Source organism: Scyliorhinus torazame, chromosome 5 (assembly GCF_047496885.1).
Source record: "Scyliorhinus torazame isolate Kashiwa2021f chromosome 5, sScyTor2.1, whole genome shotgun sequence".
Classification (NCBI taxonomy): Eukaryota; Metazoa; Chordata; class Chondrichthyes; order Carcharhiniformes; family Scyliorhinidae; genus Scyliorhinus; species Scyliorhinus torazame.
Genome location: NC_092711.1, coordinates 280,781,253 through 280,853,341, shown reverse-complemented (window position 1 = coordinate 280,853,341; position 72,089 = coordinate 280,781,253).

Below are 72,089 nucleotides of genomic sequence, written 5' to 3'. Positions count from 1 at the left end.
CACTCCGAGGAAGTTACAGGTGTTGCTTACTTTTGGTTGGTTCAATTGGCTCTGTTTTATAACCTTTGCTTTCGAGTCGCCAGGTATCTTTATGATACCGCCACGAGGTTGAAGTTCAAGTAATGATCAAAACTCAATACACCGATTAGTAATATTCAAATCAAAGCACATTTATTAGACACAGTAATCGCTACTCATGCACAAATTCTACGTCTAAGCTACTTCTACGACTAACGGGCCTATACTTAGCTTCGGACTGGCCCACCAGGTTAGGGGAACAAATGGTCTTTCGTTCGGGTTCTGAGTCTGTGGGATTCAAAGTTGGTACGGATTGGTAGCTAGGAGTGCCTATCTCATAGCGAGCGTTGACTTAAGACTTACTGGATATCGGCGGCAGTTGAACCGGTCACGGTCAAGGTTGGTTCGTGTTGCTGAGTGACCCGGTCAAAAGAACGATTTAAACTTGGGGCTTAACTTTATAGTCCCCAGGGGCTTCCCGCATTTCGGGGCGGACCCTGTACCTGGTTCCAAGTGATTGGACTTCGTTCCAATCGCTTGGTTCGATTTCTCCAATACTGGAGCGGTTCCCTGATCGATGTGCGGTCTTGAGGTGTCCGTTAACCTCTTTTGTGTTGGCTCCTGCTGGCGCCGGGGAGCCTGGCTTAGCTTTGTTTGTCCCAAATGTTGCGATTGTTCCCGGGGATCGCTCATCAGTATGTAGATGGCTGCTACATTATTATGCAGATGGCTGCTTGTATCAATGCTGTCTGGGCTTTTGCAGAGTTTAATACACAGTAACTTGCACCTGCTAGTTTCTGCCTGTGTTGGCTGAATTTCCCTTCAGCCTTTGCTGATCTCCATTTTACATTGAGAGTTGGCCAACTCAGGTGGCTACACTGTCTCCTTGTGATCCTAACGCGAAGCGTGAAGGATCACATAACTGCGTTGCTTTCCATTCCCTGACCCGGCGAGCACTCTTCTATGGCCTCTACACTGACCATAACTATGCAAAACATTTTTTACTGACAATTCTGAGGGGCGCTATGTCAAACAGAGACATGCATTACAAAACACGAAAATGGGAACCTCTAACTATCCTTAATATACGACACTCACTCAAACATTTCATCACACTAACTTCCAAAACCATACAAACAAAATCATAACAGCTTTATACACATTTTCTGGCTTGGCAGTCAAGCTCAGGATTGTACAATTGCTCATGAACATTCCTTTATTTACAACATATCGCAAACGAATGCTCTTTATTATAGATCGCGGGGGTCGGGAGTCTGGTCATATCCGAAAATAGGGCATCTTATTTTATATACTTGGGTGCGAGCGCGGTAGGCTCTCCTTCTCCATTTTCACAGACGAATAGGCTGCACGATGCAGCAGAGTATCGCCAATACCAATAGGGATTCTATCAAGTAGGACAGGGAGTACCAGGTTATAAACCTGTCACACCAAGATGGTGTGGTGTCGCTTGTGACTGGGCTCTGGGTACTGCGGGGAAGTGAATCATTAACGGCTGGGGAAGTTGAGATAAAGGGGTTTGCATTCGCGCGCAACCAAATGTCCATTAGGGTTATGAGCCACATGGAGGATGTCCTCGTGGTTCTTCTTCTTCCACAGTGTTCTTCTCTTCTCTTCACTTCTCTGGTCCTGGAGCTTCTGGAGTTCTGTGGGATCAAGCATCGTGTCTGTTACTATCTTGGTTTAATATCTCGTCCTTTAGTGCCAATTACTCCCTTTATAATTGGTCACCATGTGTGACTCCCTCATTTTTTTTCCAAAAACCGAATTTCAGGACAAGACACACTTACAAATTATGAACCAGTGCGAGCCGTCTCGCAGACTGTGCGATTTACCATCCAAATGTTTGAGGATGTAAATAGCATAAGGTTGGCAACCTAAGGGTCACCTGAAAACAAAAGAAAATCTTTTGAACAAAACTTGACGAAATGAGGTGCGTATGGGCCGCGTCGGGTACGATTTGGATGGAGTCCCCGGGTAGGATGGCGACCAATGCCGTGTGTGCCCTACCCGAGCGTAGCTGACCAGAAGGGGCGTTCCCAGGCAGGGAGGGTCCCAATGCCGTTTCTCCACTGCCTGAGTAACCGACAAGAACGGGCAAGAAATGTAGTCATCGTGGGGGGGCTACCGTATTGGTTCTTCCCTCAAACCAGAAGAGCAGTTACGAATGGGGGTCTGTGTTTCAGTCGACAGACGAGTTCCTCTGAACTGGCGTCTGGGACATTAACAAGTCTCTGCGGACAAACTCTCAGAGGTTTTGGCCGAAAAGGCGTGAGGCCGTGGAAAAAATGTTTTCCGGTCTGAAATACAACATTTAACAGTACAAGTACAAACAACATCAAACATGCTGCAGGTTCCATAAGAAGGGACACCGTTTTCTCCCAAGCGGTTCCTTTTAAAACATCATCTGGACACCTCAGTTATCGGTTGCGAACAGGGTCGCAAAGTGGTTCTCGTTTTGGGAGTCAGACTCCAAGTCGTCATCTTCACCCGGATGCCAAACTCACGAGTGTATCAGGGCGGATAGGGCTGCATGGTGTGATTTTGGATAGCTCTCGTCATTCCGGACGAGTCTTTAGAGAATTATCTCGGTGCCAAAAGGTGGTGTCTAGTTCTGTGGGGACGGAATCGGGGCCGTTATTGTAGGTTGGTGGTCGGTGGTGGGGTTTGTTTAGGAAAGTGATCATGAGGGGATCACTCGAATCGTGGTCAGATTCGCTGGGTGTGGGTCCTGTTGCATGGGGATAGTAGGGAGGTGTGCTGGTGCTATTGTCTGAGTCACAGTCGCTGTCGCTGCTGCTGCTGTCTGTGGGTGTGCCGGGGCGGAGTGTATATTTCGGGGGTGGAGTCGGGGTTGAGTCTGTGGCTGAGCTTGACGTGTTGGGTGAGGGTAGGGTGACGTTGGCTGTGGACGGGGCGTAGTCTGCTGCGTCGAGCATGACGTGTTGTGCGTGGTTAGACTGTGTTCCATATGCCTTCATCTGGTTGATATGGAACCACGGAGTCTTTCCATTGGGGTACTTTATTTTGTAGATGGAAGGGCTTACTTTGTCCGCAATGAAGTACGGACCCGAATACTTTGGTGACAGGAATGTGCTGGGGTTGTATACGGAGAGCATGACTTGCTGTCCTACACTGAGCTCAGTCTCATGCACTGTCTTATCGAAACAGGCCTTGCTCTGTTTCTTTCTTGTGCCCAATTTAACTGTGGCTGCTAGCTGAGATGTTTTAACATTCTCCACTAATTGTTTGACTGCGTTCTCGTGTGTGAGGGCCGTCACTTCGGGGCTGGTCAAGTCTAAGCCTAATAAAAATTCTGTGCCTTTCATGGGGCGCCGGTCATGAGGGTGTGTGGGGTGTAACCTGTGGATGTGGAAACCGTATTCCGCAAAAACATCAGTGCAAAAGGGAGGATCGAATCCAAAGTGGTGTTGTTTTGCTGGACCATTTTTCTGAGGGTTGATTTTAGGGTCCGATTCATGCGCTCCACGATACCACTTGACTGGGGGTGGTATGCAATGTGGAATTTTTGGGTAATGCCAAATATCGTGAGGACGTTCTTCATGACACGTCCTGTAAAATGGGAACCTTGGTCGGATTCAATGCTGCGGGGGAGTCCCCATCTCGTAAAGATGTGGTGGGTTAAAATCTTGGCTGTGGTCTTTGCCGTGTTTGTTCTGGATGGGAATGCTTCCACCCATTTTGTAAACGTGTCTATCACCACGAGTACATATTTATAACCATTCCTGCAAGGGGGCAATGGTCCTATCTTATCAATCTGGAGGTTAGTCCAGGGGCCATTAACGGGTCGGGTGTGACTGAGCTGAGCCTTTTTGGCGTATCTGTCCGGGTTGTTCTGGGCACAGATAAGGCAATTCTCATTGTAGTGATTTACATCATCCTTTAAACCCGGCCACCAGCAGAGCTGCCTGAGGTGGGCTGTAGTGGGGTCGATTCCCTGATGTCCATGACTGTCATGGAATAAACAAAATCAGTTGATTCCTGTCCTGTTCAGGAACCACATAAAGGGTGTCTTTTAACACCACACCGTCATGTGTGGTCAGAGCATTTTTAAACCTCTCATAGGGGGCTGGATAGTTTCCTTTCAAAATCTCCCTGAGATTGCTGTCCTGCTTCTGGGCCTCCACTAGATCCTCGATATTAGTCTGCGAGACCTGAACTGCATTCACTGATGCGCTTTCGGGGGGTGTCCAAAAATATCCGTGCCTGGAAACTGCTTTAGCCAGTGCGTCGGCTTTCACATTTCCAGGGGGGGAGGAACGATGGTGACTACGAACTTTGACTATCCCAAAAGTCCTGTTCTGTCCTCTCTCCAAAATGTGACGGAGCAATGGGGCTGAGGGGAGGGGTTTTCCATCTTCGGAAACAAATCCTCTTGCTTTTCACAGGGGTAGGAATTCCGTAAGGCTGTTGCAGACATAGAGGCTGTCCGAATATATGTCTGCTGGGCTGGGGAAGGAATCTAGGTGTTCCACTATGTATGCGGTGGCCACAAGTTCTGCTGCTTGTGCGCCTAAGTGTCCTGGAAGTTTTATTGCTATTTCTTCTAGGGCGCATCCCTCCGCGTCCTCGACATAAACATTGCATCCTGTTATGCGCTTCCCTTCTAATATTGTGGAAGATCCATCCACAGATATCTTTATGGGTTCGCACGTGTCTGTGTGCTTGGGGCTCCGGGTTGAACTACCTATCTTTCTGGGGGGGGGTTTTAGCAATAAAGGGGCCTGTGTTGTGGTGTGGAGAGATAATTTCACATTCATGGGGGTTCCGGGGTACTGTAGGTTGTCGGCTAAAAAAGTGTGGGTCTTTGTCCTTTTAACAGTGATGTCCCGTCCCTGCAAAAGAAGGGTCCACCTGGCTGCTCTTATCTGACTAACTGTACCGTCCTTGAGTCGTCCGTCCAGTAAAAGTTGGGTGGGGGTGTGTTCTGTGAGGATTGTGATTGGGTTTAGTCTGGTAATGTACGAAAAATACTGTACTTCCCAGAATACTGCGAGCAGGTGCCTTTCACAGGCTGAAAATCCCTGCTCCACAGCACCTAAAACTCTGGAGGCGTAAGCCACGGGCCTTAACTGTTTGTGCCGTTCCTGAAGGAGCACGGCCGAAAGGGTGCGGTCTGTGCTTGCTACCTCTATCGCATAGGGGGAAAGCGGGTCTGGAACTTGTAGTGCGGGGGCTGCTATGAGTGCTCTTTTCAACGCATCCACAGCATCCATATGCTGCGGAAGCCATTCCCAGGGGGCTCCTTTCTTTAGGAGGTCTGAGAGGGGTGCTGCCTTGCTGGCGAAACCGTCAATGTGGTTTCGGCAATAGCCAACCAGTCCTAAAAACGACCGGAGGGCTTAAACGTTCTGGGGAAGGGGCAATTTAGCAATCGAGTCAATCCTTTTGTGCTCGATCTCGCGTTTGCCATGTGTGATAATTGTACCCAAATATATCACTTTGTCTTTCAAAATCTGGGCCTTTTTGGGGTTTCTCGCCCCGAATGTCTGGTCCAGTACGTAGCCGACCTACTACTGCAGACAGACACCAAGGAAGAGCACAGCATCTAAAACTCTGGAGGCATGTCCACGTGTACTGTTGGGTTTTAACGGTGAAGGCAAATTTGTACAAGCACGCCTTTGCCAATGGAATGGACCAGAATCCATTACTGACGTCCAAAACCGTAAAGTATCGGGAATTGAGTCCCTGCTTGAGCATGGTCTCGGGACTTGTGGCTACTGTGGGGGCTGCTGCGGTGGTGATTTTGTTGAGTTCCCGGTAATCGATGGTCAGTCGCCATGATCCATCGGGCTTTCTCACTGGCTAAATCGGGGCATTACTAGTGGAGGCTACTGATCTAAGTACGCCCTGCTCTAATAAGCTGTCGATTACCTTTGAGATTTCTCCTTCTGCCTCTTGGGGTAATCCATCCGGGGACCCCATTTTGGGGTCTAGGGTCAGGTCCTGTGACTTGTACTGAACCAATCATCCGGCCACAGTCATCCCTGTGGGTCGCGAATGCTGTCCTGTTCTTCTGTAAAACTGCCCTAACCTGCTTGTCCGTGCTAATTGTCGTCGGGTTAAACCAAAATTCGCCTACTGCGTTAATTTTGTTGGCGTTTTTACCTATTGTGAGCGTTGCGGGGGCTCTTGCAGACTTTGCCATTTTCCAGACACACTGGTTGACTGGATCAAATGAAAGGTGGTGGGAGTTCATGAAGTCTATTCCCAGAATGTGTTCTGCTGTGTGGGGCAGGTCAACTAAAACTACGGGGTGCTTGGTGGTGATGTTGCCGGTTTGAACTGGTACAGGGGCTGTGATGTGTCCCTGCTGTGAGTGGCCTGTAAAGCCGCTGAGGGTGATGGTGGCTGTAGTGGGCCACGTGTCCTTTTGGAACATGGTGGAGGAATTTATTGTGGTGCGGGACCCTCCTGTGTCCCAGAGAAACTTGATGGGCTGTCCCCGAATTTACGCTGCAACTACCGGTCGTCCAGACCTATCCCAAAGGGTGTCGCAGACCCAACTGGGGAAGCGCAAACACCTTCAGTCCATTCCGTTCAGGTCCGTCTGATCTGAACGGGCGCTCACACTATGTATGGGCTCTGTCTTATTCTTACTTAGAGTGCACGTCTGCTGGGCTCTCTGTGGCTTTCGTGGGGCATTGCATTCCCTTGCAAAGTGTCCTAAATGGCCACAGTTGTAACACTCCTGTGACTTTGGTGGGGGCTGTTCTTGCCTTCATTTACCCATGCGGGGTTCTGGTGTGTTTTAACGGCTTGTATGTCTGCTTCTGCCTGCTGGTCTTCGGGATTTTTAACTGCGGGTTTGTTTTGTACAGACTGCTCCCAGGTGCGGGACAATCTTTTTACAACCCATTTCTCGTTATGAGCCTCTTCTGAGGGATCATAATTTGTGCAAGCTTTTTGTCCTGTTTCTGTGGCATGGGAGATAAGGGTGCGGGGTCCATTTGGCCATGTTGTCTGGGGACAAATGGGCGCGGGATAAGTCTCCGAAAACTGCCGCAAAATGGATCCACAGGCGTCCAGCAAACGCTGTGGGGTGCTCAGTTTTCTTTTGCCTGTATTTATTGTGGCCATCTACGGGGTCACCCCGGTTATACCCGATCGCGTCTAGGACCGCGGTATGCATTTCTGCAAGGGTGCCTCCTCCTACATTCTGTGGGTCGGGAAGGGCTGCTACGACCGAAGGGTCTAGACTCAAAACTGTGAGCTTTACGTGCTCTCGCTCATCCAGGCCGTACATGGCCGCCTGCTGCTTTACTCTGGCAAAGAAGTGGTGGGGGTCTGAGGTGGGGAGGAATGGTGTGATTTTCTCGCACGCGTCCCGTAATTGGGTCACTGTTAAGGGGGTGGTGTACAGAAATTCCGTATCGACCGATGTGGCTGTGCGGTGGGTGGTGACTGGGTTCATTGGAGCCTGAACTATCTGCTCTGTGCGGGGTTGGGGCACTTTTCTCTTTTGGGGCTTTCCCTGCGCACATGTTCCCTGAACATATCCCTGCGCTGTCTCATTCAACTCTTCTCAATCAGGGCCGTCTTCCTCATCTAATTTTGCTCCAAACGTTTCCTGGAATCCTTTTTGGACTGAAAGCAGAGATTGCAGCTCTGCAATCTGCTTCCGGCACTTTGCGTGGTCTAAGGAGCTTTGTCTTTGCTCCGTGGTGGCAGCATGGAGTGCTCTTAACGCTGCCTTCAGGTCACTACACTGCCTTTGCAATGCTTCTACCTGCTTCTCGGTTTCTTCACGTACCAGGACTGCACGTTACGTGTCCTGATACTGGGACTGGAAGCTGCTTAAGTGCGTCAGACAAGACAGGTGTGCCAACTTGGCATCATCCACCTCTCCGTCTTTTGCTGCCTACTTCCTCCTTAACTCTACATTCTCTCTTTCTACCTCACTAACATCGACCTTGCTCATTCGATGTATGCCTTCTATCTCTTTCCGGAGCGTCCTAATGACCTCCTCTGTGCCTCGCAATTGTGCCAAGCAGGACACGATTACCATCGGCTTGCAAGCTTTTCCTAAACTCTTCTTGTGAATCTCGCTCAGATTCTCCCACCAAGCATGTCCTATACTCCCGGGACCTGTTTCTTCGTTGTTACAGAATTCGCTCCAAAGGCGCCATCCTTTCCCTTTGAGGTACTTCCTGATTTCTTCCTCCCATACGGGACACTGTCCTACTCTACTGCTGCTGGTCGCTGCGACTGCAAATTCTTCAGCGTTCATGAGGCGTTGCATTGCCTGCATTGCCATCTTTCATATCTGAATGCTTCTTTTAAATTTGGAACAGGGGAGCTAAGGCGGTGCTGTAAATACAGGTACGGCTTTCGCTAATTTCCGAAATACAAACTCCCGACAGTTTTGTCGCAACAAAAAAATCTATCAGTTTACCTTATAGCCCTGTTAGTTACGCATGCATTTTTTTTTTTTTTTTTTATAAATGTTTTATTGAAAATTTTTTCCCAAACAACAATTTTTCCCCTCTTACAAAGCAAACGCAACAATAACAATACAGAAATTTTAAACAATACACAAGTAACAAAACCCCTTTATCTTTGACCTAAACTAAACCCCCCCCTCCCCCCCCTCCCCCTGGGTTGCTGCTGCTGGTCATCTGTCTTCCCTCTAACGTTCCCCTAGGTAGTCGAGAAATGGCTGCCACCGCCTGGTGAACCATTGAGCCGATCCTCTCAGGGCAAACTTTATCTGCTCCAGTTTAATGAACCCCGCCATATCATTTACCCAGGCCTCCAGTCCGGGGGGTTTCGCCTCCTTCCACATGAGTAGGATCCTGCGCCGGGCTACTAGGGACGCAAAGGCCACAACGTCGGCCTCTTTCGCCTCCTGCACTCCCGGCTCTTCCGCAACTCCAAATAGAGCTAACCCCCAGCCTGGTTTGACCCGGGCCTTCACCACCCGCGAAATCACTCCCGTCACTCCCTTCCAATACCCTTCCAGTGCCGGGCATGCCCAAAACATATGTGCGTGGTTTGCCGGGCTCCCGCCACACCTCCCACATTTGTCCTCCACTCCAAAGAACCTGCTCAATCTTGCTCCCGTTATGTGTGCTCTATGTAGCACCTTAAATTGAATCAGGCTAAGCCTGGCACATGAGGAAGAGGAATTTACCCTGCTTAGGGCATCAGCCCACATACCCTCCTCTATCTCCTCCCCTAGTTCTTCTTCCCACTTTCCTTTTAGTTCGCCCACCGACTCCTCCCCCTCTTCCCTCATCTCTCGGTAAATCTCTGACACCTTGCCCTCTCCGACCCACACCCCTGAAAGCACCCTGTCCTGTATCCCCTGTGTCGGGAGCAACGGAAATTCCCTCACCTGTTGTCTAGTAAACGCCCTCACCTGCATATATCTCAAGAAATTTCCCCGGGGCAACTTATACTCGGGAGGACCATCATCTTAATTGCTTGCACCCTGCCCGCCAGCGATAGAGGCTGCATGTCCCACCTCTTGAAGTTCTCCTCCATTTGTTCTACCAACCGTGTCAGATTAAGCCTGTGCAAGGTTCCCCAGCTCCTAGCGATCTGAATCCCCAGGTATTAGAAGTTTCTTTCCACTTTCCTTAGAGGCAAGCCTTCTATCTCTCTACTCTGGTCCCCTAGATGTATCACAAATAATTCACTCTTCCACATGTTTAGCCTATACCCAGAGAAATCCCCGAACCCCCTCAAAATTCGCATAACCTCTATCATCCCCCCCGCTGGGTCCGACACGTATAACAATAGGTCATCCGCGTATAACGAGACTCGGTGTTCTTCTCCCCCTCTAATCACCCCTCTCCATTTCCTGGAGTCTCTCAACGCCATGGCCAGAGGTTCAATTGCCAACGCGAACAACAATGGAGACAGCGGGCATCCCTGTCTTGTTCCCCTATATAGTCGGAAATACTCCGATCTATGTCGACCTGTAACTACGCTTGCCGTTGGAGCCCCATAAAGAAGTCTAACCCAGCTAATAAACTCGTTCCCAAACCCAAACCTCCTTAACACTTCCCATAAATACTCCCACTCCACCCTATCAAATGCCTTCTCTGCGTCCATTGCCGCCACTATCTCTGCCTCCCCCTCCACTGGGGGCATCATTATCACCCCTAATAGTCGTCGCACGTTAACATTCAGTTGTCTCCCTTTTACGAACCCTGTCTGGTCTTCGTGCACCACCCCCGGGACACAGTCCTCTATCCTTGATGCCAGTACCTTTGCCAACAATTTGGCGTCCACGTTCAACAATGAAATGGGTCTATAGGACCCGCACTGCAACGGATCTTTATCCCTCTTCAAAATTAACGATATCGTCGCCTCCGACATCGTCGGGGGTAGAGTCCCCCCTTTCCTGGCCTCATTGAACGTCCTCACCATCAACGGGGCCAACAAGTCCACATATTTTCTGTAATACTCCACCGGGAACCCGTCTGGTCCTGGGGCCTTCCCTGCTTGCATGCTTCCCAGTCCCTTAATAACCTCGTCCACCCCAATCGGTGCCCCCAGGCCTACCACCCCCCGCTCCTCCACTTTCGGGAACCTCAATTGGTCCAGGAACTGCCGCATCCCCTCCTCTCCCTCTGGGGGTTGAGACCTATACAGTTCCTCATAGAAGGTCTTGAACACCTCATTTATCTTTCCTGCCCTTCGCACCGTGTCTCCCCTTTCATCTCTAATTCCTCCTATCTCCCTCGCTGCTGCCCTCTTTCGCAATTGATGAGCCAACAGGCGACTCGCCTTTTCCCCATATTCATACCTCCTCCCCTGTGCCTTCCTCCACAGTACCTCCGCCTTTCTGGTGGTCAGAAGGTCAAATTCCGTCTGGAGTCGTCTCCTCTCCCTGTACAATTCCTCCTCTGGGGTCTCTGCAAATTCCCTATCCACCCTTAAAATCTCCCCCAGTAACCTTTCCCTTTCCTTGGCCTCTGTTTTCCTTTTGTGGGCCCCAATGGAGATCAGCTCTCCTCTGACCACCGCTTTTAGTGCTTCCCATACCACTCCCACAGGGACCTCGCCGTCGTCATTGACCTCCAGATATCTCTCAATACACCCCCGCACTCTTGCACACACTCCCTCATCCGCCATTAGTCCCACATCTAATCGCCAGAGTGTTCTCTGCTCCCTTTCCTCTCCTAATTCCAGGTCCACCCAATGTGGGGCATGATCCGAAACCGCTATGGCTGAGTACTCAGCTTCTTCCACCCTAGAGATCAACGACCTTCCCAAAACAAAAAAATCTATCCGGGAGTACACTTTATGGACATGGGAGAAGAAGGAAAACTCCCTAGCCCTAGGTCTAAGAAATCGCCATGGATCCACTCCCCCCATTTGGTCCATAAACCCCTTAAGTACCTTGGCCGCTGCCGGCCTTCTTCCGGTCCTTGAGCTGGATCTATCTAGCCCCGGGTCCAGCACCGTATTAATGTCCCCTCCTAAAATCAAGTTTCCTACCTCCAGGTCCGGTATACGCCCCAGCATCCGTCTCATAAATCCCGCATCGTCCCAGTTTGGGGCATACACGTTAACCAACACGACCTCCATTCCCTCCAGCCTGCCACTCACCATTACATATCTACCTCCGCTATCTGCTACGATGTTCTTTGCTTCAAATGCGACCTGTTTCCCCACCAGAATGGCCACCCCTCTATTCTTTGCGTCCAGTCCTGAGTGGAACACCTGTCCCACCCATCCTTTCCTTAGCCTAACTTGGTCCGCCACCTTTAGGTGCGTCTCTTGGAGCATAACCACGTCTGCCCTTAGTCCTTTCAAATGCGCGAGCACTCTGGCCCTTTTTATCGGTCCGTTCAGGCCTCTCACGTTCCACGTGATCAGCCTCACTAGGGGGCTACCTGCCCCCCTCCCGTGTCGACTAGCCATTACCTTCTCTAGGCCAGTCCCATATCCCGCCTCCGCGCTCCCGCTCGCTCCCCCAGCGTCGCACACCATCCCCGCCCACCCACTCTTTAGCCATTTCCTTTTGGATTTCCGCAGCAGCAACCCAGTTGTCCCCCCCCCCCCTCCCCCTCCCTCCCCCCCCTCCCCGCTAGATCTCTTTCTAGCATGATTGCTCCCCCCATATTACTTCCGTAAGTCAGCTGACTTCAACTGACCCCGGCTACTCCTGCTCACTCCTCGACCCCCCCCCATGTGGGGAACTCCCACCCGCCTTGCGCCTGTCTTCCCGCCTTATTCTTTCTGGTGCGGGAACATCCCTTTACCTGACCCGCCTCTTATGGCGCAGCTCCCTTTCCCCTCCCCCCCCCTTCCCCATTCTCCAACTATGTCCCGTCTTTCCCCCCTCACCGGCGCCCACATTTCCCCAATGTCTCCCCCCTTCCCTGTTTACTTCTCAATTAACTTCCACCGTAACATTAACAATAACATTTCCTGCAGCATCAGTCCCTCAGTTCCGATCCAATTTCTCTTCTTTGATGAAGGTCCATGCTTCCTCCGCCGTCTCGAAATAATGGTGTCTCTCCTGATACGTGACCCATAGTCTTGCCGGCTGCAGCATCCCGAACTTCACCTTCCTTTTATGCAACACCTCTTTGGCTCGGTTGAAGCTCGCCCTCCTTCTCGCCACCTCCGCACTCCAATCCTGGTATACCCGTACCACTGCATTCTCCCATCTGCTACTCCGCACCTTTTTAGCCCATCTCAGGACCTCTTCTCTATCCTTAAGGCGGTAAAATCGCACGATTATCGCCCTGGGTGGTTCTCCCGCTTTTGGTCTTCTCGCCGGAATCCGATTTGCCCACTCCACCTCCAAGGGGCCCGTAGGGGCCTCAGCACCCATCAGTGAGCTCAGCATCGTACTTGCGTACGCTCCACAGTCCACTCCTTCCACACCCTCAGGGAGACCCAGTATCCGAAGGTTCTTCCTTCGCGCTCCATTTTCTAGGGCTTCGATCCTTTCAGTACACTTTTTATGAAGTGCCTCGTGCGTCTGTGTCTTAACCGCCAGGCCCAGGATCTCGTCCTCAATATCTGTCACCTTCTGCTCCACCAAACGGAGCTCTGTCTCCTGGGTCTTTAATGTCTCCTTGAGCCCCTCAATTGCCTGTAGCAACGGGGTCAGCACCTCCCTCTTCAGCAGCTCCACGCACCGTCTCACAATTTCATGCTCAGGCCCCCATGTCGCCTGCGCTTTCTCCGCCGCCATCTTGTACTTCTCTCTTTCTGACCCTTTGGTCGACGATTCCTCGCGCTGCAGCCGCCGCCGCCGGTTTTTTCCTCCTTCGTTTGGGGGGGACTCCCTTCTCACACGCCCCACACTGGGTTGCGTCGTCGAAAAATTCCCCGTTGAGGCTCTTAAAAGAGCCCGAAGGTCCGTCGGAGCTGGAGCCGCCGAAGCGTGCGGCTAGCTAGGCATCACCGCAACCGGAAGTCCCTTCAGTGGCCTTGATGAGGTCTTTTCACAGTTGTTCCCTCTGCTGCTAGAATTCACTTTTGATACAGGCCCTCAGGTCAGCTTGCAGCTTTAAGCTTGCCCTTCCCCCGCCTGCATGCTGGAAGAGGCCCTGTTTATCCTGCAGTTGCAGCCAAATCTTTTACTGTTGCTGCGTGTGTCTGGCAACCAAGAGACATACCCTTTCTGGGGGACACTGTCGGGGGAATATTGCAGCCTTCTTCCCACACCGGGAAATGTCAAACAAATGCCGTGGGGGCCCTGTAAAAGAGCCCAAAAGTCCGTTCCAAGCAGGAGCTGCCGAATATGCGACCTAGCTCTGCAGAGCCGCACCCGGAAGTGAGTTACGCATGCATTTAACACACTTCCGAATTATGAGGATTGATCAGAACTGCCTGAACACTTGTGGTTTTCTGTTCCCAATTGGATCGCTAATTCAAATTTTTGGGATCTCCCGGAGTGGTTCGGGTCCTGTCAGGATGTCACCAGTAATATGTTGCTAACTTTTGGTTGGTTCAATTGGCTCTGTTTTACAAACTTTGCTCTCGAGTCGCCAGGTATCTTTATGATACTGCCACGAGGTTCAAGTTCAAGTAATGATCAAAACTCAATACACCGATTAGTAAGATTCAAATCAAAGCACATTTATTACACACAGTAATCGCTACTCATGCACAAATTCTACATCTAAGCTACTTCTACGACTAACAGGCCTATATTTAGCTTCGGACTGGCCCACCAGGTCAGGGGAACAAATGGCCTTTCGTTCGGGTTCTGAGTCTGCGGGATTCGATGTTGGTACGGATTGGTAGCTAGGAGCGCCTATCTCGTAGCGAGCATTGACTTAAGACTTACTGGATATCGGCGGCAGTTGAACCGGTCACGGTCAAGGTTGGTTGACCTACATTATTATGCAGATGGCTGCTTGTATCGGTGCTGTCTGGGCTTTTGCAGAGTTTAATACACAGTAACTTGCACCTGCTGGTTTCTGCCTGTGTTGGCTGAATTTCCCTTCAGCCTTTGCTGATCTCCATTTTACATCGGGAATTGGCCAACCCAGGTGGCTACACAGGCCATTATCATGACATGATATTACATGACGTGTTAGTTTCCAGCAAGTTTATTAAGTTGCAAATCTTATTTGCGTTAACTAAGCTAAGTTAGTTGTTAATTGTTCACCACCATTTATGACTGGATGTGGCAGCACGGTAGCATTGTGGATAGCACAAATGCTTCACAGCTCCAGGGTCCCAGGTTCAATTCCGGCTTGGGTCACTGTCTGTGCGGAGTCTGCACATCCTCCCCGTGTGTGCGTGGGTTTACTCCGGGTGCTCCGGTTTCCTCCCACAGTCCAAAGATGTGCAGGTTAGGTGGATTGGCAATGCTAAATTGCCCTTAGTGTCCAAAATTGCCCTTAGTGTTGGGTGGGGTTACTGGGTTGTGGGGATAGGGTGGAGGTGTGGACCTTGGGTGGGGTGCTCTTTCCAAGAGCCGGTGCAGACTCGATGGGCCGAATGGCCTCCTTCTGCACTGTAAATTCTATGATATGAATATACATTACAATTAAAACAAACCCATACTAGGGACTAAATACAAGGGGTGGGGTTCCCTGTTGGCCGAAGCTGAAATCGGGAAAGGCGATTGAGCGGAGATTCGGTCATGAAGCCAAAATCGTGGCCGTGCCGGGCGCACGCCAGAATGCCCTGCTCCGGTGCCTGGGCACTGGTGTCCGTGCGTTCTACTCCACATGCGGGAGGGGAAAGATGGGCAGATGTTGAGGTTGGGCAAGGACCAGGGACCCCAGATCAGCTAGCGCTCACCACTCCGGTGACCAACGCCCATCCCTCTCCACAACTGTGCCCCCCCATTCTGCTCTTCCCCCCCCACCCCCCCCAACCCACCGTCCCCAGCTCCGCCACCCGAAGGGTTCGGTAGGGCCATGTGCTGGAATGCCCAGCTCGCATGCAGGGATCAACCAGGTGGACGGAGGAAAGTGCTACTGTGGGCAGGAGTCAGACGTTGTCAAATGATACGGAGCAGCAGAGCTCATCGCAGAGCGGTCATCATCATTCTCCATCCCGTGGACCAGACCCGCTGTTACTGCCACCCAGGCCTGGCACCCCGTAATGAGGTACGCAGGAATGTCGGGAGGGGTTGCAAAGGGGGCGGGTGGGGGGGGCACAGGTGAGTGTTGATGGGAGGGGTGGTCGGCTGGGGAGGGTGTGTGGGGTTGGGATGTCTGTGCCAATGGTCATGCCCCCTATTCGGTGAAGCTGAAGGCGTTTAGAGCGTCCCATGCATATCGGCCCAGACACACACGTTGTGCAACCACCTGTGCCAGTCGGGTCCCATGTCCTGTCCACCCTCGCCCTTCCCTGCACCCTCCTCATTGGACGGGGCCTGGTGTTCATGTGGTAGACTCTCCTAGAGATATACTGGAGGGTCCCTCCAGAGTAGTCCAGGCACCAGAACCACATCTTTAGGATGCCGAATCACCACTCGGTCATGCCCCTGGTTGCTCTATGAGCGTCGTTGTTGCGGGTCTCCGCGTCGGTCTGTAGCCTGCGGATTGGTGTTATCAGCCACAGTCGCAGATGATAACCCTGTTCCCCAAGAACCAACCTCACACATGCAGGTGTGCCTTGAAGAGGACAGGAACTGTCGAGTGTGCCAAGAGGAAGACGTACTGCACTCTGCCCGCGTATCGGGAGTAAACGTGCATGATGTGTATCTCATGATCACACACCAGCTGCATATTCATCAAGTAGAACCCCTTTCAGTTTGTGAAGACCGGTTCATCATGGGCCAGTGCTCGCAGGGCGACATGCATTCCATTGATCATGCCCTGGACCTGGGGCATCTCGGTGATGATGGTGAACTCCGCTGCCCAGGTATCCTGGTATCCTTGGCCCATATTGGAAGCAATATAATGTGCAGAACGAGCACACAGGGTCTCTGTGATGGCACAGATGCAACCGTGCACCGATGTCTGTGAGATTCCGGACAGGTCCCACTTGGCGCCTGGAAGGACCCAGTGGCATAAATGTTCAGGGTGACCGTCACCTTGATGGTCACCAGGAACGGGTGGTGTCCTCCCCCATACCGCACAGTGCCAGGTGCCCCACAATCTGGCAGATATGTCGTACTGTCTCCCTGCTCAGCCAGAGCTTTCGCCGACATGCTCAGTCCGGCAGATCCGTGAATGACAGGTGCTGCCAGTACACAAGAGGTGTCATGTGGTGCCTTCTTCCCACCCCCTCCTCAGCTTGTTGGTCGGCCGGCTCTCCATTCTCACCTGCTGCCTCATGTTCCTCTAGGCAGGCTCCGCTGCTGCAGGGTCCTACCTGAGCAGCTCCTGCTTGTACATCCTCAGTGCATCCCCCAGGGCTGTGACGACTCGGATGAAGGCCACCATTCCTGGTTGGATTCTGCAGTCCAGTGTCTGTAGGGGGTGAAAGTCAGACATGTTAATATGGTGCATACCCCCATGTCCAACCAGGTCCAAAGGGCAACACTGTATACACTGTGGCCCCAGACTGCACTGTAAATGCTGCCCACGCATGTCCCCCTCCCTCCCCCATTCTCCACTCTCAACCCCAGCCGTTCCCCCGGCACTCGGCCCTCCGTGCCCCTGGTCCCATTGGAGCCCGGCACCATGGGGGCCTCTAGCCCTGGCACCCGTCCCGGCTGCCGGGATACCTGTGCCTGTCGCTACCCATACCAGCAGTATTTTCTGAGGCCCCGTCCGGGGCCCTCCTACAGGGGTTACTGTGAGCACTACCCTTGGGTGGGCCGCGTGCTACCCCGCCGGTGGGTAGCGGCTGGTGGTGGGGGGATGGAGGGAGGAGCTGGAGTGTCCATTACAGATTGATCTGTCCGGCTTCCTTCGTTGTCTGGTAGACCTTCTAAGCTTTTGTTGATTTGCTGAATCTGGTTGGCATTCGAGTGTCTGAAGATGTTTCTGGTGGAATTACCTTACTGTTCACTATCTTCTTGTTCAGGTTAAGTTGGTTTGGTTAGACAGAGGCTGTCACATACATCATCTGCTGTCAATTAAATAACAGGTTGCTGAATCTTTAACAGAGCTCTCCTGTTCCTTCTGAGTACTTGTCCTTGTTCTGTGATGACTGTATATGACTTTGGATGTATCTGCTGCGTGACGTTTGCACATTTTGACCAACCATCAGGATCTTCCACCCTGACTGTCATTTTGTTCTAAAGATTGTAAGTACCTGGTTGACCTGTCATAGTATCTCTTCTGCTTCTTCTTCTGAGACATCAGTCGATTTGTTATTTTATGACTGGTTGGCTGATTCGAAAGATATGGCAACATTGTTCTTATCTTCCTGTTCATCAATAACTGAGACAGTGATAAACCATTGCTGAACGGTGGTGCTCGATAACTGCGCAATGGCGATATGGATCAACCTGGCTGTCCATCGATTTTTTTAGTACCAGTTTCACAATTTGTACATCTTTCTCTGCCTTTCCATTTGACTGTGGATGTAAAGGACTGGATGTGAAATGTTTGAAATCGTACTTCTGTGCAAATTACTTCCATTCCTGACAATTGAAACATGGACCATTATCACTCATGACAACCTGTGGAATGCCATGACGAGCAAAGATAGCCTTAGTATGCGTGCTGACACACCTGGCTGACATGCCACTTCAGGAAAGTTGGAAAAGTAGTCTATGACCAACAAATATTCCTTTCCTTCGAGATAAAACAAGTCGATCCCTACTATCTGTTATATTACTCTGTGGTAATATATTGTTACTCTTTGCTTCGTAATCCAGGATGGTCTGATGGTGTGATTATAAAGAAACCACCAATCTCGAACTTAAAGCAAAACTGATTTATTGAATAACGATTAAATTATATTGAGTTTGCACACTCCACAGAACTATAACTATTAATAAAGTAATCTATGTTTAAGTAATAACTAATGAACTACACATGCTACTTCTATCTAGTCTTAGATATGCTGTGATCTATCTCTCTCTCTTGCTAAAACTTAACTGACTACCCAAGATTCCCTGAGTTCTTATATTTATACTGCAAACTGGTGGTATTACACTGAGATGTAATAATTAACCCTTTACTTGTATACATTACACTATCTGTCAAGGAAGTGTCACTCTGTCACCCATCTGCATTGGTTCCTTAATTTGTCTGTGCTGGAATTTTTAACGTGTTGCACACTCTTCTACCATCCCTTGAATGTCCTTGTTGATCCCTGGCCAATATACCATGTCTCATGCTCTTCTTTACACTTTTCAATTCCGAGGTGACCCTGAATTTGTTTTGTAAAATTTCAGCTCGCAGAGACTGTGGTATTACTATTCTTTGTTGCCTTAGTAGGAATCCATTGGCTACACTTAGTTCCGCTCGAACACTGTGATTCTTTGGCCATCCCTCGTTGTGATTCTTGATTATCATCTGCAGAACTTCATCCTTTTTGGCTTCCTCGATTATTAGCTTCGATTTTTCATCAGACACCGGCAGTGCCTCTGTTATCAGATTAGCATGCACTTGCACATCTTTGTCAATAATGTTTTCTTCCAGCACAGCTGTAGCTCTTGATAGCACATCTGCAACTACGATGTGCTTGCCTGGAGTGTAAATGAGATCAAAATCCTACTGCTGGAGCTTCATCATTATTCTCTGGATACGCGGTGACATCACATTTAAAGTTTTTCTGACAATGGCTACTAATGGTCTGAGATCCGTTTCGACCAGAAGAGTCGGTAGGCCATACACAGAACTATGAAACTTTTCCAAGCCATTAACTAGTCCGAGACATTCCTTCTCAATTTGAGCATATCAACACTCAGAATCGGTCATCAATCTAGATGCACAGGCAACTGCCTTCCAATCGTCTCCATCATCCTGCTGTAACAACCATCTTTTGACATATCAATCAAGATTTTTGTTTTCTTGGTCGGGTCAAAAAGTGTTAGCACTGGAGCTGTTCTTAAAGCTGTCTTCAGAGTAAACCATTCTTGTTCATGCCCCTCTGCCCAGTATTAACCTTCTTTATATCTTATCTCAGGCATGTTGGCTTGGTAGATAAATTCGGAATAGATTTGCCTAGAAAGTTGATCATTCCTAATATCCTCAGAACTCCTTTCTTGTCTGATGGTCGTGACATATTCAATATTTCCTGTATCTTCACTTGATCTGGTTGTATGCCTTGAGCAGACAACTTGTCCCCCAGAAACGTAATTTCTTGAACACCAGATTGACACTTGGCTTTGTTCAACCTGAGCCCATACTTCTTAATACTGCGCAGTACTTTGATGAGTCCGTCATTGTGTTCTTCCTTTGTAGGACCCCATACGATAATATTGTCACCATACACACAAACTCCTTGAATACCTTCCACAATATGCTCCATTGTCCTGTGAAAGATTTCAAATGAGGATAGTATCCCAAACAACATTCAAAAAAAACAGTAGCGCCCAAATGGAGTGTTAAATGTACAAAGCTTAGTACTCTCCTCTTCCGATTTGAGTCGCCAAAAACCCTGCGGTGCATGTCACACCTGACATTTCGCTTGTAATTGCTTCACGTTTTGGTATTGAATAGTGTTCTCGCTTAATGTTGGCTTTGAGGTCTTTAGAATCCATGCAGATCCTTAAATCATTATTGCGTTTCTTCACACACCATTGAATTTACCCAATCTGTTGGTTCTTTAATTTTCTTAATCGCCCCTAGATTCGTCATTCTATCAAGTTCAGCTTTCAGTCGATCCTTTAATGGTGCTGGTACTCGCCTTGGAGCATGTATTACAGGTTGCGCATTATCCTTCAGTTGAATTCAATAAGTAAATGGCAAGACTCCAAAAACTTGAAACATTTCTGGAAATGCTTGTACTATTGAATCCAGTGATGCACTGTGCGCAGTCAAAACACAATCAGCGCTGTATGCTCTTTTGACTCATTCAAATGTTTCATATGCTTCCACATGCAGGAACGATTCACGATTTGTGGCTACAATTGAAAATTTAACTTTATGGATTCTATCTCTGACTTGAACTTCAAGCTTACACACGCCTAGAGTATTAATTCGTGACCATTATAATCTTTTAAAAACCTGGTCTGTTCAAAATCTTGGGCTTAATTCTCATCACTTCAATATCCGTGATACTGATAAGATTGGCTCTCGCCAAGTGTCAAGTTTGACATTTGTCAATGTTTGATTGATTAATAAAGAAACTGTCCAGTTATATTTATTTATAATCGAAACTTCATTATCATCGCTTCTGATTTTCGTCAGACATTTTATTTTGCTTGGCTACGTTGGGCCGGTCTTCACTAGAGACAGCATCTATGAAGAATGTATCTATGAAATTAATTTTGTCAATGGCATTTATAGATTTTTGCACTTCGATTTTCTTGCTCGATAAACACAAAGTGGTTTTTGTCCTTGCATTTAGCACAAATTTTCCCAAAGGCAGGACATTGCCTCTGCAAGTGCCTATTTCCACATCGCTTACACAAAATGGTGGTGTCTGGCAATCGCTTAAAATGGCCACCGCTGTTGAGACCGCGTTTTCGCCTTGGAGCATGTATTACAGGTTGCGCATTATCCTTCAGTTGAATTCAATAAGTAAATGGCAAGACTCCAAAAAAGAGTGGCTAAGGTAAATATTGGTCCTTTGGAAGATGAGAAGGGAGATTTAATAATAGGAGACGGGGAAATGGCTGAGGAGCTGAACAGGTTTTTTGGGTCAGTCTTCACAGTGGAAGACACAAATAACATGCCAGTGACTGATGGAAATAAAGATATGATAGGTGAGGACCTTGAGATGATTGTAATCACTAAGGAGGCAGTATTGGGCAAGCTAATGGGGCTAAAGGCAGACAAGTCTCCTGGCCCTGATGGGATGCATCCCAGAGTGTTAAAAGAGATGGCTAGGGAAATTGTAAATGCACTCGTGATAATTTATCAACATTCACTAGACTCTGGGTTGGTCCCAGAGGATTGGAAAGTAGCAAACGTGACACCACTGTTTAAAAAAGAAGGTCGGCAGAAAGCGGGTAATTATAGGCCGGTAAGCTTAACTTCGGTTGTAGGCAAAATGCTGGAATCTATCATTAAGGAGGAAATAGCGGGGCACCTGGAGGGAAATTGTCCCATTGGGCAGACGCAGCATGGGTTCATAAAGGGTAGGTCATGTCTGACTAAGTTGGTAGATGGTTTTTTGAGGACGTTACCAGTGCAGTAGATAACGGGGAGCCAATGGATGTGGTATATCTGGATTTCCAGAAAGCTTTTGACAAGGTGCCACACAAAAGATTGCTGCATAAACTAAAGATGCATGGCATTATGGGTAAAGTGGTAGCATGGGTAGAGGATTGGTTAACTAACAGAAAGCAGAGAGTGGGGATAAATGGGTGTTTCTCTGGTTGGCAACCTGTAACTAGTGGTGTCCCTCAGGGATCAGTGTTGGGCCCGCAGTTGTTCACAATTTACATTGATGATTTGGAGTTGGGGACCAAGTGCAATGTGGCGAAGTTTGCAGACGACACTAAGATGAGTGGTAAAGCAAAAAGTGCAGAGGATACCGGCAGTCTGCAGAAGGATTTGGATAGGCTAAGTGAATGGGCTAGGGTCTGGCAGATGGAATTCAATGTTGCCAAGTGTGAGGCTATCCATTTTGGGAGGAATAACAGCAGAATGGATTATTATTTAAACGGTAAGATGTTAAAACATGCTGCTGTGCAGAGGGACCTTACCTTCACAGGAACAGGCCAGTCAATTTCAGCGGGAACGGTGCGCAAGTGATTTCTGGGAGGTAAGTTTATCCTTTTAATAAAACACTTACCTTCACAGGAACAGGCCAGTCGATTTCAGCGGGAGTGGTGCGCAAGTGATTTCTGGGAGGTAAGTTTATCTTTTTAAGAAAACACTTACCTTCACAGGAACAGGCCAGTCGATTTCAGCGGGAGCGGTGCGCAAGTGATTTCTGGGAGGTAAGTTTATCCTTTTAAGAAAACACTTACCTTCACAGGAACAGGCCAGTCGATTTCAGCGGGAGCGGTGCGCAAGTGATTTCTGGGAAGTAAGTTTATCCTTTTAAGAAAACACTTACCTTCACAGGAACAGGCCAGTTGATTTCAGCGGGAGCGGTGCGCAAGTGATTTCTGGGAGGTAAGTTTATCCTTTTAAGAAAACGCTTACCTTCACAGGAACAGGCCAGTCGATTTCAGCGGGAGCGGTGCGCAAGTGATTTCTGGGAGGTAAGTTTATCCTTTTAAGAAAACACTTACCTTCACAGGAACAGGCCAGTCGATTTCAGCGGGAGCGGTGCGTAAGTGATTTCTGGGAGGTAAGTTTATCCTTTTAAAAAAACACTTACCTTCACAGGAACAGGCCAGTCGATTTCAGCGGGAGCGGTGCGCAAGTGATTTCTGGGAGGTAAGTTTATCCTTTAAAAAAAACACTTGTCTTTTCTGTTGTTTATTTTTGACCCCCGGACTTCTGGGAAGCCCCCCCCCCCCCAAACCAATAAATTCTGGTGGAGAGGAAACCCGAGACACTACACGTGTAGTGTCTCTTACCCGCCATCCTCCTCTAACCTAATAATAAGACCCATTGGTGTGAGGTAAGTGCCATATTATATTATTATTATATTATATTATTAGCATTGTGCAGGTCAAAGTTCGGAGGTGGAGGAGCAGTCTCTGTCAGGGAGAGAACCTGAGAACATCTAAGACACTCAGAAGGTAAGAAGGTAAGTAAGTGATTTTTACTCATTTTTAATTTTATACCTTTTTCAAATTGTGTGTGTCGGGGGGAAACTGAAGTGACATCACAGAAAAGCTGTGGCCTGAGTGGCTGGTTGGGAATCTACACTAAATTAAAAAAATTAAGCATTGGTAACTAATTAAACATAATTACTTAATTATAATTTAGAGGGGTATCTAAGCCAGAGATCAGAGAGTACTATATTTAGCTTTCGCATTTCTATTAGAAATCTAGTGCTAGGAAACATATTACAGTAACTTTGAAATTTAAAAAATATATATTTAAATTTTTTTAAATTTTAAAACATTTTTTAATTTTAATTAATTGACGCAATGTCAGTTAGAGAGGTGCAGTGCTCTGACTGTGAGATGTGGCAGGTCTGGGAGGCTTCCAGCGTCCCGGCTGGCTTCATCTGCAGAAAGTGCACCCAACTGGAGCTCCTCACAGACCGCATGGTTCGGTTGGAGCAGCAATTGGATGCACTTAGGAGCATGCAGGTGGCGGAAAGCGTCATAGATCGCAGTTATGTAAATGTGGTCACACCCAAGGTGCAGGCAGAGAAATGGGTGACCACCAGAAAGGGCAGGCAGTCAGTGCAGGAATCCCCTGTGGTTGTCCCCCAATCGAACAGGTATACCCCTTTGGATACTGTCGGGGGGGATAGGCTATCAGGGGAAAACAGCAGCAGCCAGAGCAGTGGCACCACGGCTGGCTCTGATGTTCAGAAGGGAGGGTCAAGGCGCAGAAGAGCAATGGTAATAGGGGACTCTATAGTCAGGGGCACAGATAGGCGCTTCTGTGGACGTGAAAGAGACTCCAGGATGGTATGTTGCCTCCCTGGTGCCAGGGTCCAGGATGTCTCCGAACGGGTAGAGGGCATCCTGAAGGGGGAGGGCAAACAGGCAGAGGTCGGTGTACATATTGGTACTAACGACATAGGCAGGAAGGGGCATGAGGTCCTGCAGCAGGAGTTCAGGGAGCTAGGCAGAAAGTTAAAAGACAGGACCTCTAGGGTTGTAATCTCAGGATTACTCCCTGTGCCACGTGCCAGTGAGGCTAGAAATAGGAAGATAGAGCACCTAAACACGTGGCTAAACAGCTGGTGTAGGAGGGAGGGTTTCCGTTATCTGGACCACTGGGAGCTCTTCCGGGGCAGGTGTGACCTATATAAGAAGGACGGGTTGCATCTAAACCGGAGAGGCATAAATATCCTGGCCGTGAGGTTTGCTAGTGTCACACGGGAGGGTTTAAACTAGTATGGCAGGGGGGTGGGCACGGGAGCAATAGGTCAGAAGGTGAGAGCATTGAGGGAGAACGAGGGAATAGGGACAGTGGGGCTCTGAGGCAGAGCAGGCGGGGAGAAGTTGCTGAACACAGCGGGTCTGGTGGCCTGAAGTGCATATGTTTTAATGCAAGAAGTATTACGGGTAAGGCAGATGAACTTAGAGCTTGGATTAGTACTTGGAACTATGATGTTGTTGCCATTACAGAGACCTGGTTGAGGGAAGGGCAGGATTGGCAGCTAAACGTTCCAGGATTTAGATGTTTCAGGCGGGATAGAGGGGGATGTAAAAGGGGAGGCGGAGTTGCGCTACTGGTTCGGGAGAATATCACAGCTGTACTGCGGGAGGACACCTCAGAGGGCAGTGAGGCTATATGGGTAGAGATCAGGAATAAGAAGGGTGCAGTCACAATGTTGGGGGTTTACTACAGGCCTCCCAACAGCCAACGGGAGATAGAGGAGCAGATAGGTAGACAGATTTTGGAAAAGAGTAAAAACAACAGGGTTGTGGTGATCGGAGACTTCAACTTCCCCAATATTGACTGGGACTCACTTAGTGCCATGGACTTAGACGGGGCGGCGTTTGTAAGGAGCATCCAGGAGGGCTTCTTAAAACAATATGTAGACAGTCCAACTAGGGAAGGGGCGGTACTGGACCTGGTATTGGGGAATGAGCCCGGCCAGGTGGTAGATGTTTCAGTAGGGGAGCATTTCGGTAACAGTGACCACAATTCAGTAAGTTTTAAAGTACTGGTGGACAAGGATAAGAGTGGTCCTAGGATGAATGTGCTAAATTGGAGGAAGGCTAATTATAACAATATTAGGCGGGAACTGAAGAACATAGATTGGGGGCGGATGTTTGAGGGTAAATCAACATCTGACATGTGGGCGGCTTTCAAGTGTCAGTTGAAAGGAATTCAGGACCGGCATGTTCCTGTGAGGAAGAAGGATAAATACGGCAATTTTTGGGAACCGTGGATAACGAGAGATATTGTAGGCCTCGTCAAAAAGAAAAAGGAGGCATTTGTCAGGGCTAAAAGGCTGGGAACAGACGAAGCCTGCGTGGAATATAAGGAAAGTAGGAAGGAACTTAAGCAAGGAGTCAGGAGGGCTAGAAGGGGTCACGAAAAGTAATTGGCAAATAGGGTTAAGGAAAATCCCAAGGCTTTTTACACGTACATAAAGAGCAAGCGGGTAGCCAGGGAAAGGGTTTGCCCACTGAAGGATAGGCAAGGGAATCTATGTGTGGAGCCAGAGGAAATGGGCGCGGTTCTAAATGAATACTTTGCATCAGTATTCACCAAAGAGAAGAAATTGGTAGATGTTGAGTCTGGAGAAGGGTGTGTAGATAGCCTGGGTCACATTGAGATCCAAAAAGACGAGGTGTTGGGTGTCTTAAAAAATATTAAGGTAGATAAGTCCCCAGGGCCTGATGGGATCTACCCCAGAATACTGAAGGAGGCTGGAGAGGAAATTGCTGAGGCCTTGACAGAAATCTTTGGATCCTCACTGTCTTCAGGGGATGTCCCGGAGGACTGGAGAATAGCCAATGTTCCTCTGTTTAAGAAGAGTAGCAAGGATAATCCAGGGAACTACAGGCCGGTGAGCCTTACTTCAGTGGTAGGGAAATTACTGGAGAGAATTCTTCGAGACAGGATCTACTCCCATTTGGAAGCAAATGGACGTATTAGTGAGAGGCAGCATGGTTTTGTGAAGGGGAGGACGTGTCTCACTAACTTGATAGAGTTTTTCGAGGCGGTCACTAAGATGATTGATGCAGGTAGGGCAGTGGATGTCGTCTATATGGACTTCAGTAAGGCCTTTGACAAGGTCCCTCATGGTAGACTAGTACAAAAGGTGAAGTCACACGGGATCAGGGGTGAGCTGGCAAGGTGGATACAGAACTGGCTAGGTCATAGAAGGCAGAGAGTAGCAATGGAAGGATGCTTTTCTAATTGGAGGGCTGTGACCAGTGGTGTTCCACAGGGATCAGTGCTGGGAACTTTGCTCTTTGTAGTATATATAAATGATTTGTAGGAAAATGTAACTGGTCTGATTAGTAAGTTTGCAGATGACACAAAGGTTGGTTGAATTGCGGATAGTGATGAGGACTGTCAGAGGATACAGCAGGATTTAGATTGTTTGGACACTTGGGCGGAGAGATGGCAGATGGAGTTTAATCCGGACAAATGTGAGGTAATGCATTTTGGAAGGTCTAATGCAGGTAGGGAATATACAGTGAATGGTAGAACCCTCAAGAGTATTGAAAGTCAAAGAGATCTAGGAGTACAGGTCCACAGGTCATTGAAAGGGGCAACACAGGTGGAGAAGGTAGTCAAGAAGGCATACGGCATGCTTGCCTTCATTGGCCGGGGCATTGAGTATAAGAATTGGCAAGTCATGTTGCAGCTGTATAGAACCTTAGTTAGGCCACACTTGGAGTATAGTGTTCAATTCTGGTCGCCACACTACCAGAAGGATGTGGAGGCTTTAGAGAGGGTGCAGAAGAGATTTACCAGAATGTTGCCTGGTATGGAGGGCATTAGCTATGAGGTGCGGTTGAATAAACTCGGTTTGTTCTCACTGGAACGAAGGAGGTTGAGGGGAGACCTGATAGAGGTCTACAAAATTATGAGGGGCATAGACAGAGTGGATAGTCAGAGGCTTTTCCCCAGGGTAGAGGGGTCAATTACTAGGGGGCATAGGTTTAAGGTGAGAGGGGCAAGGTTTAGAGTAGATGTACGAGGCAAGTTTTTTACACAGAGGGTAGTGGGTGCCTGGAACTCACTACCGGAGGAGATGGTGGAAGCAGGGACGATAGTGACATTTAAGGGGCATCTTGACAAATACATGAATAGGATGGGAATAGAGGAATACGGACCCAGGAAGTGTAGAAGATTGTAGTTTAGTCGGGCAGCATGGTCGGCACGGGCTTGGAGGGCCGAAGGGCCTGTTCCTGTGCTGTACATTTCTTTGTTCTTTGTTTGTTTGACCTGGGTGTGCTGGTGCACGAATCACAAAAGGTTGGTGTGCAGGTGCAACAGGTGATTAAGAAGGCTAATCGAGTTTTGTCTTTCATTGCTAGAGGGATGGAGTTCAAGACGAGGGAGGTTATGCTGCAATTGTATAAGGTGTTGGTGAGGCCACATCTGGAGTATTGTGTTCAGTTTTGGTCTCCTTACCTGAGAAAGGACATATTGGCACTGGAGGGAGTGCAGAGGAGATTCACTAGGTTGATCCCAGAGTTGAGGGGATTAGACTATGACGAGAGGTTGAGTAGACTGGGACTGTACTCTTTGGAGTTTGGAAGGATGCGGGGGGATCTTATTGAAACATATAAAATTATGAAGGGAATAGATAGGATAGATGCGGGCAGGTTGTTTCCACTGGTCGGGGAAAGCAGAACTAGGGGGCATAGCCTCAAAATAAGGGGAAGTAGATTTAGGACCGAGTTTAGGAGGAACTTCTTCACCCAAAGGGTTGTGAATCTCTGGAATTCCTTGCCCAGTGAAGCAGTTGAGGCTCCTTCTTTAAACGTTTTTAAGAAAAAGATAGATACCTTTCTAAAGAATAAAGGGATTCGGGGATATGGTGTACGGGCCGGAGAGTGGAGCTGAGTCCACAAAGATCAGCCATGATCTCATTGAATGGCGGAGCAGGCTCGAGGGGCCAGATGGCTTACTCCTGTTCCTAGTTCTTATGTTCCTTTTGGGTGCGTCACAACGTCTATGGCATCAGCTTTATAATGATATGTGTATAGGCAAGCTAGTGAAGGGTTAATTATTACACGTCTGAGGGCACCACCATTTCTCTGTATATACTTCAGACCTCAGAGAATGCTAGTAGTGTTAGTAAAGGAGAAAACCTGAGAACAGCACTTGGAGAGTATTAGATTAGAGAGAGTTAATACGAGGATATTATTAGTGACAATTAGATTATTGATTACTGCTAGACAGATTCAATATTACTTTATTATTAACTATAGCTCAGTAGCATGTGCAAACTTCATTATTCGTTGCACAATAAATTAGTTTTATTTCAATCTAATGATTGGTGGATTCTTTGTCATCAATTCAACTGATCATTCTGGAACAAAAGACAAAGAACACGACATATTACCACCAAGCGTAATATAGCATGGCACCAGAGTGACTGCTAAAGCTAGCTAGATAGTTTAGTAAGGATTTAGTCAGAAAAACTAATACGCAACTCGAATTTCAAAGCACCGACCTGTTACTGCGGGACATCGAAGAATCAAGGACTGATGGAGAAAGCTCAGGCTCCGTGCCAACTCCAGATCACCGGTAAATTTGATGTGAACTGGAGAGTGGGGAGATACTGAAATATGAACAAGAATCTCGGGAGAATTGTCATTCTAACAGTCTGCGCCCTCCCCGCTAGTGACAGCGGGAGAGAATCCCAATTCCGAACCTCCTACCTCACTCGTTCCACCAGTCGGGACAGTTTGAGCTTATGCAACTTGCCCCAGTCCCATGCCACCTGTATCCCCAAGTATCTGAAGCTTTCTCCTACCAGCCTGAATGGCAACCCCTTCAGCCTACTCTCCTGCCCCCTCGCCTGAATTACGAACAACTCGCTCTTAGCCACGTTCAGTATTATGGTGGTCTTCTTGAAGGAGGTGGGGACCTCAGAGCGGAGGAGTGAGGTGTTGAAGATATCTGCGAATAAACTCGCCAGCTGGTCTGTGCAGGCTCTGAGTGCTCGCCCAGGGACTCCGTCGAAGCCCGCCGCTTTCCGCGGATTCACTTTCAAGAAATCATTCTATGAAATCTATGAAATCTATGAAATTCTATAAGGCAGCTCTTACCTCTGAGGCTGTAATAATGGGTATGGGTGTGTCCAGTGCTGTTGGGGCGGGTTGCACTGATGCATTGGCTGACTGCTCAAAGCAGGCATAGAACTTGCTCAGATCATCGGGTAGGGATGCTCCAGCCCCAGATATTCCACCTGGCCTTGCTGTATAGCCTGTGATCTTGTGTATGCCTTGGAACATGTTGACCCTGTACTCTCCCTGTTTCCTTCTTGAATGCATCCCGCTGTTCTGTCACAGATTTACCTCGAAGTGTCTGCTCCCAGTCCACTCTGGCCAAATCATATCTGATTTTATTAAAATCGGCCTTGCCCCAGTTTAGAACTTTGATCTCGGGCCCATCCTTGTCCTTTTCCATAACAATCTTGAATCTAATGGAGTCATGATGGCTGTCTGCAAAATGTTTCCCATTGATACTTGATGCACAATCAATTACACTCAAGACGAAGTGATTTCATAACTGAGGGCTTTAATATGCTAGAACTCTTTCCCCAGCAGCTTCGATACAGAAAGTGAAGGCTGCTGGGATGGCACCGTTTCTTATACCCCGCATGTCAGGGAGGAGCTAAGTACAACAGCCAATGGTAGACTCCTGGGTCTGACCAATGGTCATCAGCCTCTTGGGGGCCGCAATACCTGGTACTACCACATTCACCCCCTGTTAAAAAAGAGTCCGGCGGGGGTGGTGGCCAGTGGTGACGAATGTGATATAAAATAGTTACTTTAGAGATATTAGTTACTGTAATGTAGAGAGAGGCCAGTCTCATTCTGGTGAGTTCACAGACAAAGGATTTCAGACCGCACGGCAAAGCAAGGAGGAGGTGTGTCCACCAAAGGAGGAGGTGTGTCCACCAAAGGAGGAGAAAAGGATGCTGGGTAATAAGGGGGCCAGAGGAAGGGATGAGAAGTGAGCCAATCAGAATGTATGACCAGGTCTGGAGGGGTATAGGATGACCTATGGGAATCGTGTATGTGAAACTTGATACCATTTGAATTTATTTGCAGAAATCCCTTTGTCTCTTTGTTCATTCGCTTTTCCGGGGTGGAGGAGACTAGATGTGTCCTATGCCTCTGTGAAATGAATCAGGCTTGCAAGCCAAATAAAATAACTAACGCTGTACCTGCAAATCCATCTCGACTTTTATTGAGGCCAGACTGACGGGTAAAGAAATTTGTATTTTGTCAGTGGTAACAGTCGCCTTTATTATGGTATGACCAGGTATGGAGGCACCGTGGTGTCGAGGAAATTTACAAAGTGTTCACAGTGAAGCAATCAGTCGATCGGGTGGCATGGTCGTCCTTCTGGAGCGTCTGGGTCTCGGTGGTGATGCTGGTGTGGGTCCCGGTGGTTACGACTCCGGGAGCGTGGTTTCGTCCTCCCTGGCAGCTTCGTCACCCCTAGGCGGCGCTGTTGGGGCAAAAGGTTGACCGGGGGAGGGAGCGCCTGTAGGGGGCGGCGGTGGGTGGTCGGGCTTAGGCAGGAGCGGCGGGAGTACTGACCCTCCAGTGAGGTGCTGTGGGGGGGGCGTGGGGGTAGGGGCAATGGTTCGGGTGCGCGTGGGGTTCCAGCGGGCGCCAGGTCCCGAAGGGAGACTGTATTTTGCCGGCCACCAGGGAACGCCACGTAGGCGTACTGGGGGGTTAGCATGCAGCAGGTGGACCCTCTCGACCAACGGGTCCGCCTTGTGCGCCCGCACGTGCTTCTGAAGCAGAATGGGTCCGGGATTCGCTAGCCAGGTTGGGAGCGAGGTCCCGGAGGAGGACTTCCTGGGGAAAACAAGGAGACGCTCATGAGGTGTCTGATTTGTGGTAGTACAGAGCAGCGACCTGTTTGCGTGGAGGGCCACCGGGAGGACCTCTTGCCAGCGGGAGACTGGGAGGTTCCTGGACCGTAGGGCCAGTAGAACGGTCTTCCAGACCGTTCCGTTCTCCCTCTCTACCTGCCCGTTTCCCCGGGGGTTGTAACTGGTCGTCCTGCTCGAGGCGATGCCCTTGCTGAGCAGGAATTGACGCAGTTCGTCGCTCATAAAGGAGGACCCCCTATCACTGTGTATGTACGCGGGGAAACCGAACAGTGTAAAGATACCCTGGAGGGCCTTGATGACGGTGGTTGCGGTCATGTCTGGGCAGGGGATGGTGAAGGGGAACCGGGAGTATTCGTCAATCATGTTCAGGAAATACGTGTTGCGGTCGGTGGAGGGGAGGGGCCCTTTGAAATCCATGCTGAGGCGTTCAAAGGGACGGGACGCCTTTATCAGGTGCGCCCTCTCTGGCCGGTAGAAGTGCGGTTTGCACTCCGCGCAGATTTGGCAGTCCCTGGTGACTGACCTGACCTCCTCGATGGAGTAGGGCAGGTTGCGGGTCTTGACAAAATGGAAAAAGCGAGTGACCCCCCCGGGTGGCAGAGGTCCTCATGGAGGGATCGGAGGCGGTCCCCTTGTGCAGTGGCACAAGTGCTGCGGGACAGGTCATCAGGAGGCTCATTTAGCTTCCCCGGACGGTACAAGATCTCGTAGTTGAAGGTGGAGAGTTCTATCCTCCACCGCAAGATCTTGTCGTTTCTAATCTTGCCCCGCTGTGCATTATCGAACATGAGGCAACCGACCGTTGGTCAGTGAGGAGAGTGAATCTCCTGCCGGCCAGGTAATGCCTCCAATGTCTCACAGCTTCTACTAGGGCTTGTGCCTCTTTTTCGACCGAGGAATGGCGAATTTCCGAAGCGTGGATGGTAAGGGAGAAGAAAGCCACGGGCCTGCCCGCTTGGTTGAGGGTGGCCGCCAGAGCTACGTCGGACGCATCGCTATCGACCTGGAAGGGGAGGGACACGTCGATGGCGCGCATTGTGGCCTTTGCAATGTCTGCTTTGATGTGGCTGAAGGCCTGGCGGGCGTCTATCGACAGGGGGAAGGTTGTGGACTGGATTAGGGGCCGGGCTTTGTCTGCGTAGTTGGGCACCCAGTGTGCGTAATAGCTGAAAAACCCGAGGCAGCACTTCAGGGCCTTGGGACAATGAGGGAGGGGGAACTCCATAAGGGGGTGCATGCGTTCAGGGCCGGGGCCGATAACTCCATTACGCACTACGTAGCCTAGAATGGCTAGACGGTCGGTGCTGAACACGCATTTATCCTTATTGTATGTCAGGTTAAGGATTTTCGCGGTCTGGAGAAATTTGCGGAGGTTGGTGTCGTGGTCCTGCTGGTCATGGCCGCAGATGGTGATGTTATCCAGATACGGGAACGTTGCGTGTAAGCCTTACCGGTCAACCATTCGGTCCATCTCTCGCTGGAAGACCGAGACCCCATTAGTGACACCAAAGGGAACTCTTAAAAATTGATAGAGCAGCCCATCTGCTTCGAAGGCAGTGTACTTGCGGTCACTATTATGGAGGGGTAGCTGGTGGTAGGCGGATTTGAGATCCACCGTGGAGAAAACCTTGTACTGTGCGATCCTGTTTCCCAGGTCGACTATACAGGGGAGAGGGTACGCGTCCAGCTGCGTAAACGTGTTGATGGTCTGGCTGTAGTCAATGACCATCCTATACTTCTCCCCGGTTTTTACCACCACTACTTGAGCTCTCCAGGGACTGTTGCTCACTTCGCTGACCCCTTCCCCCAGCAGCCTTTGGACCTCTGACCTGATGAAGGTCCGGTCCTGGACACTGTACCGTCTGCTCCTGGTGGCGACGGGTTTGCAATCCGGGGTGAGGTTTGCAAACAGGGAGGGCGGGTCGACCTTAAGGGTCGCGAGGCCGCAGACAGTAAGGGGAGGTATAGGGCCGTCGAATTTAAAAGTCAGGCTTTGCAAATGGCATTGGAAGTCCAGCCCCAGGAGGGTAGCCACGCAGAGGTGCGGCAGGACGTACAGATGGAAATTGTCGCATTTCCTGCCTTGGACAGTGAGGTTCGCTAGGCAGAACCCCTTTATCCCCACCGAGTGTGACCCGGAGGCCAGGGAGTGGTTTACAGGGGGGGTTACAAGTGAACAGCGCCTTACCGTGTCGAGGTGAACAAAGCTTTCCATGCTCCCAGAGTCAATGAGGCAAGACATCTCGTGGCCGTTGATAAAGACCGTCGTGGTAGCTGTTGCGAGTGTCCGGGGTCGACTTTGGTCCAGTGTCACCGAGGCCAGATGAAGCAGTTGCGAGTTCTGATCGGGCAGCGTGTAGTCGGCCGTGCTGGGGGCCTGGGCCCCATCCAAGATGGCGTCACCCATGGGTCGCACATGGTGTCCGGGGATGAACAAGATGGCGGCGGCGATGGACAAAATGGCGGCGCCCACTCGTCCAGCGTGGTGTCCGTGGGGCAAGATGGCCGTGCCCGTGGGTCGCACGTGGCCCTAGGATAGGAGAGTGGTGGTGAGCGCTGGCCGGTCGGGGCCTGAAGGGGGGATTGCCGTGGCGGTCCACAGTCACTGGAGACCGCGGCCACGGCGCGGGATAGGGGGGTGGCGGTGAGCGTTGGCCAGTCGGGGCCTGAAGGGGGTGGTGCCGCGGCCGTCCGGAGTCGCCGGAGACCACGGGGTGGCGGTGAGCGCTGGCTTGTCGGGGCCTGAAGGGGGGGTTGCCACGGCGGTCCGGAGTCGCTGGGGACCGCGCCCACGGCGCGGGCCTGGCAGACCCCCACCAAGTGGCCCTTCTTGCCGCACCCTTTGCAAGTGGCAGTGCGGGCCGGGCAGCGCGGGCGGGGATGATTCGCCTGGCCGCAGAAGAAACGGCGGGGCCCGGCGGCGTTAGCTGGCCATCTCACAGCGCAGGCCTGCAGGGTCAGGGGGGAGGTCTGTGGGGCTGCCGCTGCGGGGTGCCACGCAGCTCTGGGGGCCGCCGCGCGGTCGGGCGCATAGGACTGCGCGTTTTTGTAGACAACGTCCATGGACCCTGCCAGGGCCCGTGCCTCTCTGAGTCCCAGAGTGTCCCTTTCTAGGAGTCTTCGGCGGATATCTGAGGAGGTCATACCTGCTACGAAAGCATCCCTGATTAAACGTTCCGTGTGCTCGCTCCCCGAAACTTGCGGGCAGCCACAGTTTCGGCCCAGCACCAGTAGCGCCCGGTAGAAATCTTCCAACGAATCCGCGGGGCTTTGCCGTCTAGTCGCAAGCAGGTGATGAGCGTAGACCTGATTTACAGGGCGGATATAATGTCCTTCTAGCAGTTCGATCGCGGCATCATAATTCTCCGCCTCCTCGATAAGGGGGTAGATCCCAGGGCTGACCCTTGAGCGCAGGAGATGCATTTTCTGTCCTTCTGAGGGGGTGCCTCCGGCCGTCTCGAGGTAGCCTTTAAAGCATGCCAGCCAGTGTTTAAAAATTGCAGCGGAGTTCTCCGCGTGGGGGCTGAGTTGAAGGCACTCCGGTTTGATTCGGAGATCCATCCTTCCAGCTTAAGTCCAGCAGATTAAATTGATGCGCAATTAATTACACTCAAGACGAAGTGATTTCATAACTGAGGGCTTTAATCTGCTAGAACTCTTTCCCCAGCAGCTTCGATACAGAAAGTGAAGGCTGCTGGGACGGCACCATTTCTTATACCCCGCCTGTCAGGGCGGAGCTACGTACAACAGCCAATGGTAGACTCCTGGGTCTGACCAATGGTCATCAGCCTCTTGGGGGCCACAATACCTGGTACTACCACAATACTTCAAACACTTGCCCAGCTTCATTACCAGAAATTAAGTCCGGGACCGCCCCTCTCTTGTAGGTCCTTCTACGTACCGGCTTAAAAGGTTCTCCTGTATGCATTAGTACTGGTTTCTTGCCAAACAAGCAACATTAAAAGGTGTTTTCAGTTTCTCACTCCACATTGCTGACAGACCACAGCAATGGTCAGTTACTGTAGCCCCTGTAAATTCAGTGGACACTGTGCTCCGTAGCACACTTGTTACCCTCATTACCCAGGCTCTGGCCTTTGGGAGTCTAACTAACTTCTACGAACAGTTGTTGCGAACACCATCAAGATTCAGAAAAACAGGAAGCAAGCTAGCTTTGCAGCACATGCCATGTCACCATGAGCCAACATTCAGAATTTTATTTTCAAAACCACTCACTCCGTGGAGCAGGCAGTAAGGTTCTAGCTTTCAATCCTAGTTTGAGCTGCTCGTTGATTTTTGGTAAGAAAACAGTTGAGGATGCAACAAGTGACTTGATTTCCGTGTGAAGTAAGGAGAGAGAAGAATATCGGGAAACGGTTTTGCTGCTGTTCCTGCCCACTATCTATTGAGATTGAACAGGAAATGTCTGTAAGTGGTGAGGGCAGATTGGGCTTTACTGTGATTTATCTGACATCTGTGACTTGCTGATGCGCAATGTCCAGGCTAAAAAAGAAAGAAAGACCATTTGGATGCCATGATGGATGGTAACCAGCACATGTGAAAGGGTACAACAACAGAAGTTAACAAATTCAAAAGTGGAGGGTAGAATCAGCTAAAACCTTTTTGAGTTTTAGAGCAATTGTTTTGGTCATTATCAATAAATTGTTCAGATCTGACTGTGTTTTTGAGACTGGACCTTTCATTATTAGCCTGAATATATTCACTGACGTATTTAAAAAATATTTTTAATGAATTTTATATGAATCTGGTGCTGGTAGAGAGAACATTGTTCATTTCAGATGTCATTGTCAGCATGAAACCCTTCCAGGTCAGGTGTCGCAGCATTAAATGCAGAGTACGTTCCCTCTCCTGTTATTCTAACAATATGCTTCGCTCCCTCAGCAGAATTTAATCCAGGTGTCGGGGACCTCACCTGGCAGTTGGAGAGCCAGCAAAGGCCCCGCATCATCCGCTGTGGAGAAGGTCCGCCATACTAAATGCCAGCCAGGAATATCCTGGGGTCAAGTACCTGGATGTGGAAATCCTGCCAGCAGCTCCACATTGCTGTTAGCACCACAATGCATCCACCAGAGACCCAGGGCCAATAATGGACCCAGGGAACCAGGTGAGAAATCTCTGCCACCGATGGGATGCCCCAGGCCCAGGGGGCAATAGATGGCACGCATGTCACCTTGCGCTCACTGGGCCGTCTGGAAGTGCCCCACATCAAAAGGAATGAGTTCCACTGTCTGAACATCCAGCTCGTGTGCGACCACCACTTGAAGATGATGTGTGTGCATGCTTCCCAGGGAGCATGCATGGCAGCTACATCCTGGAGCAATCGGACATCCCCGGCCTCTTCAAGGACCACTCCAGGATGTCCGGTTGGCTCTTTGGGTATAAGTGATACACACTGAGTGTCATAATGTACACCAGTATATCATGGTGCAGACACACACACTGATGGACACACAGTGGGACCAATCAACACACACAACACCGCAGCCAATCTCCAGTTAGAGCATACTCACTATAAAGACAGAGGGCATCAGAGTTCCCGTTCATTCAGGATGCAGTCTCTCAGAAGGACAGAGCTTACAGCTTACAGCACAGATCTTCACCATGTGCTGAGTGCATAGACTGGTTAGGACAGGCTTTAGTTTAATCTAACATCGTGTAAACCCACAGTGAAAGTATGTTCAACAGTTTCTAGCTTAATAAAATAGTGTTGTACTATTTTAAGTGTTGGTGGCCTGTATGTGTTCCACGGACCCAGAGCACGCAACACATGAAAAATGAAATGAAAATCGCTTATTGTCACGAATAGGCTTCAAATGAAGTTACTGTGAAAAGCCCCTAGTCGCCACATTCCGGCACCTGTTCGGGGAGGCTGGTACGGGAATTGAACCATGCTGCTGGCCTGCCTTGGTCTGCTTTAAAAGCCAGCGATTTAGCCCAGTGAGCTAAACCAGCCCCTCATCACGGTACCAGTAGTTGAGGGATGTTAGAACTTCTTAGACCGACCTGCAAGTGATCTGCCTTCCACCAGCATATAGCCATCCTGCAAAATGGACAGCGTCCGCCCGCCGCCGCCGCTCCGCATCACCGGTAACCTAGGGGCCAACTGGAAGATATTCAAACAATGATTCCAGCTCCACCTTGAAGCCACAGACCGGGAAGCTGCCCCAGACACCAGGAAGATCGCTCTCTTCCTATCCACGGCCGGGGAACATGCCATCCACATTTTCAATTCTCTCACCTTTGCTGATGGTGAAGATAAATCAAAATTCAAGACGGTCCTCCTTAAGATTGACAGTCACTGCAACATCGAGGTGAATTAAAGTTTCAAGCGCTATGTATTCCAACAGCGTTTGCAGGTAAGGATGAACCTTTCCAGTTCTTTCGCACCCACCTCCGCATCCTTGCGCAGTCCTGTAATTACGGGACCTCCTCCGACTCCATGATACGGGACAGATCGTTTTCAGTGTTCAGTCGGACCCCCTACGCCAGCAGCTCCTCAAGGTAAAGCAGCTCACCCTAGCGATTGCCATCGAGACCTGCGTGCTACATGAACACGCCACTAATCGGTATTCCCACATCCAAGCGGCTGAAACGACGTGGCAAGGTCCCCATGAGGCAGAACGGGTCCAAGCAATTGAGCAACTCCAGGGCCTCAGCCTGGATGAGGGCGGCCATTTCGCGCGCTTTTCGCGGACTCCCGCGCTTGTGCACACTGAACGAGGGGACGGCGACGTCGATGAACGTACTGCGCGGGCGAGCATCACGTACGACCACACCGCGCATGCGCGGTGGTGCAGCGAACGTACTGACGCTACAACGTGCGGCAACTGTGGCTCCGCCCACTTAAAGCGGCAATGTCCTGCCAGATCCCGACGATGCCTGCGATGTGGCAAACTTGGCCACTATGCTGCTTTATGCAGATAAGCTCATCCTGCCAATTCTCGTCACTCCAGCCAGCCTCTCAGGAATGTCCAGGCCATTCAACCCACGGTCACCGAGCCCGATTCGGACCTGCTACCTGATATTGACACCGAGGACCCGAAGGCGCCTTTTCGAGTCGGTATCATTACAAAAAACAGGGTGTCCCCGAAGCAAAGAATCCAGCCTCTATCGGTATACAGCATCGATCCAGCCGATGAGTGGTGTGCCACCCTTACGGTCAACCGGTCCCAAATACGATTCCGCCTGGACACCAGTGCCTCCGCCAATCTCATTGTGCAGTCTGACCTCCAAAGCCTTCGTGTCAAACCAGCCATCCTGCCATCAGCCTGCCAGCTATTAGATTATAATGGCAATGCCATTGCTGCCAGCGGTTCATGCCAATTTGAAGTGATGCACAGGTCATACATGTGGTGATGTGCATCAATGTAAATGCATGTAGGCTAGCTAGACACTAGAGGGACCACCAAAGACATCACACACACACACTCAACCAATAGATCAGGTAGATAGGACATGACCAATGGACATTCACGATACACACGGAGGTGACACGACCACAGGGGGGCATTACACCAACCCATATATAAAGGACACCACACACATGATCTGCCTTTTTCCAGTGGAGACAGTCAGTGAGTAGAGACACAGGGTTGATTCAATATTACACCCACCACGTGGATTGCAGCAACTGGTTAGCCAGTCTGGGTAGTTATAGTAGGATTAGCAGTAGTGTCGAACCCGAGTAATAGAAGTGTAAATAGTTTAATAAACGTGTTGAAGTTATCTCCACGTCTGAACCTTCCTTTGTCAAGTGCACCACAAGGAAGCCGCTTATGTTACACATACAACATAACAAAGCCAATCTTCCCTTTGAAATCGTGGGCTCCTCGAAAGCCTCCCTGCTTGGCGCGCAGGAATGCAAGCTGTTGAACCGAGTTCAGAGAGCTCACTCTCTCTCTCCTGCTGACGCATCTGCCTTTCAGGACACTGACTTCAGGGCGCAGCTCGACGCCATTATCAACCAGTACCACGACGTCTTCGAGGGCATGGGCACGCTCCCGTACACCTACAAGAGTTTATTAAAACCGAATGCCACGCCTGTGGTGCACGCACCTTGCAGGGTCCTAGCACCCCTTAAGGATCGCCTCAGGCAGCAGCTGCAGGACCTCCAGAACCAAGGAGTGATTTCCAAAGTCACGGAACTGACCGACTGGGTCAGTTCCATGGTATGTGTAAAAAAGCCTTCCGGCGAAGTGAGAATTTGCATTGATCCCAAGGATCTAAATCACAATATTATGAGAGAGCACTATCCAATTCCCAAGCGCGAAGAGCTCACATGTGAGATGCTTCGTGCCGAGCTCTTTACCAAACTCGACGCCTCAAAAGGATTCTGGCAAATCCAGCTCGATAAATCCAGCAGGAAACTCTGCACATTTAACACCCCCTTTCGAAGATATTGTTACAACAGGATGCAGTTTGGAATCATCTCTGCATCAGAAGTGTTCCATAAGATTATGGAACAAATGATGGAAGGTAACGAGAGACTGTTTGAGGGGATGGATGAGCGGGAGATAACATGGAGGGTGGGGGGAACTGGCACGTGCGGGCGCGAGCCAGTGCATAAAGCTATGTAAATATACCATTTTGCCATGTATATATCTTGCTCAATGCGATTTTGTGTTATTTTGTAACGGGTGGGGGATTATTGTTTGTAAGGGGAAAAAATTGTGTTGTCAAAAAATCTTAATAAATATATATTTTTTAAAAACGTGATGAGGCCTCATCATGGGTCCCCCATTGCATATGCGTCACGTGCAATGAACCCCACGGAGCAGCGGTACGCGCATATAGAAAAGGAGTGCCTGGGCCTTCTGACTGGTGTTGTTAACTTTCACGATTATGTCTACCGACTTCCTTAATTCGCTGTCGAGACCGACCATCGCCCGCTGGTCAATATAAGACTTGAAAGACTTGAACGACATGACGCCTTGCCTCCAGCGTATTCTTCTCAAGCTCCGGCGATACGACTTTGAGGTGGTATACACCCCAGGCAAGGACTTCATCATTGCTGACGCTCTCTCCAGGGCAGTCACTCCATGTGACCCAGCGGGATTTGTCTGCCAGGTTGACGCCCATGTGGCATTCGTGGCCTCCTATCTACCTGCATCGGATGAACGCCTCGTCCAAATTTGCCGCGAGATGGCGGCTGACCCCTTGCTACAGCGTGTCATGCGCCACCTAATGGACGGGTGGCTCAAGGGCCAATGCCCTCAATTCTATAATGTCAGAGATGATCTGGCGGTAGTAGACGGGGTTCTTCTAAAACTGGACCGCATTGTCATCCCGCATAGCACGTGCCAGCTTGTCCTGGAACAACTACACGAGGGCCACCTTGGCGTGGAAAAGTGCCGCCGACAGGCCTGAGAGGCAGTGTACTGGCCCGGCATTAATGAGGACATAGCCAACACAGTACTTAACTGCCCCACTTGTCAGCGCTTCCAGCCGGCCCAACCACGTGAGACCCTGCAGCCCCATGAGTTGGTCACGTCACCATGGACCACGGTGGGCATCTACCTGTTCCACGCACTGGGTAGAGACTTTGTCCTGATCGTGGACTACTTTTCGAATTACCCAGAGTTGATACGATTGCACGACCTCACCTCGTCTGCAGTCATTCGTGCATGTAAAGAAACCTTTGGTCGACACGGCATCCCGCTCACGGTTATGTCGGACAATGGCCCCTGCTTTGCCAGCCAAGAATGGTCCAACTTTGCCAGGCGGTACAATTTTGCCCATGTGACGTCCAGTCCCCTGTACCATCAATCCAACAGCAAAGCAGAGAAAGGAGTACATATCGTCAAACGGCTCCTATGCAAGGCTGCCGATGGTGGGTCTGATTTCTACCTTGCCTTGCTGGCCTATCGCTCCACCCCACTGTCCACTGGCCTGTCGCCAGCCCAATTACTCATGAGTCGCACCCTGAGGACGACGGTGCCGTCCATCCATGTCCCAGACCTCGACCACGTTCCGGTTCTTCGCCGGATGCAGCTGTCTCGTGCACAGCACAAGGCGGCTCATGACTCCCGTGCAGCTGATCTCCCTGCTCTGGCTCCAGATGACAACGTCCGCATCCATCTTCCGGATGGTGGCTGGTCTGCAACCGCTATTGTCCTTTGGCAGGTGGCCCCCCGCTCGTTCCTGGTTCATCTACCGGATGGCTCTATTCTGCACTGCAATCGACGCGCCCTTCATCTCGTTCCACGCTCGCTACATGATCCTCCAGTGTCCTCTGCCACGGACTATGCAGAGCTCCCTGTCACTCTGCCTCCCCCTGACTTTGATGCAGTCCAGCCCGCTCCAGAACCGACAGCTCTCGACCCACCCTTGAGGCGGTCAACCAGAATTCGTCGCCCACCTCAAGACTAAATTTGTGAACTTTTCGAATTTATGGACTCTCTGAATTGTTTTGTTGCTTTGTTTGATCGTTTCCCTGGTTTGTATATAGTGTTCTCGTTATTCTTGTTGCATACTGCTTCTCTGCACCAGGCACCTTCCCATGTAAATAGCTTAGTTCTCATGTACGTAGTCCTGTAAATATGTCTTCACACCCCACACGTAGTTAGGAACATTCTCACCATACATTATTTATTGCCACACACATACATTTTATTATAAAAGGGGGGATGTCATAATATACACCAGTATATCATGGTGCTGACACACACACTGATGGGCACACAGCAAGACCAATCAACACACACAACACCGCAGCCAATCACCAGTTAGAGCACACTCACTATATAGACAGAGGGCATCAGAGTTCCCACTCATTCGGGATGCAGCCTCTCAGAAGGACAGAGCTTACAGCTTACAGCACAGATCTTCACCATGTGCTGAGTGCATAGACTGGTTAGGACTTTAGTTTAATCGAACATCGTGTTAACCCACAGTGAAAGTATGTTCAACAGTTTCTAGCTTAATAAAATAGTGTTGTACTATTTTAAGTGTAGGTGGCCTGTATGTGTTCCACTGATCCAGAGCACCCAACACATCACTGAGTATCTGGCTTATGACACTACAGAAGCCGGTGACCGATGCAGAGACCGTTACAATGAGGCCCATGCAGCCACCGGGCTGTCATTGAGCGGGGCATAGGACTCCTCAAAATGTGGTTCCAATGACTCAACTGCTCTGGTGGTGCACTGTGGTATCCCCCCCTCCCCCCAGAGGATTACCCGCTTCGCAGTAGCCTGCTGTGTCCGCCACAAACTGGCACAGTAGTGGGACGACATAGTGCAGGGAGAGGAACATGTATTCACCTTTAAGGAGGAGGACAAGGAGGCGCTGAACCAGGAGGGGCTGGAGGACGAACCCGGGGAGGAACTGCAGGACCAGCCGGAGGATGGAGGACAGGCAGCAGCGGCAAGGATCTGGCTACTTGCCCTGGAAGTCCTCAAAATTGACTCCATCAAGTCTCATGGCTTTAGGTTAAACATGGGCAAGGATACCTTGTGCTGATTACAACATACTGCCCACCATCAGCTGATGAATCAGAACTCCTCCATGTTGAAGCACTGGAGGTGGCAAAGGCACAGAATAGGGATTTCAATGTCCATCACCAAGGGTGCCTCGGTAGCATCATGGCTGACCGAGCTAGCCGAGTCCAAAAGGACACCATGCTAGACTGGGTCTGCGACAGGTGGTGAGGGAACAACAAGAGGGAAAAACCTATTAGACCTCATCTTCACCAAACTGCCTGCAGTAGATGTATCTGTCATTGACAGTATTGGTAGGAGTGGCCACCGCACAGTCCTTGTTGAGATGAAGTCCCGTCTTCACACTGAGGATACCATCCATTGTGTTGTGTTGCACTACCACTGTGCTAAATGGGATAGACTTCGAACAGATCTAGCAACTCAAGACTGGGCATCCATGAGGCGCTGTGGACCATCATCAGCAACATAATTGTGTGCAGCCACAATCTGTAACCTCATGGCCCAGCATATCCCGACTCCACCACTATCACCAAGCAAGGGGATTAACTTTGGTTCAATGAAGATTACAGAGGGTATGCCAGGAACAGCACCAGATATATTTATTGGATTCAATTTCCACCGATCCGCTGTGGTGGGATTCCAACTCTGGTCCCCAGAGTATTACCCTGGGTCTTGAGATCACCAGTCCAGTGACAATACCACTACGCAACCATCTCCACTTTTCTATCAAAACCCCTTTAGTGAAGCAAAGACCATGCATTGGTCCTTTTTAGGTGAAGGAAGAATGTTTTGAGCATTATATGGTTGTCTAGCACCTAGGAAAATGAGTGCTACATCACCCAATTCAGCCCCTTAGCTGAATTGGGTGACGTAGCACCCATTTTCTTAGGTGCTAGACAACCACATAATGCTCAAAACTTTCTTCCTTCAGCTAAAAAGGACTTCTGATTATTGTTACTTGCTTCCTAATCATGACCTCAGTCTTGTGCTGTGGCCCGAAGCTGACTAGAACTGGAACTAAAGTACACAAAACTTTTCCAAGCAGTAATTTTCTTGAGACTGAGAATGGTTTAAGTGGAGAAGCCGCTGTCTCTAGACAGAAAGTGACAGATGAGCTGCACTCGGTTTCTTTTTGCCCTTGGCATGCAAATAAATCAGTTTCATACTGACATACGCTTTCAGAAGAATACAGTTACAGATTTTGTGAAGGGCGTTCGAAATGCTCAAGTGCTGCTAATTATTTTGTCTTCTTTTTCCAAATTAGCGAAGCCACAATTTGTTTTAAGGTCCTAACCGGTAAATCTGGAAAAATTACACCTATTTAGAGGCAGTGTTTTACTCACGTGAATTTGTGGCATTTTCATGTCTTTACTGCTGAGATCCAAGTGTTGTAGAATCTCTGAGCAACCGATAGATGTTTTTGGATTCCTTTGGAAAAATAATTCAGCAAAGACACCAGTTATTGTAGAACTGTGCAATTGATGCGCATAATTTTCTGGGGAGCATTTTTTAGGCTTGATTACAAAGTGGACGAGAGTTTCAGTTCAACAGCACAGGAATTGTTACAGCGCTGAAGGAGGTCTTTCAGCCCACCGTGTCTGCACCAGCTCTCCCAATGAGCAATTCATTTAGTGCCATTCTCCCATCTTCTCTCCATACCCGCAACACATTCTCTCTTTTTGGATAACTGTCTAAGTCCTTATTGAATACGTCAATTGAACTTGCTTTCACCACACTCTCAGGCAGTGCATTCCAGATCGTAACTACTCGCTGAGTGCAAAAGATTTCCCTCATGTCCACCCATTCCACCAACTTGGTTATGCCCTTTTAAAGCTCTACACTGTCCTCCTCACAGTTTCCAGTGCTTCCACGTTTTGTATCAACGGCAGACTTTGAAATTGTGCCCTGTACATCATGGTTAAGATCATTAAATATATATCAGGAAAAGCAACTAAATATATATCAGGAAAAGCATGTGTCCCATAGAATCCCTACAATGCAGAAGGAGGCCATTTGGGCCATCGATGCTGCACCCACCCTCTGAAAGAGCACCCGACCTAGGCCCACCCCCAAACTATCCCCCTAACCCCACCTAACCTACACATCTTTGGACGCTAAGAGACAATTTTAGCATTGTCAATCCACCTAACCTGCACATCTTTGGACGCTAAGGGACAATTTAGCATTGCCAATCCACCTAACCTGCACATCTTTGGACTGTGGGAGGAAACTGGAGCACCCGGAGGAAATACGTGGAGAGACGGGAGAACATGCAAACACCACACAGACAGTCACCCAAGGCCAGAATTGAATCAGGGTCTGTGGTGCTGTGAGGCAGTAGTGCTAACCACTGTGCCACTGTGCCACCCTAACACCCATTCGATCCCAGTACTGACCTCTGGGGAACCCCACTACAAACCCTCCTCCAGCTCAATATTCATCCATTAACCACTAATCTTTGTTTCCTGTCACTCAGCCAATTCCATATTCATGATGCTCCTGCCTGTTGTGTGGTGCAGTGTAAATATACATGAAAATCAAGGCAATAATTTTGGAATTAGCACAGGTGTGATTCCTTACTTGGCGAATGCACTCTGTGCCTAGATTATAAACACAGGCAAGCAGGACAGCTGATGTTCAGGGCTGAAGTAGCAACTGAATAAAGGAATTATAGCTTATGTGATCCACAAATGAGAATGGATTTCAATTCCTTCCACCCCAGCAAAACGTCCCTACCTGACTACACATTTTAACACTTACCCTACCCAAGCTGTTGTGGTGATCACATTCCTCTTGTCAGCATAAACTTATGAGTTTAGCTAATTTTACCTACTCCACTGGTACCTTGCGAGTATCTCAGTCTTTTCCATCTACTTATCTCTCAACTGAAAAAGATTGTAATTTATCAAACTCTCAATCTCTCCTCCGACTTCTCACTCTTCAAGGCCCTCGATGAAGGGGGCGATTCGATTGATGACTTATAGCTTTTGAGACAGGCTGAGAAAAGTATAATCTTCAAGGAGATACGATTGAGGTCGTCAAAAGAATAAAATGATTAATTGTTCTCCATGTGGATAGGGTATTTGAGCTAGGGAGATGACAGAGAACCAGGGAATATCAGTACAAATTAGAAAAACATTGAACTACATTCAATGCTAGGAGTTATTTGGTTTCCCAGATTATAGCTGGCGTTTAGGAATAAGTTGCTGGGACATATAGTAAGTGCAGATTTTCTATAATTATTGAAGAGGGAGCTTTATGAGTTTTAATATGTGAAAGACATCTCGATGAATATATAATATATACATATAGACTGCAAGTGGGTCACTGTAGGTTTGTGTCGCCAGTCAACTCTTAAATCTTGTTTATTTAGAACTTGCTTAATCAACTTTGGGATTGAGAGTGAAATTCCCAGAATATTTTTCCATTTAAGTTTTTCAACGAAGTTGTTTTTGAACCTATCCTAGAGCTGAACGACTGGACAATAGAGGTGATGATGTGTACAAATTGTACAAGACCAAGATGGACTAGGCCTGATGGATCAGCTGGTGTTTTCATATATTTTAACCTTTCCTGGCCCAGTGATTCCTGGTACTTTTAATGGTTCCATTTCCTCAGGCACAGTTATCTTCCTTTAAAAATCCCTGCATCAATGACAGCTCAATGTTTTTGTAATTTATATTGACGTTCTGCGAGGTATTCCCTATCCTACCTAGTTTAAATATCCTCCCCATATGGAGAGAGTTTAATCCTTTTATCATTTTGAAGGCCTCTTTTCAGGCTCGACGTAACCAACGTAAAAACCTCTGCCCCACATTGGCGAGCCTGCCTCTGTCCAATTTGTTGACTCCAGCATCCCTCCAATCATTAATCTTCTTTGCTTTTTCAAAGCCAATAGCTCATAGAAGAATAGAATTTACAGTGCAGAAGGAGGCCATTTGGCCCATCGGGTCTGCACTGGCCCTTGGAAGAGCACCATACGTCTCCACCCCGTCTCCGTAATCCAGTAACCCCCATCTAACCTTTTTTAGATCAAAGGGGCAATTTAGCATGGCCAATCTACCTAACCTGCACATCTTTGGACTGTGGGAGGAAACCGGAGCACCCGGAGGAAACACACGTAGACACGGGGGAGAAAGTGCAAACTCCACACAGTCACCCGAGGCCAGAATTGAACCTGGGACCCTGAGCTGTGAGGCAGCAGTGCTAACCACTCTGCCATTCTGCCGTCCAAGCGTTGTCAACCTCATCACCCAGTTTTGTCAACCTCACCCTCACCTTTGTGTTTGAATCTCTTCAGCTTGGCTTCAGAGCACTAAGATCCTGGATAAGTCGCAAATGGCATCCTCTGTGATTTTGGTAATAGTATTTCACCCTCCTCGCTCTGTTCAACTCCTGCACTATGGTGTGCCACCTAATTAATCGCACCATATACCTGCCTGGAAAATCCTCTGCTGTCTAGGTCTGTGAGACAACCTAGACTGGTTCTGCACTTGTCCCATTACTGCCTTGTCCTGTACAAAACAAAATAGTGTTTAGATGTTGGGAATTTGGAGAGCACTGCAGGAGCTCATATCACAGTGTGTGAGTAAATACTTTAAAAAAAATCGACCAGCCCATAACTTCTGGGCTTCAGAGTTTGTAACAGGGGATACCCCAAAGATGCACTGGGGAACTCCCAAGAAGTCCCCGGGTAAGAATTGCCCAGCAGTTGTCTGGGATGTTCAAATTTCCGTTGGGCAAGTGCCCTGCAATCAGAACCATCAAAAAGTCCGATTTCAATCACAAACTTTGGAAGCCCCCCACTTTCTGACAGTAATTGTTACCCAGGAAAGGTTAGAAGAATTAAAATTACTCCTAATGGAAGGCCTAATAAAGGTGGGAATTATACAGTGAATGGGAGGCAGAGAGATCTGGGAGTACAGGTCCACAGACCACTGAAAGTGACAATGCAGGGGGATAAGGCAGTCAAGACGGAATACGGCATGCTTGCCTTCATCAGTACTGGCACTGAGTGTAAAAATTAGCATCATGCGCAGCTGTAGAAAACCCTGGTTAGGCCACATTTGGAATATTGCGTACAATTCTGGTCGCCATGCTGCCAGAAGGATGTGGCTGATTTGAAGAGGGTACAGAAGACGTTTACCAGGTCAGGAGGTATTAGCTATGAGGAGAGGTTGGATAAACCTGGATTGTTTTCACTAGAATGACGGAGGAAGAGGGGCGACCTGTTAGCGGTTTACAAAGAGTGACATGGACAGAGTGGGTAGTCAGACGCTATTTCTCAGGGTGGAAAATTCAATTACTAGGGGGCATAGGTTTAAGGTGCAAGGAGGAAAGTTTAGATGAGATGTGCGGGCAAGTTTTTTTTATACAGAGGGTGGTGAGTTCCTGGAACTCACTGCTAGGGGCGGTGTTGGAAGCAGATACGACAGCAACATTTAAGAGGCATCTTGACGAATAGGATGAGAATAGAGGGGTACGGACCCCGGAAGTGCAGAAGGTTTTTTTTAGACAGGCACCATGATCGGCACAGATTTGTAGAGCCGAAGGGCCTGCGCTGTATTGTTCTTTGTTCTCACCTTCTGAACCCCCCACGTGACTCCTGCCAGCTCCTCCACACGCCCTGCAAAACCCCCTAATGACCATCTCACTGACTGTCCACCTGACTGACACCCACAGACTGACTGAACCCCCACAACCTTGCCCACTGAGAACACCCCCTGACCTCCCCACCCTGCCCCCCACTGCCGTAAAGAAGGGGGGAATGGCTTCCTTACCTCTGATATTGCAGCCCTGGATAAAGCCCGCGGAGCTCGCTACCGTACACAGTCCTTGCCTGGCCAGAGTCGGAAGGTCAGGTGAGAAAAGATTGGCTTGATTTTGAGCTGAGTAACTAGGCATGGCTCTGATTGACACTCCGCAGAAGTTTTGCTGTAAGGCTACTCCAAAGGTTCATCTTTTCAAATGGCAATGCAACAGCAGTTCCGGTGAGAAGTGGCATTGCCAGGTGTGCCAAGCTGCAGCATGGGTATGAATGTGAGGCAGAGAAAGAGCTTTTTTTTCTGGCAGCTTCGCTTGCTCTGTGGTTTAGTAGTGTGAGACAAAGCTTACTGTACATGCATATGTGAAAATCAACTTTGTATGGTGGTCAGCCCTACTTTGATAGACTGATTGGAGCTATTACATCTGTTCCTCACCTGCTGCCACATCCTTTGGCTCTTCGATGCCGAGCAGATTGAAATTGTTTGGGGAGAGTATCCTCGTGGCCCAAAATGAGTAACGGTCTTTTGCTGCACTTCTCGTTCAATCATCTCCAAAACGGAACTGGGTACACCAGCATCATGGTAATCCAAAGTTTTGGCCTGATAATCCAATTGCGTGATTCAAATCCCACTTCAGCAGCTGGGCAAATTAAACTCAGTTAATTAAATTAATATCCAGAATAAAAATCTAGTGTCAGTAATGCTGACCATAAACTACAGATTGTCATAAAAGCTCATCTTGTTACTGATGTCTTTGAGAGAAGGATGGTTATCGTTGCCCTTTATCACAAGCAGCCAATATTTCTCCTTGTATTCTTTGTCCTGCATTGTAGGGAGGCTGTGGATAACTCCCACTTGTGACATTTGTTCCCGACTATTCCTCAACAGCTATTCTACATCCTGACTCCGAAACCAAAGTCATCTCTAACACTTGCCAATATGCACATGGTCCAGGTGGTAATACAGAAATCATTACCTTTTGAGGTTCTGCTTCTTAATTTGGTGCCTAGCTCTTTACACTGACTATGCTGAGTATCTTTCCTTATCTTGCCCAAGTTTCAGGTGCCTAACTGTACCATGACAACTAGATCCTTCCCTTTCCCCTTCCCACTACAAGTTCCTCTCCAGCCTGGAGCAGATGTCCCAAATACTGGCACTGGGCAGGCAACATAGCCACCTGGAGTTCCTTCTGTGGCTACAGAAAAGCCTGTCAGTTCCTCTTACAATTGAATCCCCTACCACTACAGCCCTCACATTCTTCCTCCCTCTTGTGCAGCTGGCCCACCCATGGTGTCCTGAAATTGGTTGCCACTGCTTTCCCTTGTACAGTCATCTCCCCAACTCTATCCAAAACAGTATATCTGTTAGAAAGTGGGATGGCCACGGGGAACTGTCATGTGAGAGTACCCTTTAAGAAATGAGTGTTTAAAAAATGTACCTTTAAGAAATGGAGCTGCTCATGTTACTGGAGTGATGTCAGAGTGTGGGTGGAGCTGAGCTCCACTTCTGCTTTTTAGTTTCAGTTTGAGAAAGCTTGGGTGTGTCTGTGTTTTTCAGGGACCTGCATCTGAAGTCTGCCATCCAAAGACTATCTTAATCATTTGGTGAATTCAGAAGAATTATAAATATTTTCAGTCTTGAATGTAAACCCTAATGTGCTCCTGTTTGAAGGTTTGTTAAGCCTTTTGGATGTTAAAAGGACGGCATACAGACTACTTAGTGTTGTATTCTTTGGAGGGTGTATTTGAATTAATGGTTGCTAAGATATTAACTGTTTGTTTTAAAAAGGTTAACTTGAGTCCATAGAATAAACATTGTTTTGTTTTAAAAACCACTGGTCCATTTTCTGCTATACCATACCTGTAGAGTGAGCCGTGTGCTCCCCATACCACAATCTATTAAAAGTTGTGGGTCAGATGAACTCCATGATACACTTTAGGGTTCTCCAAACGCTGGCCCATAACAGAACTCCTGCACCACCTGCCTTCCTCTACTCTGGCTAATGGTCACCAATGTCCTTTTTGTTGTTCAATCTTCACCTGCGGTGTGACCACCTCACTAAATGTGTTTTCCATGACTTGCTCAGCATCGTGGATGCTTCACAGTGATCTACCCTCAGCTCCGGCTACTGGCGATTAGCCAGTAGCTGCAGTCGGACACACTTCCAGGACATATGGTCACCAGGAACAACTGAAGCTTCCATGATTTGCCACATAAGGAGCATATCATGTCCTCCTGTTCCTCACTGCTGACTAAAACAGACAACCATATTGTTGTATCTGTAAAAGCTCAGGTACTTTCGACCAGTTCACTTGCTCAAAGGTTTTACCCGGATGTCTTTTAATAGGGAGGAGAACAAACCACAAACACAAATTCAAGTTCAACAATATTTATTTAACACACAATTAACCCGTAAATTACTCACAAAATATTCTCTAGAGCCACACAAGATCAGTTTATACTACCCGCATAGATGGCTTGGTAGGGCTATGGATTTGATCACTGCGTTCCTCTGGTCCGTCGTCACAAAGGTGGGTCTCGCACACTGTTTCTTCCTTCCTTCCTTCTCTGGTCAGCCGTCTTGCTTGCCTCTGCATGGAGTCTTTGCTCCTGATGTGCCTTGGATGCCTATTTTAATCCCCCTTCCTTCGTGCCCTTTTACCATTTCCTCTGGCTTTCTGCCAATAATGCCTCGGGAAAGGGTCTCAGCACCCAATGGTCTGGTTGATGACCATTTGACAGGCCACCTGAGTCCACCCCAGGTGTCCATCTCTGGTGGCGTAGGCTGCATATAACCTACTCCCATATAAGGTAACAGCAGAAACTCTGGGTGACAGAAAGTCTGGCCCGATCTGGGCTACTGCCAATAGACCTGTGCATACCAATAGCGTGTGACGATCTCCTGGTGGGTGATTGATGGGGCAGGTCCAAACATGTTATGCCAGCTTGTCTGTTGGTTGTGTATTGGAACGTTGCCAGTTCGAATTCCCGCGGTGCTGTGTGCTGGAGTGTCTGTGGCTTGATTTAAAATCAAGCTGCGACAACGAATGAACGGACATTGTGCGACAATCACCAGGCAGGAATGTTCCCTTCCAGTCGGGGAACACTTCAGCAGTCAAGTGCATTCAGTCTCTGATCTCCGGGTAAGCGTTCTCCAAGGCGGCCTTCAGGACGCGCGACAACGCAGAATCGACAAGCATAAACTTATAGCCAAGTTCCGCACACGTGAGTGTGGCCTCAACTGGGACCTGGGATTCATGTTGCATTACATTCACCCCCCACCATCTGGCCTGGGCTTGCAAAATCCTGCCACATGCCCTGGCTTGAGACAATTCACACCTCTTTAACCTGGGGTTACCCCTATCTCTGGATCTGTAAAGACTTAATTACCTGCAAATGCTCGCATTCTAAGCATTGTCTTGCATCTTTGAATTTGTCTATATATATATTTCTGGAACATACCTCTTCATTCACCTGAGGAAGGAGCAGCGCTCCGAAAGCTAGTGTTTTAAAATGCCCAATTATTTAATTTTAATTGGGCCTAAATTCAGGCCTTGCTGGGTTACCACACTATTCTAAGAGGTGTGACCACCTTCTGGAACAAAATGTTCAGGTATGTCTCCCCTTTCTCATGTTGTGCAGTGTCTGTAGTTCGACTGCCAGATCAATTATCCCGACCTGAAATTCCTCTCGCTGCCTACACTTCCTTGAGACATGTTTGTCCTGGATTGCCTTGGTGTCCAAACGTTCCCACATTCCACAGATGCAACATAACACCTGTCCTTCCTTCATTACTAACGTTATTTAGCTAATTTAATTACTTTCCTAATTAACAATGTATGCTGCAACTTACTGTGCTTGTTACATGCTGGTACCACTGACAACCAAAGGTTTATCAATTTCACTTCCAATTTCTACCCCTTTATTACCTTCACATGGCGCACCTCTGACACCTTGCGAGACGCAAGGAGCAGCAGCAGCAGCGAGGGAAAAGCGCAGGCGGCGACCCAACGAGACGAGACGGGGGTACGGGCGAGCCTGGAAGGGGAAAGGATGGTGGACCTCCTGCAGTGATATCCGATCTGTGATCAATAGCCTCCAGTAATTCTCTTTGTGCTAGGTATGAATCCAACTGGTGGAGAGTTTCCCTCTGATTCCCATTGATTTCAATTTTACTGGCTCCATGATGCCACATTCGATCGAATGCTGCCTTGATGCAACAGCCATCACCTCTGGAATTCAGCTCTTTCTTTTATCCATGTTTGGACCAAGGCTACTGAGGTCTGGAGGAACCCAAACTGAACATTGGTGAGCAGGTTGTTGCTGAGTAAGTGCTGATTCTTAACCCTGTCAATGAACCTTCCTTTGTGGTGATCGAGAGTAGGCTGATGAGGCAGTAATTGGACGGGTTGGATTTCTCCTGCTTTTTGTGGTCAGGACATACCTGGGCAATTTTCCACATTGATGGGTAGATGCCAGTGTGGTAGCTGTACTGGAACACCTTGGCTAGGAGCACAGCTAGTTCTGGACCACTCGTCTTCAGTACTATTGCTGAAAATAGTGCCCAGTATTCTCCGCCAGCGGGATGCTCCGTTATGCCGGCGCCCGGGGGTTTCCCGACGGCATGGGGCTGCCCCACAATGGGAAACCCCATTGACTGGCCGGCGTAACAGAGAATCCCACCAGCCGGTCGGGGCAGAAATGTGGCGTGGCGGAGAATCCAGCTCGTTGTCAGGGCCCATGGCCTTTGTAATATCCAGCGCTCCAAAAGCTAGTGTTTTGAAACAAACCTGTTGGACTTTAACCTGGTGTTGTAAGACTTCTTACTGTGCTCACCCCAGTCCAAAGCCAGCATCTCCACATCACGACTAAGATAGGTGCTGATTGTGGCACATTAAGAGATCAGAATGTGTTAATGGCAGAACAAAGATAAGCAGAGTGTCAAAGGACAATTCAGAACAGGGAACAGATGGCCCGGGTAGGGGGAGGGGAGATAATGATGAGGGGGAAAATGGATCGATTTAATTAAGAAATTAAAATAAATTGATGGAAATAAAAATGGGGTGAAGGTGGAGGATAGAGTTCACAGTCTGATGTTGTTGAACTCAATGTTAAGTCTGGAAGGCTGTAACACGCCTAATTGGAAGATGAGGTGCTGTTCCTCCAGTTTGTGTTGGGCATCACTGAAACATTGCAGCAGGCAAGGACGGACATGTGGACATGAGCGTAGGAGGGTGAGTTTAAATGGCAAGCGACAGGGAGGTCTGGGTCCTGCTTGCAGACAGTCACCCAGTCTGCGTTTAGTCTCTCCAATATAGAATAGACCGTGTTGGGAGTATCAAATGCATTAGACCAGATTGAAGGAGGTTCAAATGAAGCACTGCCTCACCTGGAATGTGCATTTAGGCCCTTGGATGGTGAGCAGGGAGGAGATAAAGGGGCAGGTGTTGCACCTCCTGCGATTGCATGGCAAGGTGTCGTGGGAAGAAGGTGAGGTTTTGGGGGTGATGGAGGAGTGGACCAGGGTATCCCGGCGGGAAAGGTCCCTGCAAAATGCTGACAAGAGGGAGTGAAGAGTAGATGTGTTTGGTGGTGGCATCATGCTGGTGTTGGCAGAACTGGTGGAGGATAATTCTTTGAACACAAAGGCCGGTGGGGTGAAAAATGAGGACAATTAGGTCCCTATCCTGGTTCTGGGAGGGAGGGGAAGTGGTGAGAGCAAGAGGTGCAAGAGATGGAGAGTCCTGTCAACCACAGTGGGTGGGAAACCACGATTAAGGAAGAATGAAGACTGGTCAACAGCATTGTTTTGGAAAGTGGCATCATCAGAACAGATGCAATGGAGGCGACGGAATTGGGAGAATTGGATGGAGTTCTTAAAGGATGTGGGGTGTGAAGAGCTGTAGTCGAGTTAGCTGAGGGAGTCATAGGGCTGATGATGGATACTTTTGGACAGTCTATCCCCAGAAATGGAGATAGAGAGGTCAAGGAAGGAAAGGAAGGTGTCAGAGGTGCGCCATGTGAAGGTAATAAAGGGGTAGAAATTGGAAGTGAAATTGATAAACCTTTGGTTGTCAGTGGTACCAGCATGTAACAAGCACAGTAAGTTGCAGCATACATTGTTAATTAGGAAAGTAATTAAATTAGCTAAATAACGTTAGTAATGAAGGAAGGACAGGTGTTATGTTGCATCTGTGGAATGTGGGAACGTTTGGACACCAAGGCAATCCAGGACAAACATGTCTCAAGGAAGTGTAGGCAGCGAGAGGAATTTCAGGTCGGGATAATTGATCTGGCAGTCGAACTACAGACACTGCACAACATGAGAAAGGGGAGACATACCTGAACATTTTGTTCCAGAAGGTGGTCACACCTCTTAGAATAGTGTGGTAACCCAGCAAGGCCTGAATTTAGGCCCAATTAAAATTAAATAATTGGGCATTTTAAAACAAGATGTGGCGATGCCGGCATTGGACTGGGGTGAGCACAGTAAGAAGTCTTACAACACCAGGTTAAAGTCCAACAGGTTTGTTTCAAAACACTAGCTTTTGGAGCGCTGGATATTACAAAGGCCATGGGCCCTGACAACGAGCTGGATTCTCCGCCACGCCACATTTCTGCCCCGACCGGCTGGCGGGATTCTCTGTTACGCCAGCCGGTCAATGGGGTTTCCCATTGTGGGGCAGCCCCATGCCGTCAGGAAACCCCCGGGCGCCGGCATAACGGAGCATCCCGCTGGCGGAGAATACTGGGCACTATTTTCAGCAATAGTACTGAAGACGAGTGGTCCAGAACTAGCTGTGCTCCTAGCCAAGGTGTTCCAGTACAGCTACCACACTGGCATCTACCCATCAATGTGGAAAATTGCCCAGGTATGTCCTGACCACAAAAAGCAGGAGAAATCCAACCTGTCCAATTACTGCCTCAACAGCCTACTCTCGATCACCACAAAGGAAGGTTCATTGACAGGGTTAAGAATCAGCACTTACTCAGCAACAACCTGCTCACCAATGTTCAGTTTGGGTTCCTCCAGACCTCAGTAGCCTTGGTCCAAACATGGATAAAAGAAAGAGCTGAATTCCAGAGGTGATGGCTGTTGCATCAAGGCAGCATTCGATCGAATGTGGCATCATGGAGCCAGTAAAATTGAAATCAATGGGAATCAGAGGGAAACTCTCCACCAGTTGGATTCATACCTAGCACAAAGAGAATTACTGGAGGCTATTGATCACAGATCGGATATCACTGCAGGAGGTCCACCATCCTTTCCCCTTCCAGGCTCGCCCGTACCCCCGTCTCGTCTCGTTGGGTCGCCGCCTGCGCTTTTCCCTCGCTGCTGCTGCTGCTCCTTGCGTCTCGCTGTCCCTTCACTTTGATGTTTTTCTTTCCTCCAACCATCTGTCTCTCTCTCTCTCCACGCTGCTGTTCCTTACCCTGCGGTTACTCCCGCTTCCCCCTCTCTTCTGCTCTCGTGTTCTCGCCGGCTCAGGTCTTCCTCAGGTTTCAGGTTTCAGATTTTTATATTACTTCAATTTTTCTGGCTGGTTTTGTTTAGTTTAGTTTAGTTTATGGTTTTTTTGGGTCCGTTCCCTTCCCTTCCTTTTCTTTTCTTTCCCCTTCTCTCTCTCCCACGCACACCCTGGGTCAGGAGGGCCGAGAGAGAGGCTTCTGACTGGGCCGGGAGTCCTCCTTTGTTTCGCCGCCGCTCGCCTCTTGGTCGCCCCAGTCACTTGCTATCCTCATCTGGAAATATATTGCCGTGTGTTCATTGTTCCCGAATCCAAATCCTGGAACTTCATCCCTAACAGCATTGTGCAAACACCGTCATCACATAGACTGCAGTGGTTCAAGAAGGTGGCTCATGACCTCCTTTTCAAGGGGAGTTAGGGGTGGACAGTGACTGTTAAGCTTGCTGATGATGTCCTCATTCCATGAACGAAAAAATAAAGAAATAAGAATATGAAGGTAATTCCGGGCTTCTGCTTTGGCATGATATTATAACAGTCTAAATAGTAGTTGCAATCTTAAAGAACTGAATCTGCACTATTAAATTGCATTCTATTTCCTAATTGAAAGTTAACTCTCTCTGACTGCCTTAATGTGCTCCAGGAGCTTGTGATACACAATGAGGCTGATGTCACATGAAGCCAAGTGTAGTCAGTGCAGCAGTGAGCTTTAGCTGCAGTAATGAACAATCTGTCCTTAGAAATAAGCCTCAGGTCTCATTGCTGACCCGTGCCCTGCTAGCTAATATTAGCCAAGGTGGCAGTATAAAGAATAACTGATCACATGCATCAGCCAAAGCCCTCAGACCCTCAAATTGAGATTTAAAACAATAAATAATTTATGCTGGTTAGCCAGCATTTATTGCCCATTCCTAGTTGCCCTTCAGAAGGTCGTGATGAGCTGCCTTCTTGAACCTCGACAATCCGAGATGTAGAAACACCCAAAGTGCTGTTAGGGAGGCAGTTCCAGGACCTAGCGACAGTGAAGGAACGGTGATATATGTCCAAGTTGAGGTGGTGAGTGACTTAGAGGGGAACCTCCAGGTGGTGGTGTTTCCATGTACCTGCTGTTCTTATTCTTCTAGATGGTAGTGACCATGGGTTTGGAAGGCGCTGTCTAAGGAATCTTGGTGAGTTCCTGCAGTACATCTTGTAGATGGTGCACACGGCTGCCACTGTTTGTCCGTGGTGGAGCGATTGAATGTTTGTGGAAGGCTGGGCAATCATGTGGGCTGCTTTCTCCTGGATGGTATACAGATACATAGAAGATAGGAACAGGAGGAGGCCTTTTGGCCCTTCGAGCCTGCTCCGCCATTTATCACGATCATGGCTGATCATCCAACTCAATAGCCTAATCCTGCTTTCTCCCCATAGCCTTTGATCCCATTCTCCCCAAGTGCTATATCTAGCCGCCTCTTGAATATATTCAATGTTTTGGCATCAACTACTTCCTGTGGTAATGAATTCCACAGGCTCACCACTCTTTGGGTGAAGAAATGTCTCCTCATCTCTGTCTGAAATGGTTTACCCTGAATCCTCAGACTGTGACCCCTATCTGGACACACCCATCATTGGGAAAATCTTCCCTGCATCTACGCTGTCTAGTCCTGTTAGAATTTTATAAGTCTCTATGAGATCCCCCCTCATTCTTCTGAACTCCAGCGAGAACAATCCCAACCTAGTCAATCTCTCCTCATATGACAGTCCTGCCATCCCTGGAATCAGTCTGGTAAACCTTCGCTGCACTCCCTCGGGAGCAAGAACATCCTTCCACAGAAATGGAGACCAAAACTGCACACAATATTCTGGGTGTGGCCTCAGCAAGGCTCTGTTTAATTGCAGCAACACATCCCTGCTTCTGTACTCGAAATCTCTCGCAATGAAGGCCAACATACCATCAGCCTTCTTTACCGCCTACTGTACCTGCATGCTTACCTTCATCGACTGGTGCACAAGGACACCCAGGTCCCGTTGCACACTCCCCTCTCCCAATTTATAACCATTCAGATAGTAATCTGCCTTCCTGTTTTTTGCTTCCAAAGTGAATAACCTCACACTTATCCAAATTAGACTGCATCTGCCGTTGATTTGCCCACTCGCCCAACCTGTCCAGATCTTGCTGTAGGATCCCTGCATCCTCGTCACAGTTCACCCTCCCACCCAACTTGGTATCACCTGCAAAGCTTGAGATGTTAGAATTTTCCCCACTACCGATGTTAGGCTTACTGGTCTATAATTCCCTGCTTTCTCTCTACCTCCCTTTTTGAATATTGGAGTGACATGAGCTATGCTCCAATCTGCAGGGACAGTTCCAGAGTCCATAGAATCCCGGAAGATGACCACCAATGCATCCACTATTTCCAGAGCCACCTCCTTAAACAATCTGGGATGCAGATTCTCAGGTCCTGGGGATTTATCCACCTTCATCACTATCAATTTTCCCAACACCATTTCTGTAATAATGTTGATCTTCCTCCGTTCTTCCCTCTCACTAAATCGAGCTTCTTGAGTGTTGTTGGAGCTGCATTCATCCAGGCAAGTGGGGAGTATTCCATTACGATCCTGACTTGTGCCTTGTAGATGGTGGACAGGCTTTGGCGGTCAGGAAGTAAGTTGCTCGTTGAAGGATTCCTAGTCTTTGACCTGTCCTGGTAGCCACAGTATTAATATGGCTAGTCCAGTTCAGTTTCTGATCAATGGTAACCCCCAGGATGTTGATTGTGGGGAATTCAGCGAAGGTAATGCCATTGAATGTCAAGGGGCGATGGTTAGATCCTCACTTGTAGGGGATGATCATTGCCTGGCACTTGTGTGGCATGAATGTAACTTGCTACTTGTCAGCCCAAGCCTGGGTATTGTCCAGATCTTGCTGCATTTGGACATGGACTTTTTCATTATCTGAGGAGTTGTTAATGGTGCTGAATGTAGTGAAGTCATTTTCGAATAGCCCCACATCTGACCTTCTGACGGAAGGGAGGTCATTGATGAAACAGCTGAAGATGGTTGGGCCTAGAACTCCTGCAGCCATCACAACTGTCATGATATTCAGGTGAACATCACAGCACATACATACACACATAATGATGGACATATCAATAGACCAATCAACACACACAACATGACAGCCAATCACGGACAAGAGCATACACAGTACAAAGCAGGGAACACGACACTTCCTGAACACTTGAGCAGGAGAGAGCTCAGGGCACAGACCTGATTGCCAGCCACTCAGAGGTTCACCATGTGTTGAATACCAGAGTTTACTATGTTTATAGTTCAATGAAATAAAACTGTGTTGTACCATTCGCAACCGTGTTGGTTCGTCTGTGTGTCAGAGTACCCAACACATCATGATACCAGGTGTAAATCGAAACTTACCCACAAATCTACCATCCTGCGCCATGGACACCGCCAACACACCGCTGCCGCTGCAAGTCGCTGGGAACCTCGGCGTAAATTGGAAGCTGTTCAAGCAGCGCTTCCAGCTCTTTCTGGAAGCCAACGAAAGAGAGAGCGCCTCGGACACCAGAAAGATCGCCATCCTCCTCACCACCGCAGGGCAGCACGCCATCCATGTCTACAACTCCCTGGTGTTCGCGGAAGGCGAGGACAAATCCAAATACAAGACGGTCCTTCTCAAGCTCGACCAACACTTCAACATCGAGGTCAACGAGAGCTTCAAGAGATATGTCTTCCAGCAGTGCCTGCAAAGTAAGGATGAGCTCTTTCAGTCATTCCTTACCCATCTCCGCATCCTCGCGCAGTCCTGCGGTTACGACGGCACCTCAGACTCCATGATTCGGGACCAGATCGTTTTTGGGGTCGCCTCAGGCACCTACACCAGCAGCTTTTAAAAATAAAAGGCCTCACCTTAGCCTCCGCAATCGAAGCCTGTGTCCTGCACGAAAACGCGACTAGCCGCTATGCACAATTTCAGGCGACCGAATCGGCGCGGCGGGGGTCCTACGTGGCCAGATCGGCGGGCCAGGTGCCCCACGAGGCCGAATGGGTCCAGGCGATTGAGTTCCTCCCGGCCCGCGGCCTGGACGACATCGGCCATTTCGCGCGCTTTTCGAGGCCTCCCGCGCTTGTGCGCGCCAAAACCTCCGGCAACACTGAGGGACGTGATGCGAAGGCGCGCACGAAGCAAGACCGAACTGCGCATGTGCAGTGGCGCAACGAACATCATGACGTCACGACGTGCGGCAACTGTGGAGCTGCACATTTAAAGCGGCAATGTCCCGCAAGAACCCGACAATGCCTACGCTGTGGCAAGGTGGGCCACTACGCTGCTTACTGTCGAGCAGCTCAACCTGTCAATCTTCCACAACTCCGACAACCTCGCAGGGACGTGCGGACCATTCAGCCTCCCCATTACGAATCTTGCCCAGACGACATCCAGACCGGTGACACAGATGACCGAGACGCCTTCTGTGTTGCGGTCATTGATGGGAACCGAGTTAACACGGTCAATCCGGATGATGAATGGCGTGCCACCCTGACGGTCAACCAATCGCCAATAACTTTCCACCTGGACACTGGCGCCTCTGCCAACCTCATAGCATGGTCAGCCTTCTACGCCATGGAGGTCAGACCACCAATTCGGCCTTCCCGGTGCAGGATGGTCGACTACAACGGGAATGTTATCCCGGCTATGGGATCTTGCCAGCTCCAGGTGACACACAACACACACACGGCCACACTCTCATTCGAGATAGTCGGCTCATCGAAGGACTCCCTGCTAGGCGCACAGGCATGCAAGGCTCTACACCCCGTGCAACGAGTCCACTCGCTCTCTCCAGACGGAACGTCTGACTTCCTGGATGCAGAGTTTAACGCACAGCTCCAATCGCTCCTCGTCTCAAGCAGCAGCCGCAGGATCTCCAGGACCAAGGGGTCCTATCCAGGTTCACAGAGCCCACGCCGTGGGTCAGCTCCAAGGTGTGTGTCAAGAAGCCCTCCGGCGAGCTCCGCATCTGTATTGACCTCAATAACAATATCATGAGGGAACATTACCCCATACCCAAATGGGAAGAGATCACGAGTGAAATGGCCCAGGCGAAAATATTTACAAAATTGGATGCCTCTCAGGGCTTTTGGCAGATCCAACTGGATACGTCCAGCCGAAAGCTGTGCACTTTCAATACCCCTTTCGGCAGGTTCTGCTACAACCGAATGCCATTTGGCATCATCTCGGCATCCGAGGTCTTTCACAGGATCATGGAGCAGATGATGGAAGGCATCGAAGGGGTGCACGTCTACGTGGACGACGTCATCATCTGGTCCACCACACCACAGGAGCACATCTATCGTCTCCAACGCGTCTTTGCGCGCATACGTGAAAACGGCCTGCGCCTCAACCAAGCCAAGTGTTCTTTCGGCCAAACCGAGCTGAAGTTCCTGGGGGACCACATTTCCCGGTCAGGGGTCCGTCCGGATGCAGACAAGGTCAGCGCCATCACAGCCATGTCGCAGCTGGCAGACAAGAAAGCAGTACTACGCTTCCCAGGCATGGTCAACTTCCTGGGGAAGTTCATTCCTAACCTTGCCTCCCACACAACAGCTCTGCGCCACCTCGTCAAGAAGTCCACGGAGTTCCAGTGGCAGCACATACACCAGCAGGAATGGGAGGAGCTCAAACACAAGCTCACCACTGCACCGGTACTGGCGTTTTTCGACACGTCTCGTGCCACTAAAATCTCGACTGATGCCAGCCAGTACGGCATTGGGGCAGTGCTCCTGTAGCGGGATGACACTGCGTCATGGGCCACGGTCGCCTATGCCTCGCGGGCCATGACTCCCACAGAACAGCGCAGATCGAAAAGGAGTGCTCGGGTTTGCTGACCGGAATAGACAAGTTCCATGCCTACGTGTATGGTCTCCCCCAGTTAACCGTTGAGACTGACCATCGCCCCCTGGTCAGCATCATAAGGACCTGAATGAGATGACCCTTCGCCTTCAGCGCATCCTACTTAAACTTAGGAGGTATGACTTCCAACTGGTCTACACCCCAGGGAAGGACCTTATCATCGCGGATGCCCTATTGAGAGCAGTGAGCACGCCACCAGATTCGGAGGGGTTCGTATGTCAGGTTGAGGCGCAGGTGGCCTTCACATCGGCAAATCTGCCAGCTGATGACTCCAGTCTGTCCCATATTCGCCGAAAGACTGCGGCCAACCCCCTTCTACAACGTGTGATGCGCCACATGACGGGAGGGTGGCTCAAAGGGCAGTGCCCACAATTATACTATGTCCGAGACGACTTGGCCGTCATTGATGGTGTCCTTCTGAAGCTGGACCAGATTGTGATTCCGCACAGCATGCACAAGCTGGTTCTCGACCAACTACACGAAGGCCACCTGGGGGTCGAGAAGTGCAGAAGGAGGGCCCGAGAGGCGGTATACTGGCCGGGCATCAGTGATGATATTGCCAATATGGTGCTCAACTGCCTAACCTGCCAAAGGTTTCAACCGGCGCAACCTCCTGAAACGCTTCTGCCCCATGAGCTGGTGACGTCCCCCTGGGCGAAGGTGGGTGTGGACCTCTTTCACGCGCTCGGCAGGGACTACGTCATCGTCGTTGACTACTTCTCCAACTACCCAGAGGTCATACGCCTGCACGATTTGACGTTGTCCGCTGTCATAAGGGCCTGCAAAGACACCTTCGCTCGCCATGGCATTCCGATGACTGTCATGTCGGACAATGGGCCCTGTTTCGCCAGCAAGGAATGATCATTGTTTGCTGCCTCGTATGGCTTCACACACGTGACGTCCAGCCCTCTGCACCCCCAGTCCAACGGAAAGGCGGAGAAGGGCGTTCACATTGTCAAGCGGCTCCTCTGTAAGGCTGCTGCTGCCGAATTGGATTTCTGCCTCGCCCTGCTGGCCTATCGCTTGGCCCCACTAGCCACAGGCCTCTCACCAGCCCAGCTGCTGATGGGTTGCGCCCTCAGGACTACTGTACCTTCCATTCTGGCACCCACGATCGACCATGCTCCGGTACTGCAACTGCAGCGCGGTCGCCAGAAGAGGTCATATGACACACGGGCAACTGATCTTCCCGCCCTGGCCCCTGGAGATGAAGTCCGCATTCACCTACCAGGAGGTGGCTGGTCAGCACCTGCCAAAGTTCTCTGACGCGTGGCTCCCCGCTCGTTCCTCGGCGCAATCGCCGGGCTCTTCGCCTGCTTCCACGCTCACTACGAGACCTTACACCGACACCGTGCCCTCCTGTTGTTCCTGATTTCGACTTCGTGGAGCTGCCTGCTACCATGCCCCTTCCGTCATCGCCCGTGGCCAGGCCCGTTCCTCAGCCTGTGGTTCCAGACCTACCTTTGAGGCGGTCAACCCGAATTCATCGCCCACCTACTAGACTGGACTTATGAGACTGTTTATACATTGGACTCATGCAACCACTTTGTTAATATGTTTATGTTCTTATCGTTACAGGAATTCGCTTTATAGTTCAACATCTCCCCGTTCTTTGTTTATGGTACAACCTCGTTGTTAAGTCACACCCGACATCGCCCCTTGTGTATATAGTTAAACCCCATGTACATGCTGTAAATATTGCACACACACATTTAGCTACACTCAGTACACATCTCTATTTATAACCACGTTGGCACATAATCCTGTAAAAAAGGGAGGATGTCATGATATTCAGGTGAACATCACAGCACATACATACACACATAATGATGGACAGATCAACGGACCAATGAACACACACAACACGACAGCCAATCACGGACAAGAGCATAACAGTACAAAGCAGGGAACACGACACTTCCTGGGCACTCGAGCAGGAGAGAGCTCAGGGCACAGCCCTGATTGCCAGCCACTCAGAGGTTCACCATGTGCTGAATACCAGAGTTTACTATGTTTATAGTTCAATGAAATAAAACTGCGTTGTACCATTCGCAACCGTGTTGGTTCGTCTGTGTGTCAGAGTACCCAACACATCAATAACCATCTTCCTTTGTGCCAGGTATGGCTCCAACCAGTGGAAAGTTTCCTCCCCCCGATTCCCATTGACTCCAGTTTTGCTCGGGCTCCTTGATGCAATACTCAGTCAAATGTTGTCTGATGTCAAGGGCAGTCACTCTCACCTCACCTTTGGCATTCAGCTCTTTTGTACACGTTTGAACCAAGGCTGTAATGAGGTCAGGAGCTGAGTGACCCTGGCGGAACCCAAACTGACTGTCTGTGAGCAGGTCATTGCTGAGTATCCAGTGCCTTCAGCCATTTCTTGATTTCACGTGGCGTGAATCATATTGGCTGAAGACTGACAGCTGTGTCTATGGGGACGTCCGGAGACTGGAAATGGCTCATCCACTCGGCACTTCTTGTTGCAGATGTTGCGAATGCTTCAGCCTTGTCTTTTACACTGATGTGCTGGGCTCCTCCATCGTTGAGGATGGGGATATTTGTGGAGCCTCCTCCAGTGAGTTGTTTAATTGTCCACCACCATTCACAGTTGGATGTGGCAGGACTGCAGTGGTTAGATTTGATGCGTTGATGTGGAATCGCTTAGCTCTGTCTATTACTTGCTGCTAATCAGCCATGATTGAATGGCGGAGCAGACTCAATGGGCCGAGTGGCCTAATTCTGCTCCTATGTCTTTTGGTCTTATGCTGTTTGGCGCACAAGTGGTCCTGTGTTGCAGCTTCACCAGGTTGACACCTCATTTTTATGGTATGCCTGGTGTTGCTCCTGGCATGCTCTCCTGCACTCTTCATTTAACCAGGGTTGATCCCCTGGCTCAGTGGTTGTGGTAGAATGGGGGTATGCTGGACCTGAGGTTGCAGATTGTGGTTGAGTACAATTCTGCTGTTGCTGGTGGCCCACAGCACCTTATGGATGCCCAGTCATGAGTTGCTGGACCTTTTCAAAGTCTATCCCATTTAGCCCGGTAGTAGTGCCACACAACACGATGGAGGGTATCCTCAATATGAAGGACTGTGTGGTGGTCACTTCTATTGTTACCGGCATAAACAGATGCATCTGCAGAAGGCAGGTTAGTGAGGATGAGGTCAAGTATCTATTTCCCTCTTGTTGATTCCCTCACCACCCACTGCAGTCCCAGTCTAGCAGCTATGTCCTTTGGGACCCGGCCAGCTGGGTCTGTGGTGGTACTACCACACTTGGTGATGGACATTGAAGTCACCCAAATCCTACTCTTCGTTCTTGCCACCTTCAGTGCTTCCTCCAAGTGGTATTCAACATGAAGGAGTACTGATTCATCAGCTGATGGTGGATGTATATGGCAATTAGCAGGAGGTTTCCGTGCCCATGTTTAACCTGAAGCCACGAGACTTCATGGGATCCAGAGTCACTGTTGAGGACTCCCAGGGCAACTTCCTCACAACTATACAACTATATACCACTGCTTGGTCTGTCCTACCGGTGAGACAGGACATGCCCAGGAATGGTCATACTGGTGTTCGGGACATAGTCATACTCGCAGAATCATACCTTATAGACAATGACTAGCTCTCCCAACTTTGACACAAGCCCCCAGATGTTAGTAAGGAGCAGAGTTGACAGATCTAGGTTTGCCGTTTTCGTTTCCGGTGCCTAGGTCGAAGCCGGGTGATCCATCCAGTGTCATTTCTTTTTTGTGCTTTCGTAGCGACTGAATATAACTGAGTGGTTTGCTAGACAACTCCAGAGGGCATTTAAGATTCAACCACATTGCTCTGGGTCTGGAGTCACATGTAGCCAGATCAGGTAAGGAGGCAGATTTTCTTCCCTGAAAGACAGCAGTGAACCAGATGAGTTTTCACGACAATTAACAATGGTTTCATGGTCAGCATTAGACTTCTTATTCCAGACCTCTTATTGAGTTTAAATCCCACCATCTGCCGTGATGGGATTTGAACCCGGGTCCCCAGGTCATTACCCTGGGTCTCTGGATTGCTAGTCCAGCGACAATACAGTGACTCCTGCGGAAGGTGTACCTTTACATGAATATAGGTTGAGAACGGGATTGATCTCACCAGAGTTGCCCCGCAAGAATCAATGTCTGGGGTGTACAGAGCAAAATAAATTTGGGGACGGTACAGATGTGTAGCTGGTGTCCTGAAAGTTTTATGTCATAAAAAAATCAATAATTTGGGGGAAGGGAGAATGGATAGAATCAGTAGAAACTCTGCATGAAAATCATAAAATAATATCACTACCAGTAACAAAAATTCTATCTGAGCAGCCAGAGCAGTGGCACCACGGCTGGCTCTGATGTTCAGAAGGGAGGGTCAAAGTGCAGAAGAGCAATAGTAATAGGGGACTCTATAGTCAGGGGCACAGATAGGCACTTCTGTGGACGTGAACGAGACTCCAGGATGGTATGTTGCCTCCCTGGTGCCAGGGTCTAGGATGTCTCCGAACGGGTAGCGGGCATCCTGAAGGGGGAGGGCAAACAGGCAGAGGTCGTTGAACATATTGGTATTAACAACATAGGCAGGAAGGGGCATGAGGTCCTGCAGCAGGAGTTCAGGGAGCTAGGCAGAAAGTTAAAAGACAGGACCTCTAGGGTTGTAATCTCGGGATTACAAGGTTTGCTAGTGTCACACGGGAGGGTTTAAACTAGTATGGCAGGGGGGTGGGCATGGGAGCAATAGGTCAGAAGGTGAGAGCATTGAAGGAGAACTAGGGAATAGGGACAGTGGGGCTCTGAGGCAGAGCAGACAGGGAGAAGTTGCTGAACACAGTGGGTCTGGTGGCCTGAAGTGCATATGTTTTAATGAAAGAAGTGTTACGGGTAAGGCAGATGGACTTAGAGCTTGGATTAGTACTTGGAGCTATGATGTTGTTGCCATTACAGAGACCTGGTTGAGGGAAGGGCAGGGTTGGCAGCTAAACGTTCCAGGATTTAGATGTTTCAGGCGGGATAGAGGGGGATGTAAAAGGGGTGGCGGAGTTGGGCTACTGGTTAGGGAGAATATCACAGCTGTACTACGGGAGGACACCTCAGAGGGCAGTGAGGCTATATGGGTAGAGATCAGGAATAAGAAGGGTGCAGTCACAATGTTGGGGGTTTACTACAGGCCTCCCAACAGCCAGCGGGTGATAGAGGAGCAGATAGGTAGACAGATTTTGAAAAAGAGTAGAAACAACAGGGTTGTGGTGATGGGAGACTTCAACTTCCCCAATATTGACTGGGACTCACTTAGTGCCAGGGGCTTAGACGGGGCAGAGTTTGTAAGGAGCATCCAGGAGGGCTTAAAACAATATGTAGACAGTCCAACTAGGGAAGGAGCGGTACTGGACCTGGTATTGGGGAATGAGCCCGGCCAGGTGGAAGAAGTTTCAGTAGGGGAGCATTTCGGGAACAGAGACCACAATTCAGTAAGTTTTAAAGTGCTGGTGGACAAGGATAAGAGTGGTCCTAGGATGAATGTGCTAAATTGGGGGAAGGCTAATTATAACAATATTAGGTGGGAACTGAAGAACCTAGATTGGGGGCGGATGTTTGAGGGCAAATCAACATCTGACCTGTGGGAGGCTTTCAAGTGTCAGTTGAAAGGAATTCAGGACTGGCATGTTCCTGTGAGGAAGAAGGATAAATACGGCAATTTTTGGGAACCTTGGATAACGAGAGATATTGTAGGCCTCGTCAAAAAGAAAAAGGAGGCATTTGTCAGGGCTAAAAGGCTGGAAACAGACGAAGCCTGTGTGGAATACAAGGAATGTAGGAAGGAACTTAAGCAAGGAGTCAGGAGGGCTAGAAGGTGTCACGAAAAGTCATTGGCAAATAGGGTTAAGGAAAATCCCAAGCTTTTTACACGTACATAAAAAGCAAGAGGGTAGCCAGGGAAAGGGTTGGCCCACTGAAGGATAGGCAAGGGAATCTATGTGTGGAGCCAGAGGAAATGGGTGAGGTACTAAATGAATACTTTGCATCAGTATTCACCAAAGAGAAGGAATTGGTAGATGTTGAGTCTGGAGAAGGGTGTGTAAATAGCCTGGGTCACATTGAGATCCAAAAAGACGAGGCGTTGGGCGTCTTAAAAAATATTAAGGTAGATAAGTCCCCAGGGCCTGATGGGATCTACCCCAGAATACTGAAGGATGCTGGAGAGGAAATTGCTGAGGCCTTGACAGAAATCTTTGGATCCTCACTGTCTTCAGATGATGTCCCGGAGGACTGGAGCATAGCCAATGTTGTTCCTCTGTTTAAGATGGGTAGCAAGGATAATCCAGGGAACTACAGGCCGGTGAGCCTTACTTCAGTGGTAGGGAAATTACTGGAGAGAATTCTTCGAGACAGGATCTACTCCCATTTGGAAGCAAATGGACGTATTAGTGAGAGGCAGCATGGTTTTGTGAAGGGGAGGTCGTGTCTCACTAACTTGATAGAGTTTTTCGAGGAGGTCACAAAGATGATTGATGCAGGTAGGGCAGTGGATGTTGTCTATATGGACTTCAGTAAGGCCTTTGACAAAGTCCCTCATGGTAGACTAGTACAAAAGGTGAAGTCACACGGGATCAGGGGTGAGCTGGCAAGGTGGATACAGAACTGGCTAGGTCATAGAAGACAGAGAGTAGCAATGGAAGGATGCTTTTCTAATTGGAGGGCTGTGACCAGTGGTGTTCCGCAGGGATCAGTGCTGGGACCTTTGCTGTTTGTAGTATATATAAATATATATAGGGCAGCACGGTAGCAGTGTGGATAGCACAATTGCTTCACAGCTCCAGGGTCCCAGGTTCAATTCCGGCTTGGATCACTGTCTGTGCGGAGTCTGCACATCCTCCCCGTGTATGCGTGGGTTTCCTCCGGGTGCTCCGGTTTCCTCCCACAGTCCAAAGATGTGCAGATTAGGTGGATTGGCCATGATAAAAATTGCCCTTCGTGTCCAAAATTGCCCTTAGTGTTGGGTGGGGTTACTGGGTTATGGGAATATGGTGGAGGTGTGGACCTTGGGTAGGGTGCTCTTTCCAAGAGCCGGTGCAGACCCGATGGGCCGAATGGCCTCCTTCTGCACTGTAAATTCTATGATAAATTCTATGAAATGATTTGGAGGAAAATGTAACTGGCCTGATTAGTAAGTTTGCAGACGACACAAAGGTTGGTGGAATCGCAGATAGCGATGAGGACTGTCAGAGGATACAGCAGGATTTAGATTGTTTGGAGACTTGGGCGGAGAGATGGCAGATGGAGTTTAATCCGGACAAATGTGAGGTAATGCATTTTGGAAGGTCTAATGCAGGTAGGGAATATACAGTGAATGGTAGAACCCTCAAGAGTATTGAAAGTCTAGGAGTACAGGTCCACAGATCACTGAAAGGGGCAACACAGGTGGAGAAGGTAGTCAAGAAGGCATACGGCATGCTTGCCTTCATTGGCCGGGGCATTGAGTATAAGAATTGGCAAGTCATGTTGCAGCTGTATAGAACCTTAGTTAGGCCACACTTGGAGTATAGTGTTCAATTCTGGTCGCCACACTACCAGAAGGATGTGGAGGCTTTAGAGAGGGTGCAGAAGAGATTTACCAGAATGTTGCCTGGTATGGAGGGCATTAGCTATGAGGAGCGGTTGAATAAACTTGGTTTGTTCCCACTGGAACGACGGAGGTTGAGGGGCGACCTGATAGAGGTCTACAAAATTATGAGGGGCATAGACAGAGTGGATAGTCAGAGGCTTTTCCCCAGGGTAGAGGGGGTCAATTACTAGGGGGCATAGGTTTAAGGTGGGAGGGGCAAGGTTTAGAGTAGATGTACGAGGCAAGTTTTTTACACAGAGGGTAGTGGGTGTCTGGAACTCGCTACCGGAGGAGGTGGTGGAAGCAGGGGCGATAGTGACATTTAAGGGGCATCTTGACAAATACATGAATAGGATGGGAATAGAGGGATACGGACCCAGGAAGTGTAGAAGATTGTAGTTTAGTCGGGCAGCATGGTCGGCACGGGCTTGGAGGGCCGAAGGGCCTGTTCCTGTGCTGTACATTTCTTTGTCCTTTTGTTCTTTGAGGTAATTTCCAGAATACTGCCCTTCTCTTCAGATGAACATTATTTTGTTTTGAATCTTGCTGTGACAGTAAGCAGTCGCAGCTTGGGATGTAAAATGTGCAAAACACGTGATATTTGTTACAAAGTAGACAGCCACACTTGGTTTCACACACTCAATGAGCCCTGGATGCATGTGTGATGTTTTGTACCACCAAATGTTCTGCCTCACATATAACCGTTAGTCACTTTCTTGCATTTTTTACCATTGCTGTCTTCAGTTTAACACCTTTATTACTGAATGTGTCACGTCGTGCAGGCTAAAGGTGTGTTTGTAATTGTGCAACGTGTAAAACCATTAACGTGCCCTAGTTTAGATGAAAAGGAAAAAAAAACCTGTACTGCTGGAAATATGAAAGAAAACAGAAAATGCTCGAAATAAGCAGCAGGTCTGTAGGTACCTGAAAAGAGAGCAGGTTCATACATCTGGAAAATTTTCTTCATAACCTTGTTTACATATTAGAAATGGATGTTTTGAGAGGCCGGAATTCTGGCCTTTGCGTCCCTGGTAGCCCAGCGAAGGATTCTCCTTCAGTGGAAAGATACGAGGCCCCCAAGTGTGGAATCCTGGATCAGCGATATGGCAGGGTTCATTAAATTGGAGAGGGTGAAATTCGCCTTGAGAGGGTCGGTACAAGGGTTCTTTAGGCGGTGGCAACCGTTCTTAGACTTTCTGGCAGAACGCTAGACATTGGTCAATGGCAGCAGCAGCTCGGGTGAGGGGGGGGGGGGTTTACTTTATTTTTGTTTATGTTATTTACACTGGAAGGGTCTGAGGGGGTGTACACACCTGTTGTCTTAAGTCGGGGTGTTAATGTTAATTTATTATTTAGGTACGGGGGGGAGGGGTTTGGGGGGTTGCTTTTTTAGATTGTGTTTTGTACTTAACCCTGTTGGGTTCTTTTTTCTTTCTCATTTTGTTATTGATATTTTATGAAAACCTTTAATAAAAATTATTTAAAAAAAAAAAGAAATGGATGTTTTGGGGATCAACTGGACCTTGAGGTAGTCCAGTATCTAACAAAAAGTTCAAAAGAGTTATTAATTCTTTATTGATATAGCAGAACCATTTCCATTGAAAGCGATTTTACAATGCAATGTCGTTCCCTCTTTTTGTTGCAGGAGTTGCAGGAGTGTACCGGCAGGCAGGAAGGTGGTTTAAAGTGTGTCTTCTTCAATGCCAGGAGCATCCGGAATAAGGTGGGTGAACTTGCGGCATGGGTTGGTACCTGGGACTTTGATGTTGTGGCCATTTCGGAGACATGGATAGAGAGGGTCTGTCATCAGCCTCTGTTTCCTACAGCTCAGCCAGCTTTGAATCCACCTTATCAAGTTCCCCTGTATTCCATGTGCATTTGCCTTCTTTCTAAGTCTTCAATGTGGGACCTTGTCAAATGCTTTGCTGAAGTCCATGTAAACTATATCAACTACACTACCCTCATCTACACACTTTGTAGAAGGGACTTCAGTGTGCGGATTAATTGCCCGCTTAAGGGTATTCATTTTATCTAGCTGCGTGGCTATATTTTATAAGAAAGACACTTGCTAAAGCATGCTGGGAATGCTTGACTATAGTTTAACACTGCTTTTGAACGAAATAAGTAGGTCAGGTAACGTAAACAAAATACTGCTTAGTATTTTGGACTCAGCCTTATTATGATAATAAGTTGTTCTTCCGAAGAACATCAAAATGCGTACTCAAATTGTTTTTTAACCAAGGGCAAAACATTCATATTTCCTCTTGCATACGTTCCCAAGGTTTATCTCTTCAAAGTTGTTTATTTCACGCTATAAATATAATGGTTTTCAAGTGTATACCTCAGAGGTGCTGTGGATTGGTTATGCAGCCAGACCACTCCCCTCTCCGCAAATATTTGTGTCAAATAAATTTCCTTAATCAAACTCTCGAAGAATTTGTCTTTATTATAATTTCCACGACACACTTAGTCACGTGCTCAAAAAATTCAATCAAAGCCATGCTGACATTCCTGATCAAACCTTGCCTCTCCAAGTGGAGATAGATACTCACCTACAGAATTTTCCCCATTAGTTTCCCCACCACTAACGTGAGACTCACTGGCCTGTAGGTCCCTGGCTTATCCCTGGTGCAACATGAAGCCAGGTGTGGTCTCTGCTCTGTCCTGATTTGTTAGATCTCAGCAATTCGGGTGGGACTCTACACACATGGAGCAAGGGAAAGGGGACAGAAAGTACAGCT